The sequence below is a fragment of the Struthio camelus genome, chromosome 13 (genome assembly GCF_040807025.1).
Source record: "Struthio camelus isolate bStrCam1 chromosome 13, bStrCam1.hap1, whole genome shotgun sequence".
Taxonomy (NCBI): domain Eukaryota; kingdom Metazoa; phylum Chordata; class Aves; order Struthioniformes; family Struthionidae; genus Struthio; species Struthio camelus.
The window spans coordinates 22,512,918-22,575,938 of record NC_090954.1 but is presented as its reverse complement, the minus strand read 5'-3'; the positions used below and the strand labels follow the sequence as shown (position 1 = coordinate 22,575,938).

At 53.0% G+C, this 63,021-nt stretch overlaps 5 protein-coding genes across 5 annotated transcripts; all 5 read left to right on the top strand.

Moving 5' to 3' along the window:
* The first annotated feature begins 4,550 nt into the window (after positions 1–4,550).
* On the top strand, positions 4,551–8,200 carry LOC138069114 (protocadherin alpha-8-like). Its single transcript, XM_068959686.1, has one exon. The coding sequence runs from the start codon at positions 4,597–4,599 to the stop codon at positions 7,231–7,233; it is 2,637 nt and encodes an 878-aa protein (XP_068815787.1). The 5' UTR covers positions 4,551–4,596; the 3' UTR covers positions 7,234–8,200.
* A 5,414-nt stretch (positions 8,201–13,614) lies between these two features.
* LOC138069112 (protocadherin alpha-2-like) lies at positions 13,615–17,259 on the top strand. Its single transcript, XM_068959684.1, has one exon. It carries the CDS (start codon positions 13,661–13,663, stop codon positions 16,598–16,600), a length of 2,940 nt encoding a protein of 979 aa, XP_068815785.1. The 5' UTR covers positions 13,615–13,660; the 3' UTR covers positions 16,601–17,259.
* A 5,873-nt stretch (positions 17,260–23,132) lies between these two features.
* Positions 23,133–26,778, top strand: LOC138069150 (protocadherin alpha-3-like). The gene has a single exon (XM_068959887.1). The coding sequence runs from the start codon at positions 23,179–23,181 to the stop codon at positions 25,813–25,815; it is 2,637 nt and encodes an 878-aa protein (XP_068815988.1). The 5' UTR covers positions 23,133–23,178; the 3' UTR covers positions 25,816–26,778.
* Positions 26,779–30,252: 3,474 nt separating this feature from the next.
* Positions 30,253–32,068, top strand: LOC138069197 (protocadherin alpha-2-like; the record flags this gene model as incomplete). Its single annotated transcript, XM_068960143.1, has 1 exon — positions 30,253–32,068. A coding segment is annotated over exon 1 (1,770 nt), but the record flags the coding sequence as incomplete, so codon positions are not given.
* A 10,774-nt stretch (positions 32,069–42,842) lies between these two features.
* On the top strand, positions 42,843–62,569 carry LOC138069196 (protocadherin alpha-C1-like). The gene is made up of 2 exons (XM_068960141.1): positions 42,843–45,272; positions 62,381–62,569. The coding sequence occupies exons 1-2, from the start codon at positions 42,843–42,845 to the stop codon at positions 62,567–62,569; spliced, it is 2,619 nt and encodes an 872-aa protein (XP_068816242.1).
* Positions 62,570–63,021: the final 452 nt, after the last annotated feature.

The following is a 63,021-nucleotide window of genomic DNA, read 5'->3' as shown; positions in this document are numbered from 1 at the left end:
TGTGTCGGCGTGTGCTGTTTTCGAATGCCTCTGTCTGGGCACAAGGCAGAGAAAAAGCAGTTTCGTGCTGCTACATGCTGCCTTACTTCGACTGTGCGGGCGCGAGAAGCCACTCCTGGGCCTACGGAAGGAGCGAGAGCGTGACCTGCGTCTTGGGAGGTGAAGCTTGTCGTGAGGAAAGCCTCGATCCACGTACGTTGTTAGCATTCTCAGCAGCTTAAAGGGCACAGGCAGAAGAGGAAATCGCGCGGTCGCTGTAAGACACGGGGAAGCATGTCGCTGCCTTAGCCAGGGTGTGCTGGTGGAGGAGGTGCACTCAGGCCCCGGGAACGGTGGTGGAAGCTCGTCACTCACGGTTCCTGACTGTGCCCCTTGCACGTGTCCCGCGGTGGTAGGCCTTGCTTGTTTTCTGCGAGTGTGGATAAACGTGTTGTGGTAATGTCGTGGGGCGTGATGGTGAGCATGTGGGTACGAGCCGGGGCACCATTCTGCGCCACCAGCAACAGCAGCCTGTCTCCCTGTCGCCAGCCTGACTCAGGAGACACGTCAGGAATCGAGGGCAAGGTGGAGTTTGCTGTGTGAGAGGTTTCCCGAGCTGGGGCCGCTTGCCATGAGTGTGGGCAGTTGTTTCCTGCTGTGCTGAGGGGCATTGGACGTTGGGAGAATGTCATCAGCTTTCAGCTTGCCCTTCTGCTTCCCGTTTCACAGCAGCGCCTGTAGGAGCACTGTCAGGAATGGAGCGATTTCAGAGGTCTGACAAGGCTTGCGTAGCTGTTTCAAACCCCTCTTCCATGGGAATCCTTCGCGTTGCTCACTGGCGACTTCCCTTGGAGGCCCTTCTAGAAGGAACGATCTACATTGTTTTTCTGCAGAAGCAGCCACTGGCCGAACTTCCCGGTGCCTCAGACTCCACCAGAAGAGGGTGCGTGTGACAGGCAGATGTCTCTGTGTTGCCGTGTAGTCACGAGACAGTAATTTGGGTGGATCTAACGTTGCGTGCAGGCTTGGCCCAGGCGGCAGGACTTCCGAGGGATCGCTCGCTGGCTTTGCACGTTGCTTCCTGGCACAGCGTGAGAGCAAGCACGTGTGTGTGAGTGTGGGAAGGTCTCTCCTGTGTTTGCCTCTGTGGCTGTGTTGGGAGTGATTGGGGATGTCCTCAGTGAAAACGCGGTCGGGCCACCTTCATGGCTTCTGTTTGTTCTTGTGACAGGTGGATGATGTTGATGAGCGTGAGGCAGTGTGTGGGGAGTAAATCCGGCGGGTAGCGAAGTGGTGGCTGTGTTGTTCTGTGAGCGCATGCCTGGCGGGAAAGATGAGGAGGAGCTAGGTCCATGCTGCCTTCCTGAAGTGAGGAGTGTCTGGCGTTGTTAGGTCTCTTTGGAGGCTGAGCACACTGGCCGTGTCTCAGGCTGGCCTTGTACTGGAAAGGGTGGAACGTTCTGCTGTTGCGGCCGAGTAGGGGCCGTACTCGGGAGTGCGGTGTTGTGGGAGGTAGCCTATCAACTCTTCTTGCCTTTTGTGGTGCGGGGAGCTTTGTTTCAGCTTGAGCTGCCTTTGGTGGTCTTGGTGCCTTTCTCCTCATCAGGTATGATTTCCAGGAAGGCATGGGGAGGCGGGTGCCATTAGGGTGTTGGGTGTTCTTGCCTTCCCTTAGTTGTGGACGTGTTTGTGTCTAGGCGTTGCTAGAGGACTCGGCTTTGGTGCCTGACTGCGCTAGCAGGAGCACATCGGTAGTGGTTCCTGACTGTAGCGGTGCCATATGCCCTGCAATCGTAGGCCTTGGTTGTTTCATTTTCTGAGAGAATTTTAAAATAAGTTGGCGATGGATCATTTCCTTGTGCGTTACAGTGAGCATCTGGCTAGCAACAGACCCAACACCTGCAAGTCTCCCTTCCCCTGTAATCAGCATGGTTTAGCTTGCCTTTGCCAGGAAATGGGTCCGTAATTGTGAGCAAGAGGCAGACTGCCGAGTATTATTGGGTGGATGATTTCAGAGTTTGAGCCTTTTGCTGTCGTTGTGGGTCACTGTGGTTCCTCCAGTCTCTGGAGGTGAGGTTCACCTTTGCACAATGCCATGCAGTTCATGTGTTTCCCGTTTACAGGCCTCCTGCTTCCCTCCTTGCAGAGGTGGATGTAAGAGCTGTAGCAATAAGGCAACGAAGTAAGAGCTTTGACAAAACCGGCTTCCTTTTTCCAGCCCAGTTCCCGGCGTCTAATGAAGACCTATCATGGAAGATGGCCCTTAAAACCCCTTCAGATGTGAAGAAATGTGAAGAACGCTTTTTTTTTTTTCTGTCTGCCCCCTGCCCCCTCCTAAAGAAGCAAACCAAGACCACTTGTAAGATTGCAAAGTGGGTAGCGCTGTAGGTAAAGTCGACATCTCTGACAGAGAGACAGACATATTTGTGGTACCTACATGATTTCCATTTATTCTCGATAGGATAGTTTTAGACTGACCGCATGTTATACGGCTGCTGGTTCCGTGCTTGGAGCAGGATGGCGCTATTCTGTGCAACTGCCCCCTTCGTGTTGCTCCCTGGTATCAGTGAAGTGGCATTAGGTGGCCTTCTGCACTGAGTAGTGGAGGGGCCTTAATGCGTTTGTGACTGTACAGGTGGTGGGACTCTGAGCGGTGTTCTCAGACAAACTGTTCCTTGCCCGTGCAGTAGCGTAAGCTGCATGGCTTTTGTGTGGTTATGTGACACGTGGGTCATTGTAACGTATCCGAGGCATTCTGTGGTGACCAGCTTCGGCTGGAGATAGGGCTCTTGCTCTGTTGTACAATGTGACCATGCATGTTCGATTAGATAATGAGGAACTTGACACTAATTGTGCATCTCCAAATGGAAACTGGGGAGGAAGAGAAAGCTCTTGCGTAAGGTATATGACGATTACTAGAGAGCTGTGGTTCGGCTCTGTTACTTCACCATTCTTGGAGCGTTTGCATACTTGTCCGTGTTCAGTTTGACATCCCAAAGTAAAGACTCGCTGGAGGAGTTTGGACTCTCTGGAGTCTCTGTGCCCTAATGGTATGTAGGGTTAGGCCCGCAATTCAAAGGCTGGGCCATTCTGTTTCGGTCAGACAGAGATGTTTTTGCAAAGTGAGTTCCTTGCAGCAAAGTGAGTTCCTTGCAGCAAAGTGAGTTCCTGCAGCAGTTCCTTGCAGGGCAGGGCTCAGGTGCATGAGCGCTGTAAACCCAGTCACGCAGAAACGGACACATTCTGCCTGTTGCCAACAGTGAGGGACACGCCAGGAATCATTTCCATGTGCATATACTTCTTCTGGAAGCCTCGGTCTTGCCATGGATGGAGGCCCAAGGGTAAGTTCTTCTGCCATAAAGGAAGCGGCGGTGCAGCGATAGCCGGTCCAGGAGCTATTGCAGGAGGAATGAAAGAAATACAAGGCCTTCTCACCCCTCCTGAGCAACGTGTAGTGAAGACAAAGTCAAGGGGAGGAGAGGTAGAGCAGTTTTTTTCTGCTGAAGGCCTCCTCAGGTGTGATCCCTGGTGCGGTAGCTCTGAGTCCCCAGGCACATGGAGAAGAGCGGGGCGGGGGTGGGGGGAGAGGAGAGGGGAATAGAGAAGGGGAGGGGAGGGGAGGAAAGGGGAGGGAAGAGGAGGGAAAAGAAGCGAAGCGAAGCGAAGCGACGGGAAGCGACGGGAAGCGACGGGAAGCGAAGCGAAGCGAAGCGAAGCGAAGCGAAGCGAAGCGAAGAGAAGAGAAGAGAAGAGAAGAGAAGAGAAGAGAAGAGAAGAGAAGAGAAGAGAAGGGAAGAGAAGAGAAGAGAAGGGAAGAGAAGGGAAGGGAAGGGAAGAGAGGAGGAGCCGAGTTAGAAAAAGACCTGGAGCGTGCCGAGTCGTGTTCGGCAGAGAGAAATGTTCCGCAGGGCGGCGGCGGCGGAGCTTCGTCGCCCGCGCGGGCCCGGCCCCGCGCCATCCTTCCTTCCCGCGGCGGGGCTCGGCAGCGGGGGCGCGGGAGGCCGGCGGGAGGAGAGGAGCGCGCTTGCAGGAGAAGGAGCCGCTGTGGGACACACGGTGCCGCTGTCGCCCGCGAAGGCGGCGTGATCGGGGAGGAAGGAGGCAGCTCCTCCCCGAGCGGCTGCCACGGCTGCCCGTCAGCGGCCGGGAGACGGCGGAGCCCGGGTGCGGCGGGCAGGGCTGGCGCAGGCGGCGGCGCGGGGAGCGGCGGGGAGAAAGAGCGCTGCAGAGCTGTGCCTCCCCTATTTTACGTCACCCTTCTCTGAGCTGTCGCTTGCTGGGCTGTGTTCCGTGGGGCTTCCGAAACAGCGAGTCCCTGGAGCTGTGTGCTCTCTTGGGAGTCTGTGCACACTGGCCGTGCCTTAGGCTGGTCTTGTGCAGCGACAGGTCTAGACTTGGCTACGGCGTAAGCGAGGCGTTGTTTGTAGTAGGCGGCGGGCACACGGTGTCGCTGCAGGCTCAGGAACGGCGGCGGCGGCGGCGGCGGCGGCTCCGCCCCGGTGCGGCGGAAAGCCCGGCTGTGAGCGCGGGGGGAGCGGCGGGGCGCGGGCGGCGGCGGCGGCGGCGGCGGCGGTGTCGGGGAGGCGTGCGGGGCGCGTGCGGGTGCCGGCGCTGGCCATGGGCGTGTGGGTGCGGGCGGTGCTGCGGCTGCTGGTGCTGCAGGCGGCCTGGGCGCTGGGCGGCGGTCCGGTGCGCTACTCGGTGCCGGAGGAGGCGAAGGGCGGCACGGTGGTGGGTCGGCTGGCGCAGGACCTGGGCCTGGAGGCGGGCGAGCTGGAGGCGCGCCGGCTGCGGCTGGTGGCGAAGGGCCGGCGGGCGAGCGTGGAGGTGAGCGGGGCGAGCGGGGCGCTGGTGGTGAGCTCGCGGCTGGACCGGGAGGAGCTGTGCGGGAAGAGCGCGCCGTGCGCCCTGCGCCTGGAGGTGCTGGTGGAGCGGCCGCTGCGCGTCTTTCACGTGGAGCTGGAGGTCACCGACATCAACGACAACGCCCCGCTCTTCCCCGCCGACCGCAAAAACCTCAGCGTCGCGGAATCAGCGCTGCCGGGCTCCCGCTTTCCGCTGGAGGGCGCGTCGGATGCCGATGTCGGCGCCAACGCGCAGCTCTCCTACACCCTCAGCCCCAGCGAGCATTTCAGGTTGGATTTACAAAAAGTGAATGACCAGAATACGTTACCGGAACTCGTGTTGACGAAAGCGCTGGACCGGGAGTCGATGGCTGTGCACCGCTTGCTGGTGACGGCGAGTGACGGGGGCAGACCGTCGCTGTCGGGGACGATGGAGCTGGTGATCTCGGTGCTGGATGCGAACGACAACGCGCCCGAGTTCAACCAGTCGGTGTATAAAGTGCAGCTGTCGGAGAGCGCTGCAGAGGGGACGCTGGTGGTGCGCGTGAGCGCCACGGATCGGGACGAGGGAATTAACGGGGAAGTGGTGTACACAGCCACGCACTTCCTTCCACTCCTCGGAAAAGACCTGATAAGCGTGAATCCGAGCACGGGGGAGATCAGGCTAACAGCCCCCCTGGACTTTGAAGAAGTCAGCGCATTTGACTTTCGCATTGAGGCGAAAGACAGGGGTACGCCTCCGTTATCGGGGCACTGCAGCGTGTTGTTGGAGGTGGTGGACGTGAACGACAACGCGCCGGAGGTGTGGGTGACGTCGCTGTCGGTGCCGGTGCCGGAGGACGCGGCGGTGGGGACGGTGGTGGCGCTGCTGAGCGTGTCGGACCGGGACTCGGGGGCGAACGGGCGGGTGCGGTGCGCGGTGTGGCCGGCGGCGCCGTTCGGGCTGGTGGCGACGTTCGAGGGCTCGTACTCGCTGGTGCTGCGGGAGGCGCTGGACCGGGAGCGGGTGGCGGAGTACGAGGTGGAGGTGCGGGCGGAGGACGGCGGGGCGCCGGCGCTGCGCGGCAGCCGCGGGCTGCGGGTGCCGGTGTCGGACGTGAACGACAACGCGCCGGCGTTCGCGCAGGCCGTGTACACGGTGCTGGCGCGGGAGAACAACGCGGCGGGCGCGGAGCTGGCGCGGCTGTGGGCGCGGGACCCGGACGAGGCGGGCAACGGGCGCGTGAGGTACTCGGTGGCGGAGGGCGCGGGGGGCGCGTCGTGGCGCTCGGCGTCGCGGTACGTGTCGGTGGAGGCGGAGAGCGGGCGGCTGTGGGCGCTGCAGCCCTTCGACTACGAGGAGGTGCAGGTGCTGCAGTTCGAGGTGCGGGCGGTGGACGCGGGGGAGCCGGCGCTGTGCGGCAACGCCACGGTGCAGCTCTTCGTGGTGGACGAGAACGACAACGCGCCGGCGCTGCTGCCGCCTGCGGGCGGCGGCGCGGGGCCGTGGGCTGGCGGCGCGGCGGGGTCGCGGCCGGGGCCGGCGTCGCCGGCGTCGCTGTGGGCGTGGGCGGCGTGGGGGGCGCCGGCGGGGCAGGTGGTGGCGAAGATCCGTGCGGTGGACGCGGACTCGGGCTACAACGCGTGGCTGCGCTACGAGCTGCGCGAGCCGCGGGGCAAGGGCCCGTTCCGCGTGGGTCTGTACAGCGGCGAGGTGAGCACGGCGCGGGCGCTGGAGGAGGCGGACGGCGCGCGGCAGACGCTGGTCATCGTGGTGCGCGACCACGGCGAGCCGGCGCGCTCGACCACGGCCACGCTGAGCGTGTCGCTGGGCGAGGGCGCGGCGGGGGCGGGGGCGGGGGCGGTGGGCGCGGGCTCGTCGGTGCCGGGGCCGCGGCGGGCGGCGGGCGGCGAGGGCGGCGCGGAAGCGGCGGTGGCGGTGGCGGCGACGACGAACGTGTGGCTGGTGGTGGCCATCTGCGCGGTGTCGAGCCTGTTCCTGCTGGCGGTGGTGCTGTACGGGGCGTCGCGGTGGGCGCCGCGGGCGGCCGTGCTGTCGGGGCCCGGGCCGGCGACGCTGGTGTGCGCCAGCGAAGTGGGCAGCTGGTCGTACTCGCAGCGCCAGAGCCGGAGCCTGTGCGTGGCGGACGGCGCGGGCAAGAGCGACCTCATGGTTTTCAGCCCCAACTTGCCGCCGCCCGCCGGCCCCGCGCCGAAGGAGACGCCGCCGGATCCGCCCGCCCTCCTGGACACGGTCAGTGGCACTTCCTTTTCTACCCCTTCTCCCCTCCGGGTCTCCCGACACCTCTTTCTCCCTTCTTGCCTGTGCCTTTCGGCAGCGCCTCTCGGAGCCGGCCTCGGGCCTCGGGCCTCGGGCCTCGGCGCCTGCGGGTGGCCGGTACTCGTCAGGTCTTTGCTCTCTGGCTGTTGACAGCGCTCTCCTTGGTGCCCGCCTTCGCTGGCCGCTGCTCTCAGACGTCCGAGGTGCTGCGTGCGCTTCGAGACGTAGTCTGACTTCTGGAGCCTGGGGGTTGGGCAGGATCCCTTGTGTGAAGGTCTTCCCTAGCGATCTCCCCGGAACGCTTTCTCGGGAGCGTGTCGCCTTCCGTTTCTGGGAGCGGAGTTGCGGGAGGGTCTTCTCGTCACGTGTGGCAGTGGGAGCTTGCAGGCGGTTCTGCAGCTGTTGGGGTTGTGCTGCTGGAGCCTTACCCTTCTCAGACATGATTTCCAGAGAGCCCTGAGGAGGAGGGAGCAAAGCACCAGGCCAAACGTGCTGCCTGGGAGCTGTGGTTTGCTCTTCCCGAGTCGGGCTGTCGTCTCACGGACTGAAAAAGAGCGGCGCGGGTGGTGAGCGGCGCTTGTGGTTGACCCTTCTCTGAGCATTCGCTTGCTGGGCTACGTTCAGTGGGGCTTCCAAAACAGAGAGTCCCTGGAGTTGTCCGGTCTCTTGGGAGTCTGTCCACACTGACGGCATACTTAGGCTGGTCTTGTACATCGGCAGGCTTCGACTGTGTTATGGCGTAGCCGAGGTGTTGTTTGTAATACGGTTTCCTTGCTCTATCATACGTTCTCTGGTAGCCAGGGAGAGTGCCTGAAACCGCTGAGCTACATCAGCGTGCGTAACGGAGCGCTGCAAAAGGGAACAGTCTGCGCCTGTTGCTGTCGGTGAAGCATGAGCTTCCCATGCCGACCTATGGGTAGTGGAAGCCTCGGTCTTTCCTAAGGCTCGATGGCACTCGAGGAGGAAGAGGCGTGAGAGCTCTTGCCTAAAGTGCTGCCCGTAGGTCCTGCGAGAGTGGAGTGGACATGTGGAAAGCACTTTGGAAAAGGAGGGAACAAAAGAGGAGGAAAAGAGAAGAGGACTGGTGAAGGGCACGGAATGGGACGGGAAGTTTTGTCTAAAGCGAGGAAGGGAAGGGAAGGGAAGGGAAGGGAAGGGAAGGGAAGGGAAGGGAAGGGAAGGGAAGGGAAGGGAAGGGAAGGGAAGGGAAGGGAAGGGAAGGGAAGGGAAGGGAAGGGAAGGGAAGGGAAGGGAAGGGAAGGGAAGGGAAGGGAAGGGAAGGGAAGGGAAGGGAAGGGAAGGGAAGGGAAGGGAAGGGAAGGGAAGGGAAGGGAAGGGGAGGGGAGGGGAGGGGAGGGGAGGGGAGGGGAGGGAACGCAAAGCAAGGCAAGGCAAGGCACGGTGGAAAAGAAAAGAAAGAAATTGCCCTCATTAACCGACATCACCTCTATACGCTGAATGCAGTTAGTGCCTAAGGAGCTTACCCTTCATGAGGTGTGAATGGACAATGGCAGGGAGCGGGTGCCCTGTCATTAGCGCTGATGGCTCCGCCTTTGATGGTCGCAGCGGCCGATCCGAGAGTTCCCGGCAGAGGGAAGGAGGCGGGCGACTGCTCTCGCCCGGGTTTGCTTTCCTCTTTGCCTTTGCTCGCTATTGCTTCTGCATTTGTGTTCCTCACTTCCTCGTCCGCGCCCGCGAGAAGCGGAGAGGAGCTCCGTCGTTGCCTGCGTAGTCTCTTTGTCCACCAGACATCGTTGCCGTTCACTCTGCATCCTTGGTTGCTCTCCGGAAGATCTGAGTCCTTGCGTGCGTTTCCCTGCGCGCCGTTTGTGCGACTGCACAAAACAAGTGTCCGTTTCGCCCTCGGCGGTTCCGTGTTGCTGTGTAACAATACTGGTGCTGAGCTGCGTTCGGAAGTGTAGGTCTCCTGGAGGTGGCGGTCGTATTCAGCTGTGGTTCAGTGTTGCAGGAGGCTTGCACAGTGTGTCGGCGTGTGCTGTTTTCGAATGCCTCTGTCTGGGCACAAGGCAGAGAAAAAGCAGTTTCGTGCTGCTACATGCTGCCTTACTTCGACTGTGCGGGCGCGAGAAGCCACTCCTGGGCCTACGGAAGGAGCGAGAGCGTGACCTGCGTCTTGGGAGGTGAAGCTTGTCGTGAGGAAAGCCTCGATCCACGTACGTTGTTAGCATTCTCAGCAGCTTAAAGGGCACAGGCAGAAGAGGAAATCGCGCGGTCGCTGTAAGACACGGGGAAGCATGTCGCTGCCTTAGCCAGGGTGTGCTGGTGGAGGAGGTGCACTCAGGCCCCGGGAACGGTGGTGGAAGCTCGTCACTCACGGTTCCTGACTGTGCCCCTTGCACGTGTCCCGCGGTGGTAGGCCTTGCTTGTTTTCTGCGAGTGTGGATAAACGTGTTGTGGTAATGTCGTGGGGCGTGATGGTGAGCATGTGGGTACGAGCCGGGGCACCATTCTGCGCCACCAGCAACAGCAGCCTGTCTCCCTGTCGCCAGCCTGACTCAGGAGACACGTCAGGAATCGAGGGCAAGGTGGAGTTTGCTGTGTGAGAGGTTTCCCGAGCTGGGGCCGCTTGCCATGAGTGTGGGCAGTTGTTTCCTGCTGTGCTGAGGGGCATTGGACGTTGGGAGAATGTCATCAGCTTTCAGCTTGCCCTTCTGCTTCCCGTTTCACAGCAGCGCCTGTAGGAGCACTGTCAGGAATGGAGCGATTTCAGAGGTCTGACAAGGCTTGCGTAGCTGTTTCAAACCCCTCTTCCATGGGAATCCTTCGCGTTGCTCACTGGCGACTTCCCTTGGAGGCCCTTCTAGAAGGAACGATCTACATTGTTTTTCTGCAGAAGCAGCCACTGGCCGAACTTCCCGGTGCCTCAGACTCCACCAGAAGAGGGTGCGTGTGACAGGCAGATGTCTCTGTGTTGCCGTGTAGTCACGAGACAGTAATTTGGGTGGATCTAACGTTGCGTGCAGGCTTGGCCCAGGCGGCAGGACTTCCGAGGGATCGCTCGCTGGCTTTGCACGTTGCTTCCTGGCACAGCGTGAGAGCAAGCACGTGTGTGTGAGTGTGGGAAGGTCTCTCCTGTGTTTGCCTCTGTGGCTGTGTTGGGAGTGATTGGGGATGTCCTCAGTGAAAACGCGGTCGGGCCACCTTCATGGCTTCTGTTTGTTCTTGTGACAGGTGGATGATGTTGATGAGCGTGAGGCAGTGTGTGGGGAGTAAATCCGGCGGGTAGCGAAGTGGTGGCTGTGTTGTTCTGTGAGCGCATGCCTGGCGGGAAAGATGAGGAGGAGCTAGGTCCATGCTGCCTTCCTGAAGTGAGGAGTGTCTGGCGTTGTTAGGTCTCTTTGGAGGCTGAGCACACTGGCCGTGTCTCAGGCTGGCCTTGTACTGGAAAGGGTGGAACGTTCTGCTGTTGCGGCCGAGTAGGGGCCGTACTCGGGAGTGCGGTGTTGTGGGAGGTAGCCTATCAACTCTTCTTGCCTTTTGTGGTGCGGGGAGCTTTGTTTCAGCTTGAGCTGCCTTTGGTGGTCTTGGTGCCTTTCTCCTCATCAGGTATGATTTCCAGGAAGGCATGGGGAGGCGGGTGCCATTAGGGTGTTGGGTGTTCTTGCCTTCCCTTAGTTGTGGACGTGTTTGTGTCTAGGCGTTGCTAGAGGACTCGGCTTTGGTGCCTGACTGCGCTAGCAGGAGCACATCGGTAGTGGTTCCTGACTGTAGCGGTGCCATATGCCCTGCAATCGTAGGCCTTGGTTGTTTCATTTTCTGAGAGAATTTTAAAATAAGTTGGCGATGGATCATTTCCTTGTGCGTTACAGTGAGCATCTGGCTAGCAACAGACCCAACACCTGCAAGTCTCCCTTCCCCTGTAATCAGCATGGTTTAGCTTGCCTTTGCCAGGAAATGGGTCCGTAATTGTGAGCAAGAGGCAGACTGCCGAGTATTATTGGGTGGATGATTTCAGAGTTTGAGCCTTTTGCTGTCGTTGTGGGTCACTGTGGTTCCTCCAGTCTCTGGAGGTGAGGTTCACCTTTGCACAATGCCGTGCAGTTCATGTGTTTCCCGTTTACAGGCCTCCTGCTTCCCTCCTTGCAGAGGTGGATGTAAGAGCTGTAGCAATAAGGCAACGAAGTAAGAGCTTTGACAAAACCGGCTTCCTTTTTCCAGCCCAGTTCCCGGCGTCTAATGAAGACCTATCATGGAAGATGGCCCTTAAAACCCCTTCAGATGTGAAGAAATGTGAAGAACGCTTTTTTTTTTTTTTTCTGTCTGCCCCCTGCCCCCTCCTAAAGAAGCAAACCAAGACCACTTGTAAGATTGCAAAGTGGGTAGCGCTGTAGGTAAAGTTGACATCTCTGACAGAGAGACAGACATATTTCTGGTACCTACATGATTTCCATTTATTCTCGATAGGATAGTTTTAGACTGACCGCATGTTATACGGCTGCTGGTTCCGTGCTTGGAGCAGGATGGCGCTATTCTGTGCAACTGCCCCCTTCGTGTTGCTCCCTGGTATCAGTGAAGTGGCATTAGGTGGCCTTCTGCACTGAGTAGTGGAGGGGCCTTAATGCGTTTGTGACTGTACAGGTGGTGGGACTCTGAGCGGTGTTCTCAGACAAACTGTTCCTTGCCCGTGCAGTAGCGTAAGCTGCATGGCTTTTGTGTGGTTATGTGACACGTGGGTCATTGTAACGTATCCGAGGCATTCTGTGGTGACCAGCTTCGGCTGGAGATAGGGCTCTTGCTCTGTTGTACAATGTGACCATGCATGTTCGATTAGATAATGAGGAACTTGACACTAATTGTGCATCTCCAAATGGAAACTGGGGAGGAAGAGAAAGCTCTTGCGTAAGGTATATGAGGATTACTAGAGAGCTGTGGTTCGGCTCTGTTACTTCACCATTCTTGGAGCGTTTGCATACTTGTCCGTGTTCAGTTTGACATCCCAAAGTAAAGACTCGCTGGAGGAGTTTGGACTCCCTGGAGTCTCTGTGCCCTAATGGTATGTAGGGTTAGGCCCGCAATTCAAAGGCTGGGCCATTCTGTTTCGGTCAGACAGAGATGTTTTTGCAAAGTGAGTTCCTTGCAGCAAAGTGAGTTCCTGCAGCAGTTCCTTGCAGGGCAGGGCTCAGGTGCATGAGCGCTGTAAACCCAGTCACGCAGAAACGGACACATTCTGCCTGTTGCCAACAGTGAGGGACACGCCAGGAATCATTTCCATGTGCATATACTTCTTCTGGAAGCCTCGGTCTTGCCATGGATGGAGGCCCAAGGGTAAGTTCTTCTGCCATAAAGGAAGCGGCGGTGCAGCGATAGCCGGTCCAGGAGCTATTGCAGGAGGAATGAAAGAAATACAAGGCCTTCTCACCCCTCCTGAGCAACGTGTAGTGAAGACAAAGTCAAGGGGAGGAGAGGTAGAGCAGTTTTTTTCTGCTGAAGGCCTCCTCAGGTGTGATCCCTGGTGCGGTAGCTCTGAGTCCCCAGGCACATGGAGAAGAGCGGGGCGGGGGTGGGGGGAGAGGAGAGGGGAATAGAGAAGGGGAGGGGAGGGGAGGAAAGGGGAGGGAAGAGGAGGGAAAAGAAGCGAAGCGAAGCGAAGCGACGGGAAGCGACGGGAAGCGACGGGAAGCGACGGGAAGCGACGGGAAGCGACGGGAAGCGAAGCGAAGCGAAGCGAAGCGAAGCGAAGCGAAGAGAAGAGAAGAGAAGAGAAGAGAAGAGAAGAGAAGAGAAGAGAAGGGAAGAGAAGAGAAGAGAAGGGAAGAGAAGGGAAGGGAAGGGAAGAGAGGAGGAGCCGAGTTAGAAAAAGACCTGGAGCGTGCCGAGTCGTGTTCGGCAGAGAGAAATGTTCCGCAGGGCGGCGGCGGCGGAGCTTCGTCGCCCGCGCGGGCCCGGCCCCGCGCCATCCTTCCTTCCCGCGGCGGGGCTCGGCAGCGGGGGCGCGGGAGGCCGGCGGGAGGAGAGGAGCGCGCTTGCAGGAGAAGGAGCCGCTGTGGGACACACGGTGCCGCTGTCGCCCGCGAAGGCGGCGTGATCGGGGAGGAAGGAGGCAGCTCCTCCCCGAGCGGCTGCCACGGCTGCCCGTCAGCGGCCGGGAGACGGCGGAGCCCGGGTGCGGCGGGCAGGGCTGGCGCAGGCGGCGGCGCGGGGAGCGGCGGGGAGAAAGAGCGCTGCAGAGCTGTGCCTCCCCTATTTTACGTCACCCTTCTCTGAGCTGTCGCTTGCTGGGCTGTGTTCCGTGGGGCTTCCGAAACAGCGAGTCCCTGGAGCTGTGTGCTCTCTTGGGAGTCTGTGCACACTGGCCGTGCCTTAGGCTGGTCTTGTGCAGCGACAGGTCTAGACTTGGCTACGGCGTAAGCGAGGCGTTGTTTGTAGTAGGCGGCGGGCACACGGTGTCGCTGCAGGCTCAGGAACGGCGGCGGCGGCGGCGGCGGCGGCTCCGCCCCGGTGCGGCGGAAAGCCCGGCTGTGAGCGCGGGGGGAGCGGCGGGGCGCGGGCGGCGGCGGCGGCGGCGGCGGCGGTGTCGGGGAGGCGTGCGGGGCGCGTGCGGGTGCCGGCGCTGGCCATGGGCGTGTGGGTGCGGGCGGTGCTGCGGCTGCTGGTGCTGCAGGCGGCCTGGGCGCTGGGCGGCGGTCCGGTGCGCTACTCGGTGCCGGAGGAGGCGAAGGGCGGCACGGTGGTGGGTCGGCTGGCGCAGGACCTGGGCCTGGAGGCGGGCGAGCTGGAGGCGCGCCGGCTGCGGCTGGTGGCGAAGGGCCGGCGGGCGAGCGTGGAGGTGAGCGGGGCGAGCGGGGCGCTGGTGGTGAGCTCGCGGCTGGACCGGGAGGAGCTGTGCGGGAAGAGCGCGCCGTGCGCCCTGCGCCTGGAGGTGCTGGTGGAGCGGCCGCTGCGCGTCTTTCACGTGGAGCTGGAGGTCACCGACATCAACGACAACGCCCCGCTCTTCCCCGCCGCCCGCAAAAACCTCAGCATATGGGAGAGTTCCCCTCTCGGGTCCCGCTTTCCGCTGGAGGGCGCGTCGGATGCCGATGTCGGCGCCAACGCGCAGCTCTCCTACACCCTCAGCCCCAGCGAGCATTTCACTTTAGAAGTGAAATCCAAAGACGAAAAGAAAACATCCGTAGCGCTCGTTTTAAAGAAAGCGCTGGACCGGGAGTCGATGGCTGTGCACCGCTTGCTGGTGACGGCGAGTGACGGGGGCAGACCGTCGCTGTCGGGGACGATGGAGCTGGTGATCTCGGTGCTGGATGTGAACGACAACGCGCCCGAGTTCAACCAGTCGGTGTATAAAGTGCAGTTGCCCGAGAATTCGCCCCCGGCAACGGTGATTCTGCAGCTAACGGCGACAGACAAGGACGAAGGAACTAATCAGGAAATATCTTACGCCTTTAGCGACACCACTTCTGCCAAAGTGAAGGATTTGTTTCGGATAGACGCGAAATCAGGGGAACTGACTACCGTAGGGAAGGTAGACTTTGAGGACGTTGACTCGTATGACCTGGAGATCGAAGCGAAAGACAGGGGTACGCCTCCGTTATCGGGGCACTGCAGCGTGTTGTTGGAGGTGGTGGACGTGAACGACAACGCGCCGGAGGTGTGGGTGACGTCGCTGTCGGTGCCGGTGCCGGAGGACGCGGCGGTGGGGACGGTGGTGGCGCTGCTGAGCGTGTCGGACCGGGACTCGGGGGCGAACGGGCGGGTGCGGTGCGCGGTGTGGCCGGCGGCGCCGTTCGGGCTGGTGGCGACGTTCGAGGGCTCGTACTCGCTGGTGCTGCGGGAGGCGCTGGACCGGGAGCGGGTGGCGGAGTACGAGGTGGAGGTGCGGGCGGAGGACGGCGGGGCGCCGGCGCTGCGCGGCAGCCGCGGGCTGCGGGTGCCGGTGTCGGACGTGAACGACAACGCGCCGGCGTTCGCGCAGGCCGTGTACACGGTGCTGGCGCGGGAGAACAACGCGGCGGGCGCGGAGCTGGCGCGGCTGTGGGCGCGGGACCCGGACGAGGCGGGCAACGGGCGCGTGAGGTACTCGGTGGCGGAGGGCGCGGGGGGCGCGTCGTGGCGCTCGGCGTCGCGGTACGTGTCGGTGGAGGCGGAGAGCGGGCGGCTGTGGGCGCTGCAGCCCTTCGACTACGAGGAGGTGCAGGTGCTGCAGTTCGAGGTGCGGGCGGTGGACGCGGGGGAGCCGGCGCTGTGCGGCAACGCCACGGTGCAGCTCTTCGTGGTGGACGAGAACGACAACGCGCCGGCGCTGCTGCCGCCTGCGGGCGGCGGCGCGGGGCCGTGGGCTGGCGGCGCGGCGGGGTCGCGGCCGGGGCCGGCGTCGCCGGCGTCGCTGTGGGCGTGGGCGGCGTGGGGGGCGCCGGCGGGGCAGGTGGTGGCGAAGATCCGTGCGGTGGACGCGGACTCGGGCTACAACGCGTGGCTGCGCTACGAGCTGCGCGAGCCGCGGGGCAAGGGCCCGTTCCGCGTGGGGCTGTACAGCGGCGAGGTGAGCACGGCGCGGGCGCTGGAGGAGGCGGACGGCGCGCGGCAGACGCTGGTCATCGTGGTGCGCGACCACGGCGAGCCGGCGCGCTCGACCACGGCCACGCTGAGCGTGTCGCTGGGCGAGGGTGCGGCAGGGGCGGGGGCGGGGGCGGTGGGCGCGGGCTCGTCGGTGCCGGGGCCGCGGCGGGCGGCGGGCGGCGAGGGCGGCGCGGAAGCGGCGGTGGCGGTGGCGGCGACGACGAACGTGTGGCTGGTGGTGGCCATCTGCGCGGTGTCGAGCCTGTTCCTGCTGGCGGTGGTGCTGTACGGGGCGTCGCGGTGGGCGCCGCGGGCGGCCGTGCTGTCGGGGCCCGGGCCGGCGACGCTGGTGTGCGCCAGCGAAGTGGGCAGCTGGTCGTACTCGCAGCGCCAGAGCCGGAGCCTGTGCGTGGCGGACGGCGCGGGCAAGAGCGACCTCATGGTTTTCAGCCCCAACTTGCCGCCGCCCGCCGGCCCCGCGCCGAAGGAGACGCCGCCGGATCCGCCCGCCCTCCTGGACACGGTCAGTGGCACTTCCTTTTCTACCCCTTCTCCCCTCCGGGTCTCCCGACACCTCTTTCTCCCTTCTTGCCTGTGCCTTTCGGCAGCGCCTCTCGCAGCCGGCCTCGGGCCTCGGGCCTCGGCGCCTGCGGGTGGCCGGTACTCGTCAGGTCTTTGCTCTCTGGCTGTTGACAGCGCTCTCCTTGGTGCCTGCCTTCGCTGGCCGCTGCTCTCAGACGTCCGAGGTGCTGCGTGCGCTTCGAGACGTAGTCTGACTTCTGGAGCCTGGGGGTTGGGCAGGATCCCTTGTGTGAAGGTCTTCCCTAGCGATCTCCCCGGAACGCTTTCTCGGGAGCGTGTCGCCTTCCGTTTCTGGGAGCGGAGTTGCGGGAGGGTCTTCTCGTCACGTGTGGCAGTGGGAGCTTGCAGGCGGTTCTGCAGCTGTTGGGGTTGTGCTGCTGGAGCCTTACCCTTCTCAGACATGATTTCCAGAGAGCCCTGAGGAGGAGGGTGCGCCTAAGCACCAGGCCAAACGTGCTGCCTGGGAGCTGTGGTTTGCTCTTCCCGAGTCGGGCTGTCGTCTCACGGACTGAAAAAGAGCGGCGCGGGTGGTGAGCGGCGCTTGTGGTTGACCCTTCTCTGAGCATTCGCTTGCTGGGCTACGTTCAGTGGGGCTTCCAAAACAGAGAGTCCCTGGAGTTGTCCGGTCTCTTGGGAGTCTGTCCACACTGACGGCATACTTAGGCTGGTCTTGTACATCGGCAGGCTTCGACTGTGTTATGGCGAGGCGAGGTGTTGTTTGTAATACGGTTTCCTTGCTCTATCATACGTTCTCTGGTAGCCAGGGAGAGTGCCTGAAACCGCTGAGCTACATCAGCGTGCGTAACGGAGCGCTGCAAAAGGGAACAGTCTGCGCCTGTTGCTGTCGGTGAAGCATGAGCTTCCCATGCCGACCTATGGGTAGTGGAAGCCTCGGTCTTTCCTAAGGCTCGATGGCACTCGAGGAGGAAGAGGCGTGAGAGCTCTTGCCTAAAGTGCTGCCCGTAGGTCCTGCGAGAGTGGAGTGGACATGTGGAAAGCACTTTGGAAAAGGAGGGAACAAAAGAGGAGGAAAAGAGAAGAGGACTGGTGAAGGGCTCGGAATGGGACGGGAAGTTTTGTCTAAAGCGAGGAAGGGAAGGGAAGGGAAGGGAAGGGAAGGGAAGGGAAGGGAAGGGAAGGGAAGGGAAGGGAAGGGAAGGGAAGGGAAGGGAAGGGAAGGGAAGGGAAGGGAAGGGAAGGGAAGGGAAGGGAAGGGAAGGGAAGGGAAAGGAAGGGAAGGGAAGGGGAGGGGAGGGGAGCGAAGGGAAGGGGAGGGGAGGGAAAGGAAGGGAAGGGAAGGGAAGGGAAGGGGAGGGGAGGGGAGGGAGGGGAGGGGAGGGGAGGGAACGCAAAGCAAGGCAAGGCAAGGCACGGTGGAAAAGAAAAGAAAGAAATTGCCCTCATTAACCGACATCACCTCTATACGCTGAATGCAGTTAGTGCCTAAGGAGCTTACCCTTCATGAGGTGTGAATGGACAATGGCAGGGAGCGGGTGCCCTGTCATTAGCGCTGATGGCTCCGCCTTTGATGGTCGCAGCGGCCGATCCGAGAGTTCCCGGCAGAGGGAAGGAGGCGGGCGACTGCTCTCGCCCGGGTTTGCTTTCCTCTTTGCCTTTGCTCGCTATTGCTTCTGCATTTGTGTTCCCCACTTCCTCGTCCGCGCCCGCGAGAAGCGGAGAGGAGCTCCGTCGTTGCCTGCGTAGTCTCTTTGTCCACCAGACATCGTTGCCGTTCACTCTGCATCCTTGGTTGCTCTCCGGAAGATCTGAGTCCTTGCGTGCGTTTCCCTGCGCGCCGTTTGTGCGACTGCACAAAACAAGTGTCCGTTTCGCCCTCGGCGGTTCCGTGTTGCTGTGTAACAATACTGGTGCTGAGCTGCGTTCGGAAGTGTAGGTCTCCTGGAGGTGGCGGTCGTATTCAGCTGTGGTTCAGTGTTGCAGGAGGCTTGCACAGTGTGTCGGCGTGTGCTGTTTTCGAATGCCTCTGTCTGGGCACAAGGCAGAGAAAAAGCAGTTTCGTGCTGCTACATGCTGCCTTACTTCGACTGTGCGGGCGCGAGAAGCCACTCCTGGGCCTACGGAAGGAGCGAGAGCGTGACCTGCGTCTTGGGAGGTGAAGCTTGTCGTGAGGAAAGCCTCGATCCACGTACGTTGTTAGCATTCTCAGCAGCTTAAAGGGCACAGGCAGAAGAGGAAATCGCGCGGTCGCTGTAAGACACGGGGAAGCATGTCGCTGCCTTAGCCAGGGTGTGCTGGTGGAGGAGGTGCACTCAGGCCCCGGGAACGGTGGTGGAAGCTCGTCACTCACGGTTCCTGACTGTGCCCCTTGCACGTGTCCCGCGGTGGTAGGCCTTGCTTGTTTTCTGCGAGTGCGGATAAACGTGTTGTGGTAATGTCGTGGGGCGTGATGGTGAGCATGTGGGTACGAGCCGGGGCACCATTCTGCGCCACCAGCAACAGCAGCCTGTCTCCCTGTCGCCAGCCTGACTCAGGAGACACGTCAGGAATCGAGGGCAAGGTGGAGTTTGCTGTGTGAGAGGTTTCCCGAGCTGGGGCCGCTTGCCATGAGTGTGGGCAGTTGTTTCCTGCTGTGCTGAGGGGCATTGGACGTTGGGAGAATGTCATCAGCTTTCAGCTTGCCCTTCTGCTTCCCGTTTCACAGCAGCGCCTGTAGGAGCACTGTCAGGAATGGAGCGATTTCAGAGGTCTGACAAGGCTTGCGTAGCTGTTTCAAACCCCTCTTCCATGGGAATCCTTCGCGTTGCTCACTGGCGACTTCCCTTGGAGGCCCTTCTAGAAGGAACGATCTACATTGTTTTTCTGCAGAAGCAGCCACTGGCCGAACTTCCCGGTGCCTCAGACTCCACCAGAAGAGGGTGCGTGTGACAGGCAGATGTCTCTGTGTTGCCGTGTAGTCACGAGACAGTAATTTGGGTGGATCTAACGTTGCGTGCAGGCTTGGCCCAGGCGGCAGGACTTCCGAGGGATCGCTCGCTGGCTTTGCACGTTGCTTCCTGGCACAGCGTGAGAGCAAGCACGTGTGTGTGAGTGTGGGAAGGTCTCTCCTGTGTTTGCCTCTGTGGCTGTGTTGGGAGTGATTGGGGATGTCCTCAGTGAAAACGCGGTCGGGCCACCTTCATGGCTTCTGTTTGTTCTTGTGACAGGTGGATGATGTTGATGAGCGTGAGGCAGTGTGTGGGGAGTAAATCCGGCGGGTAGCGAAGTGGTGGCTGTGTTGTTCTGTGAGCGCATGCCTGGCGGGAAAGATGAGGAGGAGCTAGGTCCATGCTGCCTTCCTGAAGTGAGGAGTGTCTGGCGTTGTTAGGTCTCTTTGGAGGCTGAGCACACTGGCCGTGTCTCAGGCTGGCCTTGTACTGGAAAGGGTGGAACGTTCTGCTGTTGCGGCCGAGTAGGGGCCGTACTCGGGAGTGCGGTGTTGTGGGAGGTAGCCTATCAACTCTTCTTGCCTTTTGTGGTGCGGGGAGCTTTGTTTCAGCTTGAGCTGCCTTTGGTGGTCTTGGTGCCTTTCTCCTCATCAGGTATGATTTCCAGGAAGGCATGGGGAGGCGGGTGCCATTAGGGTGTTGGGTGTTCTTGCCTTCCCTTAGTTGTGGACGTGCTTTTCCGAGGGCTGTAGTGGTGCGTCCCGTTGTGATGTATGGCGTTTTCAGAGGAGCACCGTGGCTCTTTTTTTTTAGCGAGGAGTGGGCTAATGCTGTTCAGGAGAGATCGTCTGTGAGAACGGTTGCTCTTGGTTGTGGGATATATTTCTATGCTTTGGTAAGGTGAATGGTGGAGGGCGTTGTGATTAGAGCTGTCACGGCACCACCTTTGTGAACCCTACTGTGCAGCTCTGTAGCATGTTGATGCGGTCTTTCTCAAGCATTGCAAAATATGAGTGGTGTGGTGCAGAGAGCCTGCCAGATGCTTGGTGCATACGCTGTCATTCAGATCTGCCAAGACCTGTGTGAGCGTGAACATGGCGTTGAATGCCGTAGCGTGTTGTTGGGGTAAAGGGGCTTCCTACTACTGTGGCGATGACCGTGCCATAGGAGGGCCACAGAGGGCCCTCTCCCGTTGCGTGGATGAGCTTTGTGGCGTGAACAGACTTGTCTGAGATTGCGATGGTGGTGAGAAGAACACAGAGTGTTTCACATCACAAGAAGAGGAAACTGTCCACTTTGCTGGGCATCCCGTATCTGAATGTGTTTGACCCCATGTACAAAACTTCTGGCATCCACAGTGTGTGGCGCAGGAAGACTGGAATGGATTGATGTATTTGCCAGGAAATGGGTCCGTAATTGTGAGCAAGAGGCAGACTGCCGAGTATTATTGGGTGGATGATTTCAGAGTTTGAGCCTTTTGCTGTCGTTGTGGGTCACTGTGGTTCCTCTAGTTTCTGGAGGTGAGGTTCACCTTTGCACAATGCCGTGCAGTTCATGTGTTTCCCGTTTACAGGCCTCCTGCTTCCCTCCTTGCAGAGGTGGATGTAAGAGCTGTAGCAATAAGGCAACGAAGTAAGAGCTTTGACAAAACCGGCTTCCTTTTTCCAGCCCAGTTCCCGGCGTCTAATGAAGACCTATCATGGAAGATGGCCCTTAAAACCCCTTCAGATGTGAAGAAATGTGAAGAACGCTTTTTTTTTTTCTGTCTGCCCCCTGCCCCCTCCTAAAGAAGCAAACCAAGACCACTTGTAAGATTGCAAAGTGGGTAGCGCTGTAGGTAAAGTTGACATCTCTGACAGAGAGACAGACATATTTGTGGTACCTACATGATTTCCATTTATTCTCGATAGGATAGTTTTAGACTGACCGCATGTTATACGGCTGCTGGTTCCGTGCTTGGAGCAGGATGGCGCTATTCTGTGCAACTGCCCCCTTCGTGTTGCTCCCTGGTATCAGTGAAGTGGCATTAGGTGGCCTTCTGCACTGAGTAGTGGAGGGGCCTTAATGCGTTTGTGACTGTACAGGTGGTGGGACTCTGAGCGGTGTTCTCAGACAAACTGTTCCTTGCCCGTGCAGTAGCGTAAGCTGCATGGCTTTTGTGTGGTTATGTGACACGTGGGTCATTGTAACGTATCCGAGGCATTCTGTGGTGACCAGCTTCGGCTGGAGATAGGGCTCTTGCTCTGTTGTACAATGTGACCATGCATGTTCGATTAGATAATGAGGAACTTGACACTAATTGTGCATCTCCAAATGGAAACTGGGGAGGAAGAGAAAGCTCTTGCGTAAGGTATATGAGGATTACTAGAGAGCTGTGGTTCGGCTCTGTTACTTCACCATTCTTGGAGCGTTTGCATACTTGTCTGTGTTCAGTTTGACATCCCAAAGTAAAGACTCGCTGGAGGAGTTTGGACTCTCTGGAGTCTCTGTGCCCTAATGGTATGTAGGGTTAGGCCCGCAATTCAAAGGCTGGGCCATTCTGTTTTGGTATGTAAGGTTAGGCCCGCATTTCAAAGGCTGGGCCATTCTGTTTCGGTCAGAGAGAGATGTTTTTGCAAAGTGAGTTCCTTGCAGCAAAGTGAGTTCCTGCAGCAGTTCCTTGCAGGGCAGGGCTCAGGTGCATGAGCGCTGTAAACCCAGTCACGCAGAAACGGACACATTCTGCCTGTTGCCAACAGTGAGGGACACGCCAGGAATCATTTCCATGTGCATATACTTCTTCTGGAAGCCTCGGTCTTGCCATGGATGGAGGCCCAAGGGTAAGTTCTTCTGCCATAAAGGAAGCGGCGGTGCAGCGATAGCCGGTCCAGGAGCTGTTGCAGGAGGAATGAAAGAAATACAAGGCCTTCTCACCCCTCCTGAGCAACGTGTAGTGAAGACAAAGTCAAGGGGAGGCGAAGTAGAGCAGTTTTTTTCTGCTGAAGGCCTCCTCAGGTGTGATCCCTGGTGCGGTAGCTCTGAGTCCCCAGGCACATGGAGAAGAGCGGGGCGGGGGTGGGGGGAGAGGAGAGGGGAATAGAGAAGGGGAGGGGAGGGGAGGAAAGGGGAGGGAAGAGGAGGGAAAAGAAGCGAAGCGAAGCGAAGCGACGGGAAGCGACGGGAAGCGACGGGAAGCGAAGCGAAGCGAAGCGAAGCGAAGCGAAGCGAAGCGAAGCGAAGCGAAGAGAAGAGAAGAGAAGAGAAGAGAAGAGAAGAGAAGAGAAGGGAAGAGAAGAGAAGAGAAGGGAAGAGAAGGGAAGGGAAGGGAAGAGAGGAGGAGCCGAGTTAGAAAAAGACCTGGAGCGTGCCGAGTCGTGTTCGGCAGAGAGAAATGTTCCGCAGGGCGGCGGCGGCGGAGCTTCGTCGCCCGCGCGGGCCCGGCCCCGCGCCATCCTTCCTTCCCGCGGCGGGGCTCGGCAGCGGGGGCGCGGGAGGCCGGCGGGAGGAGAGGAGCGCGCTTGCAGGAGAAGGAGCCGCTGTGGGACACACGGTGCCGCTGTCGCCCGCGAAGGCGGCGTGATCGGGGAGGAAGGAGGCAGCTCCTCCCCGAGCGGCTGCCACGGCTGCCCGTCAGCGGCCGGGAGACGGCGGAGCCCGGGTGCGGCGGGCAGGGCTGGCGCAGGCGGCGGCGCGGGGAGCGGCGGGGAGAAAGAGCGCTGCAGAGCTGTGCCTCCCCTATTTTACGTCACCCTTCTCTGAGCTGTCGCTTGCTGGGCTGTGTTCCGTGGGGCTTCCGAAACAGCGAGTCCCTGGAGCTGTGTGCTCTCTTGGGAGTCTGTGCACACTGGCCGTGCCTTAGGCTGGTCTTGTGCAGCGACAGGTCTAGACTTGGCTACGGCGTAAGCGAGGCGTTGTTTGTAGTAGGCGGCGGGCACACGGTGTCGCTGCAGGCTCAGGAACGGCGGCGGCGGCGGCGGCGGCGGCGGCGGCGGCGGCTCCGCCCCGGTGCGGCGGAAAGCCCGGCTGTGAGCGCGGGGGGAGCGGCGGGGCGCGGGCGGCGGCGGCGGCGGCGGCGGCGGCGGCGGCGGCGGTGTCGGGGAGGCGTGCGGGGCGCGTGCGGGTGCCGGCGCTGGCCATGGGCGTGTGGGTGCGGGCGGTGCTGCGGCTGCTGGTGCTGCAGGCGGCCTGGGCGCTGGGCGGCGGTCCGGTGCGCTACTCGGTGCCGGAGGAGGCGAAGGGCGGCACGGTGGTGGGTCGGCTGGCGCAGGACCTGGGCCTGGAGGCGGGCGAGCTGGAGGCGCGCCGGCTGCGGCTGGTGGCGAAGGGCCGGCGGGCGAGCGTGGAGGTGAGCGGGGCGAGCGGGGCGCTGGTGGTGAGCTCGCGGCTGGACCGGGAGGAGCTGTGCGGGAAGAGCGCGCCGTGCGCCCTGCGCCTGGAGGTGCTGGTGGAGCGGCCGCTGCGCGTCTTTCACGTGGAGCTGGAGGTCACCGACATCAACGACAACGCCCCGCTCTTCCCCGCCGCCCGCAAAAACCTCAGCGTCGCGGAATCAGCGCTGCCGGGCTCCCGCTTTCCGCTGGAGGGCGCGTCGGATGCCGATGTCGGCGCCAACGCGCAGCTCTCCTACACCCTCAGCCCGAGCGAGCATTTCACCTTAGAAGTGAAAACCAAAGACGAAAAGAAAACATCCGTAGCGCTCGTTTTAAAGAAAGCGCTGGACCGGGAGTCGATGGCTGTGCACCGCTTGCTGGTGACGGCGAGTGACGGGGGCAGACCGTCGCTGTCGGGGACGATGGAGCTGGTGATCTCGGTGCTGGATGCGAACGACAACGCGCCCGAGTTCAACCAGTCGGTGTATAAAGTGCAGTTGCCCGAGAATTCGCCCCCGGCAACGGTGATTCTGCAGCTAACGGCGACAGACAAGGACGAAGGAACTAATCAGGAAATATCTTACGCCTTTAGCGACACCACTTCTGCCAAAGTGAAGGATTTGTTTCGGATAGACGCGAAATCAGGGGAACTGACTACCGTAGGGAAGGTAGACTTTGAGGACGTTGACTCGTATGACCTGGAGATCGAAGCGAAAGACAGGGGTACGCCTCCGTTATCGGGGCACTGCAGCGTGTTGTTGGAGGTGGTGGACGTGAACGACAACGCGCCGGAGGTGTGGGTGACGTCGCTGTCGGTGCCGGTGCCGGAGGACGCGGCGGTGGGGACGGTGGTGGCGCTGCTGAGCGTGTCGGACCGGGACTCGGGGGCGAACGGGCGGGTGCGGTGCGCGGTGTGGCCGGCGGCGCCGTTCGGGCTGGTGGCGACGTTCGAGGGCTCGTACTCGCTGGTGCTGCGGGAGGCGCTGGACCGGGAGCGGGTGGCGGAGTACGAGGTGGAGGTGCGGGCGGAGGACGGCGGGGCGCCGGCGCTGCGCGGCAGCCGCGGGCTGCGGGTGCCGGTGTCGGACGTGAACGACAACGCGCCGGCGTTCGCGCAGGCCGTGTACACGGTGCTGGCGCGGGAGAACAACGCGGCGGGCGCGGAGCTGGCGCGGCTGTGGGCGCGGGACCCGGACGAGGCGGGCAACGGGCGCGTGAGGTACTCGGTGGCGGAGGGCGCGGGGGGCGCGTCGTGGCGCTCGGCGTCGCGGTACGTGTCGGTGGAGGCGGAGAGCGGGCGGCTGTGGGCGCTGCAGCCCTTCGACTACGAGGAGGTGCAGGTGCTGCAGTTCGAGGTGCGGGCGGTGGACGCGGGGGAGCCGGCGCTGTGCGGCAACGCCACGGTGCAGCTCTTCGTGGTGGACGAGAACGACAACGCGCCGGCGCTGCTGCCGCCTGCGGGCGGCGGCGCGGGGCCGTGGGCTGGCGGCGCGGCGGGGTCGCGGCCGGGGCCGGCGTCGCCGGCGTCGCTGTGGGCGTGGGCGGCGTGGGGGGCGCCGGCGGGGCAGGTGGTGGCGAAGATCCGTGCGGTGGACGCGGACTCGGGCTACAACGCGTGGCTGCGCTACGAGCTGCGCGAGCCGCGGGGCAAGGGCCCGTTCCGCGTGGGGCTGTACAGCGGCGAGGTGAGCACGGCGCGGGCGCTGGAGGAGGCGGACGGCGCGCGGCAGACGCTGGTCATCGTGGTGCGCGACCACGGCGAGCCGGCGCGCTCGACCACGGCCACGCTGAGCGTGTCGCTGGGCGAGGGCGCGGCGGGGGCGGGGGCGGGGGCGGTGGGCGCGGGCTCGTCGGTGCCGGGGCCGCGGCGGGCGGCGGGCGGCGAGGGCGGCGCGGAAGCGGCGGTGGCGGTGGCGGCGACGACGAACGTGTGGCTGGTGGTGGCCATCTGCGCGGTGTCGAGCCTGTTCCTGCTGGCGGTGGTGCTGTACGGGGCGTCGCGGTGGGCGCCGCGGGCGGCCGTGCTGTCGGGGCCCGGGCCGGCGACGCTGGTGTGCGCCAGCGAAGTGGGCAGCTGGTCGTACTCGCAGCGCCAGAGCCGGAGCCTGTGCGTGGCGGACGGCGCGGGCAAGAGCGACCTCATGGTTTTCAGCCCCAACTTGCCGCCGCCCGCCGGCCCCGCGCCGAAGGAGACGCCGCCGGATCCGCCCGCCCTCCTGGACACGGTCAGTGGCACTTCCTTTTCTACCCCTTCTCCCCTCCGGGTCTCCCGACACCTCTTTCTCCCTTCTTGCCTGTGCCTTTCGGCAGCGCCTCTCGCAGCCGGCCTCGGGCCTCGGGCCTCGGGCCTCGGCACCTGCGGGTGGCCGGTACTCGTCAGGTCTTTGCTCTCTGGCTGTTGACAGCGCTCTCCTTGGTGCCCGCCTTCGCTGGCCGCTGCTCTCAGACGTCCGAGGTGCTGCGTGCGCTTCGAGACGTAGTCTGACTTCTGGAGCCTGGGGGTTGGGCAGGATCCCTTGTGTGAAGGTCTTCCCTAGCGATCTCCCCGGAACGCTTTCTCGGGAGCGTGTCGCCTTCCGTTTCTGGGAGCGGAGTTGCGGGAGGGTCTTCTCGTCACGTGTGGCAGTGGGAGCTTGCAGGCGGTTCTGCAGCTGTTGGGGTTGTGCTGCTGGAGCCTTACCCTTCTCAGACATGATTTCCAGAGAGCCCTGAGGAGGAGGGTGCGCCTAAGCACCAGGCCAAACGTGCTGCCTGGGAGCTGTGGTTTGCTCTTCCCGAGTCGGGCTGTCGTCTCACGGACTGAAAAAGAGCGGCGCGGGTGGTGAGCGGCGCTTGTGGTTGACCCTTCTCTGAGCATTCGCTTGCTGGGCTACGTTGAGTGGGGCTTCCAAAACAGAGAGTCCCTGGAGTTGTCCCGTCTCTTGGGAGTCTGTCCACACTGACGGCATACTTAGGCTGGTCTTGTACATCGGCAGGCTTCGACTGTGTTATGGCGTAGCCGAGGTGTTGTTTGTAATACGGTTTCCTTGCTCTATCATACGTTCTCTGGTAGCCAGGGAGAGTGCCTGAAACCGCTGAGCTACATCAGCGTGCGTAACGGAGCGCTGCAAAAGGGAACAGTCTGCGCCTGTTGCTGTCGGTGAAGCATGAGCTTCCCATGCCGACCTATGGGTAGTGGAAGCCTCGGTCTTTCCTAAGGCTCGATGGCACTCGAGGAGGAAGAGGCGTGAGAGCTCTTGCCTAAAGTGCTGCCCGTAGGTCCTGCGAGAGTGGAGTGGACATGTGGAAAGCACTTTGGAAAAGGAGGGAACAAAAGAGGAGGAAAAGAGAAGAGGACTGGTGAAGGGCTCGGAATGGGACGGGAAGTTTTGTCTAAAGAGGGGAAGGGAAGGGAAGGGAAGGGAAGGGAAGGGAAGGGAAGGGAAGGGAAGGGAAGGGAAGGGAAGGGAAGGGAAGGGAAGGGAAGGGAAGGGAAGGGAAGGGAAGGGAAGGGAAGGGGAGGGGAGGGGAGGGGAGGGGAGGGAAAGGAAGGGGAAGGAAGGGGAGGGGAGGGGAGGGGAGGGGAGGGAACGTAAAGCAAGGCAAGGCAAGGCACGGTGGAAAAGAAAAGAAAGAAATTGCCCTCATTAACCGACATCACCTCTATACGCTGAATGCAGTTAGTGCCTAAGGAGCTTACCCTTCATGAGGTGTGAATGGACAATGGCAGGGAGCGGGTGCCCTGTCATTAGCGCTGATGGCTCCGCCTTTGATGGTCGCAGCGGCCGATCCGAGAGTTCCCGGCAGAGGGAAGGAGGCGGGCGACTGCTCTCGCCCGGGTTTGCTTTCCTCTTTGCCTTTGCTCGCTATTGCTTCTGCATTTGTGTTCCCCACTTCCTCGTCCGCGCCCGCGAGAAGCGGAGAGGAGCTCCGTCGTTGCCTGCGTAGTCTCTTTGTCCACCAGACATCGTTGCCGTTCACTCTGCATCCTTGGTTGCTCTCCGGAAGATCTGAGTCCTTGCGTGCGTTTCCCTGCGCGCCGTTTGTGCGACTGCACAAAACAAGTGTCCGTTTCGCCCTCGGCGGTTCCGTGTTGCTGTGTAACAATACTGGTGCTGAGCTGCGTTCGGAAGTGTAGGTCTCCTGGAGGTGGCGGTCGTGTTCAGCTGTGGTTCAGTGTTGCAGGAGGCTTGCACAGTGTGTCGGCGTGTGCTGTTTTCGAATGCCTCTGTCTGGGCACAAGGCAGAGAAAAAGCAGTTTCGTGCTGCTACATGCTGCCTTACTTCGACTGTGCGGGCGCGAGAAGCCACTCCTGGGCCTACGGAAGGAGCGAGAGCGTGACCTGCGTCTTGGGAGGTGAAGCTTGTCGTGAGGAAAGCCTCGATCCACGTACGTTGTTAGCATTCTCAGCAGCTTAAAGGGCACAGGCAGAAGAGGAAATCGCGCGGTCGCTGTAAGACACGGGGAAGCATGTCGCTGCCTTAGCCAGGGTGTGCTGGTGGAGGAGGTGCACTCAGGCCCCGGGAACGGTGGTGGAAGCTCGTCACTCACGGTTCCTGACTGTGCCCCTTGCACGTGTCCCGCGGTGGTAGGCCTTGCTTGTTTTCTGCGAGTGCGGATAAACGTGTTGTGGTAATGTCGTGGGGCGTGATGGTGAGCATGTGGGTACGAGCCGGGGCACCATTCTGCGCCACCAGCAACAGCAGCCTGTCTCCCTGTCGCCAGCCTGACTCAGGAGACACGTCAGGAATTGTGGGCAAGGTGGAGTTTGCTGTGTGAGAGGTTTCCCGAGCTGGGGCCGCTTGCCATGAGTGTGGGCGATTGTTTCCTGCTGTGCTGAGGGGCATTGGACGTTGGGAGAATGTCATCAGCTTTCAGCTTGCCCTTCTGCTTCCCGTTTCACAGCAGCGCCTGTAGGAGCACTGTCAGGAATGGAGCGATTTCAGAGGTCTGACAAGGCTTGCGTAGCTGTTTCAAACCCCTCTTCCATGGGAATCCTTCGCGTTGCTCACTGGCGACTTCCCTTGGAGGCCCTTCTAGAAGGAGCGATCTACATTGTTTTTCTGCAGAAGCAGCCACTGGCCGAACTTCCCGGTGCCTCAGACTCCACCAGAAGAGGGTGCGTGTGACAGGCAGATGTCTCTGTGTTGCCGTGTAGTCACGAGACAGTAATTTGGGTGGATCTAACGTTGCGTGCAGGCTTGGCCCAGGCGGCAGGACTTCCGAGGGATCGCTCGCTGGCTTTGCACGTTGCTTCCTGGCACAGCGTGAGAGCAAGCACGTGTGTGTGAGTGTGGGAAGGTCTCTCCTGTGTTTGCCTCTGTGGCTGTGTTGGGAGTGATTGGGGATGTCCTCAGTGAAAACGCGGTCGGGCCACCTTCATGGCTTCTGTTTGTTCTTGTGACAGGTGGATGATGTTGATGAGCGTGAGGCAGTGTGTGGGGAGTAAATCCGGCGGGTAGCGAAGTGGTGGCTGTGTTGTTCTGTGAGTGCATGCCTGGCGGGAAAGATGAGGAGGAGCTAGGTCCATGCTGCCTTCCTGAAGTGAGGAGTGTCTGGCGTTGTTAGGTCTCTTTGGAGGCTGAGCACACTGGCCGTGTCTCAGGCTGGCCTTGTACTGGAAAGGGTGGAACGTTCTGCTGTTGCGGCCGAGTAGGGGCCGTACTCGGGAGTGCTCTGGGACTTTGTGAAAAGCATGGTGGAAAAGAGGAAGGAAGAGACAGGGGAGGTTTTGCCTAAAATCGTGCCCGTCCTCAATGTCCAGAGTGGCGTGAACATTTAGAGAATGCTTTGGGGAAAGGAAGAAAGAAATGAGAAGCGAAATAGAAGCAGAGAAGGGACGGGGTGGGAAGCGATTGGAAGATGTTCGAGGGGGTGGAGTAGGAAAGAGAGGGAGAGGCAGGACAAGGGAAGGAAAAATGAAAAGAAGTCACCACCACCAACAAACATGTTCTTTCTCTCTGCTGAATGCGAGCTTAGCCTTCCTTAGGTGTGGGGGTACGGCCCCAGAGAGCTGATGGCGCTGTCCCTGCTGGTCCCAGCCGCCGAGGTGGAGGCGACCCGAGAGATCCCCGAGGCGGGAAGGCGAGACCGAAGGGTGCGATTTCTCGCGTGCTCTCTTTTCCTCCTTTAGCCCTTCTGGTTTTCGGCTTATGCCCCCTCCTCACCAAAGGAAGCGGGGGCAGCTCATCCGTTCCCTGCACAGTGTGTCGTATTGTTCAAGAGCAGAACGTTCTTCCGGTTCCAGCAGATCCATATACGAATGCTTAGCTATGGTGCCAAAAGTGGGGAGCTTGTGGTTGCCCATGTCATAAGCTTCTGCCTGGGCTCCAGGCGATACAACATTAATTATATGCTGCTAGCCATGGATCGACGGTGTGGGTGTAACAAGGCGCGGCTCTGTCTACGGAAGTAGCAGCCGGCTGGACTGCGTCACGGGAGGTGAAGCTGGGGGTGAAAAAAGCCTTGTTCCGCGGGAGGGTGGCTTAGCCCGCGAAGAGGTCATGGCGGGGTGGTGGTATTTTGGTGCCTGGGAAGCCGTGTGAAGCGTCGGGCAGGGAAAGCCGCCGCATCTGAGCTGAGGCCATGCGGGCGACGCTGCGACAGGGAGCTGGCAGCGGGGCAGCAGGCGAGGCCGTGGGCGTCGGGGTGAGGCGCGGCGGGTGCTGGCCCTACCGCGGGCGAAAGGCGGCTTGGCCGGAGCGGAGTGGGCGGCGTGTGCGAGGCGGCGGGCACACGGTGTCGCTGCAGGCTCAGGAACGGCGGCGGCGGCGGCGGCGGCTCCGCCCCGGTGCGGCGGAAAGCCCGGCTGTGAGCGCGGGGGGAGCGGCGGGGCGCGGGCGGCGGCGGCGGCGGCGGCGGTGTCGGGGAGGCGTGCGGGGCGCGTGCGGGTGCCGGCGCTGGCCATGGGCGTGTGGGTGCGGGCGGTGCTGCGGCTGCTGGTGCTGCAGGCGGCCTGGGCGCTGGGCGGCGGTCCGGTGCGCTACTCGGTGCCGGAGGAGGCGAAGGGCGGCACGGTGGTGGGTCGGCTGGCGCAGGACCTGGGCCTGGAGGCGGGCGAGCTGGAGGCGCGCCGGCTGCGGCTGGTGGCGAAGGGCCGGCGGGCGAGCGTGGAGGTGAGCGGGGCGAGCGGGGCGCTGGTGGTGAGCTCGCGGCTGGACCGGGAGGAGCTGTGCGGGAAGAGCGCGCCGTGCGCCCTGCGCCTGGAGGTGCTGGTGGAGCGGCCGCTGCGCGTCTTTCACGTGGAGCTGGAGGTCACCGACATCAACGACAACGCCCCGCTCTTCCCCGCCGCCCGCAGAAAACTCAGCGTCGCGGAATTAACAACGCTGCCGGGCTCCCGCTTTCCGCTGGAGGGCGCGTCGGATGCCGATGTCGGCGCCAACGCGCAGCTCTCCTACACCCTCAGCCCCAGCGAGCATTTCGCTCTCGACGTTAAATCCGCGAATGAAAACAGGAAATCGTTATTCCTGGTGCTGTCGAAAGCGCTGGACCGGGAGTCGATGGCTGTGCACCACTTGCTGGTGACGGCAAGAGACGGGGGCAGACCGTCACTGTCGGGGACGATGGAGCTGGTGATCTCGGTGCTGGATGTGAACGACAACGCGCCCGAGTTCAACCAGTCGGTGTATAAAGTGCAGCTGTCGGAGAGCGCTGCAGAGGGGACGCTGGTGGTGCGCGTGAGCGCCACGGATCGGGACGAGGGACCCAATGAGGAGGTTTGCTACGACATCATCAGTTTGGTTCCTTCTACTGTCAAAGACGTATTTACCGTGAATCCGAGCACGGGGGAGATCAGGCTAACAGCCCCCCTGGACTATGAAGACGTTCGCCTATACGAGATACAAGTGGAAGCGAAAGACAGGGGTACGCCTCCGTTATCGGGGCACTGCAGCGTGTTGTTGGAGGTGGTGGACGTGAACGACAACGCGCCGGAGGTGTGGGTGACGTCGCTGTCGGTGCCGGTGCCGGAGGACGCGGCGGTGGGGACGGTGGTGGCGCTGCTGAGCGTGTCGGACCGGGACTCGGGGGCGAACGGGCGGGTGCGGTGCGCGGTGTGGCCGGCGGCGCCGTTCGGGCTGGTGGCGACGTTCGAGGGCTCGTACTCGCTGGTGCTGCGGGAGGCGCTGGACCGGGAGCGGGTGGCGGAGTACGAGGTGGAGGTGCGGGCGGAGGACGGCGGGGCGCCGGCGCTGCGCGGCAGCCGCGGGCTGCGGGTGCCGGTGTCGGACGTGAACGACAACGCGCCGGCGTTCGCGCAGGCCGTGTACACGGTGCTGGCGCGGGAGAACAACGCGGCGGGCGCGGAGCTGGCGCGGCTGTGGGCGCGGGACCCGGACGAGGCGGGCAACGGGCGCGTGAGGTACTCGGTGGCGGAGGGCGCGGGGGGCGCGTCGTGGCGCTCGGCGTCGCGGTACGTGTCGGTGGAGGCGGAGAGCGGGCGGCTGTGGGCGCTGCAGCCCTTCGACTACGAGGAGGTGCAGGTGCTGCAGTTCGAGGTGCGGGCGGTGGACGCGGGGGAGCCGGCGCTGTGCGGCAACGCCACGGTGCAGCTCTTCGTGGTGGACGAGAACGACAACGCGCCGGCGCTGCTGCCGCCTGCGGGCGGCGGCGCGGGGCCGTGGGCTGGCGGCGCGGCGGGGTCGCGGCCGGGGCCGGCGTCGCCGGCGTCGCTGTGGGCGTGGGCGGCGTGGGGGGCGCCGGCGGGGCAGGTGGTGGCGAAGATCCGTGCGGTGGACGCGGACTCGGGCTACAACGCGTGGCTGCGCTACGAGCTGCGCGAGCCGCGGGGCAAGGGCCCGTTCCGCGTGGGGCTGTACAGCGGCGAGGTGAGCACGGCGCGGGCGCTGGAGGAGGCGGACGGCGCGCGGCAGACGCTGGTCATCGTGGTGCGCGACCACGGCGAGCCGGCGCGCTCGACCACGGCCACGCTGAGCGTGTCGCTGGGCGAGGGCGCGGCGGGGGCGGGGGCGGGGGCGGTGGGCGCGGGCTCGTCGGTGCCGGGGCCGCGGCGGGCGGCGGGCGGCGAGGGCGGCGCGGAAGCGGCGGTGGCGGTGGCGGCGACGACGAACGTGTGGCTGGTGGTGGCCATCTGCGCGGTGTCGAGCCTGTTCCTGCTGGCGGTGGTGCTGTACGGGGCGTCGCGGTGGGCGCCGCGGGCGGCCGTGCTGTCGGGGCCCGGGCCGGCGACGCTGGTGTGCGCCAGCGAAGTGGGCAGCTGGTCGTACTCGCAGCGCCAGAGCCGGAGCCTGTGCGTGGCGGACGGCGCGGGCAAGAGCGACCTCATGGTTTTCAGCCCCAACTTGCCGCCGCCCGCCGGCCCCGCGCCGAAGGAGACGCCGCCGGATCCGCCCGCCCTCCTGGACACGGTCAGTGGCACTTCCTTTTCTACCCCTTCTCCCCTCCGGGTCTCCCGACACCTCTTTCTCCCTTCTTGCCTGTGCCTTTCGGCAGCGCCTCTCGGAGCCGGCCTCGGGCCTCGGGCCTCGGGCCTCGGCGCCTGCGGGTGGCCGGTACTCGTCAGGTCTTTGCTCTCTGGCTGTTGACAGCGCTCTCCTTGGTGCCCGCCTTCGCTGGCCGCTGCTCTCAGACGTCCGAGGTGCTGCGTGCGCTTCGAGACGTAGTCTGACTTCTGGAGCCTGGGGGTTGGGCAGGATCCCTTGTGTGAAGGTCTTCCCTAGCGATCTCCCCGGAACGCTTTCTCGGGAGCGTGTCGCCTTCCGTTTCTGGGAGCGGAGTTGCGGGAGGGTCTTCTCGTCACGTGTGGCAGTGGGAGCTTGCAGGCGGTTCTGCAGCTGTTGGGGTTGTGCTGCTGGAGCCTTACCCTTCTCAGACATGATTTCCAGAGAGCCCTGAGGAGGAGGGTGCGCCTAAGCACCAGGCCAAACGTGCTGCCTGGGAGCTGTGGTTTGCTCTTCCCGAGTCGGGCTGTCGTCTCACGGACTGAAAAAGAGCGGCGCGGGTGGTGAGCGGCGCTTGTGGTTGACCCTTCTCTGAGCATTCGCTTGCTGGGCTACGTTGAGTGGGGCTTCCAAAACAGAGAGTCCCTGGAGTTGTCCGGTCTCTTGGGAGTCTGTCCACACTGACGGCATACTTAGGCTGGTCTTGTACATCGGCAGGCTTCGACTGTGTTATGGCGTAGCCGAGGTGTTGTTTGTAATACGGTTTCCTTGCTCTATCATACGTTCTCTGGTAGCCAGGGAGAGTGCCTGAAACCGCTGAGCTACATCAGCGTGCGTAACGGAGCGCTGCAAAAGGGAACAGTCTGCGCCTGTTGCTGTCGGTGAAGCATGAGCTTCCCATGCCGACCTATGGGTAGTGGAAGCCTCGGTCTTTCCTAAGGCTCGATGGCACTCGAGGAGGAAGAGGCGTGAGAGCTCTTGCCTAAAGTGCTGCCCGTAGGTCCTGCGAGAGTGGAGTGGACATGCGGAAAGCACTTTGGAAAAGGAGGGAACAAAAGAGGAGGAAAAGAGAAGAGGACTGGTGAAGGGCTCGGAATGGGACGGGAAGTTTTGTCTAAAGCGAGGAAGAGAAGGGAAGGGAAGGGAAGGGAAGGGAAGGGAAGAGGAAGGGAGGGGAGGGAAGGGGAGGGGAGGGGAGGGGAGGGAACGCAGAGCAAGGCAAGGCAAGGCACGGTGGAAAAGAAAAGAAAGAAATTGCCCTCATTAACCGACATCACCTCTATACGCTGAATGCAGTTAGTGCCTAAGGAGCTTACCCTTCATGAGGTGTGAATGGACAATGGCAGGGAGCGGGTGCCCTGTCATTAGCGCTGATGGCTCCGCCTTTGATGGTCGCAGCGGCCGATCCGAGAGTTCCCGGCAGAGGGAAGGAGGCGGGCGACTGCTCTCGCCCGGGTTTGCTTTCCTCTTTGCCTTTGCTCGCTATTGCTTCTGCATTTATGTTCCCCACTTCCTCGTCCGCGCCCGCGAGAAGCGGAGAGGAGCTCCGTCGTTGCCTGCGTAGTCTCTTTGTCCACCAGACATCGTTGCCGTTCACTCTGCATCCTTGGTTGCTCTCCGGAAGATCTGAGTCCTTGCGTGCGTTTCCCTGCGCGCCGTTTGTGCGACTGCACAAAACAAGTGTCCGTTTCGCCCTCGGCGGTTCCGTGTTGCTGTGTAACAATACTGGTGCTGAGCTGCGTTCGGAAGTGTAGGTCTCCTGGAGGTGGCGGTCGTATTCAGCTGTGGTTCAGTGTTGCAGGAGGCTTGCACAGTGTGTCGGCGTGTGCTGTTTTCGAATGCCTCTGTCTGGGCACAAGGCAGAGAAAAAGCAGTTTCGTGCTGCTACATGCTGCCTTACTTCGACTGTGCGGGCGCGAGAAGCCACTCCTGGGCCTACGGAAGGAGCGAGAGCGTGACCTGCGTCTTGGGAGGTGAAGCTTGTCGTGAGGAAAGCCTCGATCCACGTACGTTGTTAGCATTCTCAGCAGCTTAAAGGGCACAGGCAGAAGAGGAAATCGCGCGGTCGCTGTAAGACACGGGGAAGCATGTCGCTGCCTTAGCCAGGGTGTGCTGGTGGAGGAGATGCACTCAGGCCCCGGGAACGGTGGTGGAAGCTCGTCACTCACGGTTCCTGACTGTGCCCCTTGCACGTGTCCCGCGGTGGTAGGCCTTGCTTGTTTTCTGCGAGTGCGGATAAACGTGTTGTGGTAATGTCGTGGGGCGTGATGGTGAGCATGTGGGTACGAGCCGGGGCACCATTCTGCGCCACCAGCAACAGCAGCCTGTCTCCCTGTCGCCAGCCTGACTCAGGAGACACGTCAGGAATCGAGGGCAAGGTGGAGTTTGCTGTGTGAGAGGTTTCCCGAGCTGGGGCCGCTTGCCATGAGTGTGGGCAGTTGTTTCCTGCTGTGCTGAGGGGCATTGGACGTTGGGAGAATGTCATCAGCTTTCAGCTTGCCCTTCTGCTTCCCGTTTCACAGCAGCGCCTGTAGGAGCACTGTCAGGAATGGAGCGATTTCAGAGGTCTGACAAGGCTTGCGTAGCTGTTTCAAACCCCTCTTCCATGGGAATCCTTCGCGTTGCTCACTGGCGACTTCCCTTGGAGGCCCTTCTAGAAGGAACGATCTACATCGTTCTAAAACCTCATGGTTTTCAGCCCCAACTTCCCGCCTGCGGCAGAGAATGGGTTTTCTGGGTAGGAGTAGTCGCTGCCCCGTTTTCTTCTGCCGTGGTAAGTGTGTTCTTTGGGATCTTTTTCTGGTTTGGGTAATTTATTTCCTGCCAGTTTTCATTTTTGCTTGATGGTTGGATAGATACCTTTTATATAAGGTAATATTTGTAAAAAGAGAGTCAGACCCTGATTTTCCTTTTGCTTTTAGCCGGAGTAGTCCGAAGTTCGACGTCTGTGTTTGGTCTTTGAATTGTCCATATTTGCCAGTTTCTCGTGTTTTAACATTTTTACCTTATTATTGAATCATTCACAAAATATGATCTTTTTGTGCAATGCGTTTCGGGAAGCATCTCTGTTTCTAGGTCTTGTTTGCGATCGTATATTTGATGAAATGTATATTTAGCATTGTAAGGTTTTTATCGAGGACATGGTATTGACTGCCGATCGTGTGAGGTTAGCCAGTTTTTTATTTTGCTGTGTTAGCGTCTTTTCAAATGTACTTGGTTGGGCGGTGCTCGCAAGCTCGTTACCTTCTGAGACTGATTGCAGATAAGGTATTTATTATCTTCGAATCCAACTGCTATTGTGATGCTTTTAATGAAGAAAGTGTCCATATGCGTCGTTGTTTACTCTTGTCTTACTCGTTCAAGAACTCACTGGGTGCTTTGCCTCTCTAATCCCATGAAGCTCGAATACATTAAAAAACTATCTTGGGTTGGAATGAGGGGAAGAAGTGTTGGTGGAGGTCGTTAATGGTGGAATGCCCCTGGAAAAATCTTGTATAGCTGATGTAATTCTCGTTGCACCATTAAAAACGCGGTTCGTATGGCTACCGGGAAAGTTAGAACAGTCAGTATTTTTATACGACCAATTTGCGAGTCACGCGTTCAAGTCGCAAAAGACATGCGTTTGGATAACTACCATAGTTTTCCGGAAAGGTCAACATAGTCAACATAGTCCTGTCAACATAGTATTTTTCTCTTCAGAACATTTGTTTTGTTGGTTCTTACAACAATACACCTAATTTAAGCAAAGAACATAGCTTAAAAATCGAAATTACAGATCGATTCTTCCAAGTTGACAGGAATGTTGCTTTTGGGTAAACCAAAATCCGGGTAAAAAAAAGTGGATATGTTCATGTCTGTTTTGCATAAATTCTTGGGGGACCGACCTCTCCCTCGGATCCATAGGAAATGTGAGCACGCCCCATGAATTTATTTTTCCTTCCTGCATTTCTTTTCCATCACTTAGAAAAGACTTCAAGTTCGAGTTCTTTGTATATTTGTTGACCACATCTGACCAGGAAAGGTAGCTATGGAGCGTATGTGGAGAGAGGATGATCATTTCTTGAGTAGGTGTGAATTGCCTTCATTTGTCTGTGAGCAGCAAAGGTTATCACAGTGCTGTAGAAGTGTTAAGTTGGTTTTCCTTAATTCACAAGGATCTGACAGAAGACAGGAAAAACAAATTGAGATTTCCTGAAGGAAAATTTAGTAGAGTTTTTTTTTCCCTCCCTGATTTAAGTTTATAAGGTTTAACTAATCTGGAAAAGGCGATCTCGAAAAGGATGCAAAACCAACATGTCTCTCCAGTCCGAGAGATCCTCCTAGCGAGTGCGGAAGTGAAGATAAAGCAATTCGCCACCACGGAGGTGGTGGGAAATCGGCTTGTTTCCCTAGGCTAAGACTAAAAGTGATGATATGGAGTCTCTTAATGCTGATCATCTGGGAGTAAGAGAGGATTTGTGTTGTCGGAAGACTCCGTAATTCCAGATATTTCCTTAGTTTCACTCTGACTGCTCTCATGAATTGAGGATCTGAAGGAATTTACAATAGCCCTACAGTGATAGGAAATACATGGTTCTAGAAGAAATACTGAAGCATTAACTTCAGAAAGAAATCTCGAGAATACTTTTACTTCGTAGCATACTCTGGGAAGAGGTCGTTTATAGGAGGTACCGGAAGATACAGTCAGTGTCTTGGATAATAGATAGAGATTGGCACAAGGTTGTCAGTCTCGGCCAGACCAGGCTTTCTTCATCTCAAAGGCTACGACCGTCGCCGCGTGTGGTTTTGGAAAATAATTTCTCACTAATGACGGTGTTACGAGGCACGGTGCAATCACAGTGGTTGGGAGCGTGTATGACAGGGGTAGCTAATGTAGAGGCTTAGAGCTAGAGCTGCGGGTGGAGCTGTTCGTGCTGTAGCCGTTCATCAGTAGGCGGCTCCGCGAGCTGGAAGGTGGGAGCGGAAGGGGCGGCAGCGAGCGGCAGAGCGGCGGCTGCAGCGCTCCGCACTGACTCGCGGGCGGGAGGCTGTTTCGCAGCCTCAGGACAGGGAGTATTGCAGAGGAATGCTGAGTGCCACTGCGGGAGACATCAGCACCGGCTGCTCGGCACGGAGCCGCGGTTTTGCGCACGCGGTAGCTGTCACTGGTACCCGCTGTCGCCGGTGTCCCCCGGCGTCTCCCGCAAAGCTCAGTGGTCTCTGACAGGGGTAAACAGACTAGTCGCAGACCTTGGATAGAATAGACGCCTGTTTTTGCCTGCGGTGTAGCGAATGGCACAGTACGGATGTTTCTATTGCTTGATGTGGGTCATGAGGGTTTTAGTGGGGGGTCGCTGAAATCTAGAAATCCTCTGCATACGATACTTATTCTCCTGGACTCCTTTTAGTAATCGCAGTTCTCCCTGTCCCCACGTCGCAGCTGCGAGCTTCCGTGATTTGCTGAAGGGCATCCTGATACCGATATGCACTCCTCCAGCAGCCACAGCCTGCCGCCGCGGAAGGGGAAGGCGGGCTCGGAGCTGCGATAACAGCAGCGGATAAGCCCCGACCCTGCAGCCAACACCGAGGGAAGCGCGGGGCGGCAAGGCTGGGCATTACATGGGGGAGCGTAGACGCAGTCCCGGGGACAGCGGCGGGTGCTATGGCCACGCCGAGTCCCGAGCGAAGGAACCCGGCGGTCCGGGGCGCTCGGGCTGTCACCTTCTTTGCGTTCATCTCTGCCCGGGGGAACCCACAAGGGGAAGGCGATAGCGGGGTCCTTGTACCTCCGTCGACATCCCAGCTCCGCGCCGGCATTTCGGTTTCGGTCCCAGGAGGAGCCCCTGCACTGGCTCCGGTCTTCTTCAGACCGGAGGCAGATCCGGTCCGAACTTTTTTCATGAACCTTTCCGGATGGAGATCAACCCTGGGGCTGCCTGCCTGCCCGGGGACAGCTGCCCATGCCGCCACGGAGTGCTTATCCGTTCACCTCGGAGGAGAAATTGGAGGGCTGTCGCTCCATCTGCTCTCCCGGACGGATTCTGCCCCTTCTGAGGTCTCATTTCTCCCGGCAGAGACTCCGCTGCCGCGGAAGCACCGTATTCTGGTCCAGCATCAGCGGGAGCCCTCGGTTCTGGTGGGGAGCCCTCGGAGACACGGGGCAAGTTCTGCTCTTCGCATTTTCCCTAACCTCAGTAGCAATCTAGAGGTGTCTGTGATCTGCAGACTTCCAGAGATGCCGGTCCGCGTCTCCACGGCATTTGATGCAGTGTCTGAGGATAATGGGGCGTTAAAATAATCGCCGACGTAAAGGATGGTGTTCAGACACGCGTGGCGTTTGTTGTGGTGCAGCCATTTGCTCCCGAAGAACCCCAAGACAGTCCGATTTTACTATTCTTCTTTGTTTTTTTGCTTTTGATCGCTTACCAGCTTCTTCTGGCCGCTACCATTGTTTCAAGCACAGTATGCACGGCTGGAGGAATGACGTCTTACTACTGAAAACAGAGATGATTGGCTGAGAATATGAAACAGGGCGGGAGAAAGAGGCCATAAGCGATGCTCAGGGTTCTGAGGCGGTGTAAATGCACCAATGCAACAGCCTGTTGGGCGAGAGGGCATGGAAGAAGCGCTCTGTGAGCACGTCGGGGAGGGGAAGATGATGAAGGGCTTGCATAGTGGTGGGCGAGACCGCGGAGGTCCCGGGACGTGTCCTCAAGGTCACAAAAAGTTTGATTCCTTGGCGATTCGGGCCAAAATAGCTTGGTGGGTGGATAAACTGGAGGGAAGGGAGTAGGAAACGCTTCAGAGACGGCAAATTGTTTCGTGCAAATAACATAATTAGGGAAAGGGAGTGGAGGTGGTGAGACCCTTAAGGTTACAGATCCTGAAATGATAAGTGGTGACACTTGCGAATGGCTGAACAACAGTGAGAGTCGAGAGGCTAAATTTTATGACATCTTTGAGACATTGGGCATCTGGGAGCGAGAAGCGAAGACACCAGGCAGCTGGATGCGGGAGGCTGAGTGCAAAATTTGTGTGTGTGTGTGTGTGTGTGCCTGTGCGTATGTTTAGCGGTGGTTGCTCTGTGGTGCACGAACAGGCCTGGAAGTCTCTCGAGGAGAACACTCACTTCACGCACTGGGCAAGGCTGAGGTCTCCGCTCGTCTGCCTCCATGGCATAGCTATGTTACTCTGCATGGCCGGAGCAGCTACGTCGTAATTGACCATGGATATTAATATTGCTAAGCGTTTTATTTTTGGCTATGACCCAGAGCTTTTCACCCGAGCAGTGCATTAATCGTGCAATCAACCCGTGTCAGACACTCGTTTGGTCTGGACCGGAAAGGAAGTGTGACAGGAATGAGAGGAGTGGCTGGATATTAATACATTGCCGACAATACTTATGTTCCGGTGATCAATACTGCATGACTTCCAGGGACGTCTCTTTCCACAGCAGAGGGTGGAAGGAGTCAGCAGGGCAAGAGATGCCAAAACATTAAAGCAGGGCTGTATGATTATGAAAAAGAGAATTGTAGGCAGGACCCCTTAGAGCCTTATAGACAAGCGTTAGGCAACGCTACAGAACAAAGGAAGAGATGTAGCAGAAAGCTGAAGAAATGATCTCAAATGGTAAATGAGTAGCAAATGAGCGAATTAGGAAATAATTTATCGGTGAAGGTTGCCGGATACTTCTAAAGAGCAGTAAATCTTGCAAATGTACAGTCACTTTAACCGTGGCCATTGTTCACTAATCAGTTTCTTCCAGCACTGCCAGTGTTTCAGGCACCAGTGTGCATAACCACAACTTTTTAATTCAAATATTAGGACTAAAAAAAATCTACCTTTGAAGTGGGTCTGTCTGTTCAACGGGAGGAACTTGGGTCCAAGATTCCTGGGTGAGTAGAGCCCGTGTGTTGTAGCCGTATATGCATCTGGGTATAACAAAATTGCTCCAGCTTTCCCAGAACGATATATTTATTTTTACCATTGGTCAAGGCTAAGGAAAAACTTCTGGTGTCTTTTCTTTGACTTCAGTAGATGGTATTACATTGGTCCAGGGTGTTTATAGTAACTGCACATTATTATAGAGCAGGAAGAAAAGTGTATTTTTCCATATTATAGAGGACATCACACTGTAGTAGATGGGAAGCCTAGTGGAATTTGGGGTGGGGGCTAGATAGTAATTTTATGGTGACTAAGTGGGAATTAAGGATTTCCACAGTTAATGGGGAGGGATCGGGTACATAGCATGCTGTAAATATTATATTGATGTTATATGCTGTATACCATGGCCCGTTGGCCAAATTTACAAGGTCTATGAGTTAAAATAAATCCAAACCACCCCCGCCGCTCTTACAGGTCCTGTAGCATCAATGCAATAAATGGAAAATGCAATATTCAGACACTGCCAGGACAATTGAGAATCTTAATGATCACAGATACGAGTGCTGAGGCAGACCAAGACTTGCTCTAGTGCCAATAGGATAGGAACCTCACTTGGAGGTTTTGCTGAGTTGAGGGTATGGAAAGATGTATCGAATTTTTATTTAATGAATCATTTCTGGCTGTGCTCCCGGTTTTCTCCTATTTTTAGAGGCGATGATAGTTTGTATAATTGAAATGCGTTTTCACTGGCCTGGAAATTCTCAGCTGCATAAAATAAATAGAAATAGAGCCAGCGCAAGAATGGTTAAAATCTGCCCTTGCAGCATATTTATAGCTTCTTGCTTTTGATTGTTCAGTATCTCATGATGATAAGCTCTCATAGAAGAAAGCAGGAAACGGAGGGGATGGGGGAGTTTTAATGGGCTGAAAGCAGACTACAAAAATTGCTGCGGAAAGGCAGTGACCCGTGGTTTTAGGGAAGATATTTTGAAACGCACTCCGCCTTCTCCCACCCCCTTAGCGAGCAGTGGCTACCTATACCCTCGGAGCAGGAAGTCGGGGAAGCAGAGAGCTTTGATCTCCATGCGTGGTCTGTTATTTCTCTGTGGTCGGCTTGTCTTTCACCAGCGTTCCTGAGCGTGTCCTAAATTCCAGACCTCCCTAGCATCGGTACTCTGTGCAAGTAACTCGACTGCTGCAGCTTCCCAGTTTCTCCCTGCCTATGCGAGCTGTCCCGACACTGCTCTGGCAGGTTGGATGGGAGCTCTTCTGTGCCTGCAGGTGATCACACTGGGGGAGTCAGACGAGCGACTTTTTTCTCCAATAATCGGAGTTAATTTATCTTGCCCAGAAAGAGAATTAGGCAAGAGTTTTATTATATTTTTATTATTTTTGCTATTTTTATTATTGTTATTATTTTAAGCAAGCTTAGAAAGGCAGAGACGACTGCCTGCTTTAATCGCGCTCTTAAAACCCCTCTGGGAGATGTTGTGCTCAGCCAGAGCGTGCCGGGACTGTGCTGACCCGTGTTTAGCCGATGCCTGTCACTTCTCATACGCGTTTCCCTTCCACCCCGGTACTCCGACAGCGTGAGACGGGCGCATCCTCTCGCTGGCTCTTCTGCGAATATGCAAGGACTAGCGAGAGGGAGGGAGCGCGTCTTCTCTGCACCTCTCTCTCACGGGAATGCATTTCATGCTGCAGACTCGGGGGCCCAAAGGCCCCTCGCAGCTCCCTAGGGGCCTGAAAGAGAAAGGAGGAGAGAAAGAAAGAAAGAAAGAAAGAAAGAAGAAGCCGGCCGGCGGGTTTTTCAGGCACATGGGGGTCGGCGGCCCCTTCCCCTCGGCCGTGCGGCGGCAGTGCAGGTCGCAGCGCGGCCTCTGGGTGGCGCCGCCGCCGCCGGCCGCCGCGGAGTGTAGCCGGCGCCTCTGCCGCCGGGCCGGCACAGCGAGCGGCGGCGGCGGGCGCAGCGGAGCTGCCGGCTCTCGGCGCTCGGCTGCCGGCGGCGCGGGGGAGCCGCAGCGGGCGCAGGGGCGCTCCCTTCGCCTGCAGCAAACTTTTCACCTTTCCGTCGGTGCGCCCTCGCGCCAGTTCGCTTCTCATTGGGAACTTCAGGTCTTTGCTGAAATATTGGATTATGTTACTGCTGAGAGGGTCTGCAGGGAGCTGAGCCAGAGGAGGAAGAATGCGGGTCTATTTAATGGTCTTCTGCCTTATTTCCTGCACCGTGAACGGGCAAATAGCATATTCCATCACTGAGGAAACGGAGCGTGGAGTGTCTGTTGGAAACATAGCAAAAGACTTAGGAATAGATGTGGCTACACTTTCATCCCGGAAATTTCGCATGATCACCGGCTCAAGTAAGCAATATTTTAATATAGATGTAAGCACGGGGGCTTTATCTGTTAATGAGCCCATAGACAGAGAGCAGGTTTGCAAATTAAAATCTGCCTGTTTTCTGAATTACGAACTTGTGCTAGAAAACCCTCTAGAGCTTTACAGAATGGAATTTAAAGTCCTGGACATAAATGACAACTCTCCCAGCTTTCCCTTAAGTGAATATCACATAAATGTGGCTGAGTTCCTGTCACCTGGGGCACGGTTTTCACTCCCCACTGCCCAGGATTCTGATGAAGGTTCCAACAGTGTCCAGAATTATACTCTGAACTCTGATGAACATTTCCGATTGGAAATGCAGACACGCGGGGATGGGAGTAAGTATCCTGAGTTGGTGCTGGAGAAAGCCTTAGACAGGGAGCAGCAAGCTACTCACAGACTTGTCCTTTCAGCCAAAGATGGTGGTAATCCCCCAAAGTCTGGTGACACTGAGGTCATTGTGACTGTGCTGGATACCAATGACAACGCACCGGAATTTGAGCAGTCAGTCTACAGGGCAAGTATCTTGGAAAACTCCCCCAGTGGCACTTTGGTAGTCCAAGTGCATGCCACAGACTTGGATGAAGGTCCAAATGGAGAAGTCAGGTATTCATTTAGCAATAGCACTGCTGCTGGTCTACAGCAAATGTTCTTAATTCACCCTCACACTGGAGAGGTGACAGTCAATGGCATATTAGCTGTTAAGAGACCTCTTCTTGAGATGCTTATTGAGGCAAGGGATAAAGGGGCATTTGGCATGTCCAGCACAGCTAAGCTGCTGGTGGAAATCACTGATGTGAACAATCATGCCCCAGAGATAACAATTACATCCCTTTCCAGTCCCATCCCTGAAGATGCTGTGCCTGGCACTGTGATAGCTCTGCTGAGTATTATGGATAAAGATCCTGGGGAGAATGGGAAGATAACCTGCCAGATCCTTGATAACCTTCCCTTCCAGCTAAAACCCTCCCTTGAAAACTACTACAGTCTGGTCACTAGTGGGCATCTGGACAGAGAGCTGATTAGTGAGTACAACATCACCATTACTGCCACAGACCTGGGCTCCCCTCCTATTACCACTCAGAAGACCCTTTGGGTGCAGATTTCTGATGTGAACGACAACCCCCCTGTCTTCACCGCTGACACATGTGACGTTTCTGTGGAGGAGAACAATCCACTTGGTGCTTTTCTCTACCAGGTTTCAGCATCTGACCCTGATGTGGGGGAAAATGGACAGGTCTCTTACGCACTCAGGAACTCCACGGTTGCAGGCAGTGCCCTGGCCAGTTTTTTATCTGTGAGCTTGGCCAATGGGAGCATCTATGCAAAGCGAGCCTTTGACTTTGAGCAGCTTAGGAGCTTCCACTTCCAAGTGGAAGCCAAGGACAATGGGTCACCAGCCTTGAGCACTGCCATAACTGTGAATGTTTACATCTCAGACCAGAATGACAATGCCCCAGCCATCCTGTATCCCACAAGCCAGAATGGCTCTGTGGCCGTGGAAATTGTGCCCCGCCTGGCCGATGAGGGTTACCTGGTGACCAAAGTGGTGGCAGATGATGATGACAATGCACAGAATGCCTGGCTCTCTTATCACCTTGCCCACTCCTCTGACTCCACACTGTTTCACTTGGTACCGCATTCCGGTGAGCTGCGCACCACACGCTCCATGCGCTCCACTGACTTTCTCAAGCACAAGGTGGTCGTGGTGGTGCGAGACCATGGGGACCCACCACTCTCCTCTACTGTGACTGTGGGCATCCTGCTGGCTGACTCCCTGCCCCAGGCACTGCCCGACTTTGATGACAGTGGGGAGCCACCACCACTGCTCAACACCACAAACCTCTACCTGATTGTTTCCCTTGCCTGTCTCTCCTGTGTCTTTGCAGCGTTCCTTCTCTTCCTTACCCTTGCACGGCTGTGCCGCTGCCAGGCTTCCCACCACCATGGCTGCTGCAACTGCTGCCGCTGCTGTCCAGTGGATGAGTATGAGAAGTATTGCTACAATGTGCACATGCTTCCCAGCTCCCACTTCACACCAGATATGCTGGAAGTTGCTGGTGTGGGCAAACTGACTCATACCTACTTGTACAGGGCGTCTGTAGGCCTTGGGCCTGGTAATGGCAGCATCCCAAATGGTGATGCTGGGAACCTTCCCAGTAACTCAGGGTTACAAATGTCAGGACCTTGCATCCAAGTGCAGCAGGTCCAAAGTGATCACTTGAGTGCTGTTCTTGTGGTAAGTACTTATTGCCTTTTTGCTCCCTGGCACATGACCCCATGTCTACACTGGGCTGGCATCAGTGTGGAAGAAGATACTGACACTATTTGTCTGCAGGAGAGTAGGCGTCATTTCATGGCACCTGAAAGAAACTTCAGGACCTTTTAATAACTTTTCTAGGGCCAAGAACTGACTCTATGTGGGTGGAGTGTGATCATGGGTTGGCAAAAGAAAATTTCTTTCTCCAGCAAGTAGGATATGGGAGACATAGTGGGAGGTAAACAAGGTGCAAGTGAACGTTAAATACCCTGCAAGTTCATCCATCCTATTCAGATAGCTAAGGAGAGGTGGCATATGAGTCCAGTCTAGTTTCTACTAGTTTTTCTACGTGATTTTCTACTTCCTGAGATTTTTGCAATGAGGGGTGAGTAGTGTGCTAAGCCAAGATGTTTGTCCACAGTGCCCAGGCTAGGCCTTGTGGTAGAATAACAGGAATTCAATATCCAGCACCTGTATGGAAAATGTTACTTGAAATTCTCATCTCTCTCTTTCAAAGCAACCTGCAGGCTTTGTGAAACTAAAAGAAACATCTGCTCTGCTCTTCTGACCAAGCTGGTTTAGTCCCAATAGTGTGATGGGTGACTCTGGAGGAAGAAATGTCGCAGGGTGATCATAATGTAGGGCTACAAGATGGGATATGTAGGTAGCTCTGATCTACTGGGTGTCACTGGGTCATTTGTCCAAAATTCAGTTTTCCTATATGCAAAATAACATTGATGATACTTTTTAATAACTGCTATGAGTCTTATTTATATTTTTGTAACATTTTAGATGCTTTGCCTGAGGATTATCCAAATTCTCAAGTGCACGAAAGTGATTAGCTTGTGTAGTCAGCAGTTATGGGCTGGAAAAACACCACTGTGAATGTGAGACAGATATATTACTCAGGTAGTGCCATGCCTTTGATTTGGCGTATATCAGAAGATTTTGTGCCATTTCTAAAGAGGATGGTTTTCTCAGTTACATTAGCTTTGGATGCCCCAGTTCAAGCAATTTGGAGGATCCTGATAATTAGGGAACAACTTCTGAAAGTAGATGCTTCGGCATGTATCAAGTTCCAATATCCCACATTAGGGATAATTGGATGCTGACACTTTTAGGACTACAGAATTGTGACCAGCACAGGCTTTGTCGAGGCCAGTACTCTGTAGTAATGGCTATACCGGATGTTTCCAAGGCAAGTGTAAGAACCCATAGTAGACAAACGTAGTATAATCTGTTCCCCACTGTTGTTCTTATTCTAATTTCTAATCATTAAAGGTTGTCCTGAGCCTGTAATCTTGAGATTTATTTTTATTTTTGAGATCATTATTATTATTTTTTGTAGCTGAGGTCTTTTAATACATGGAAATGCCTAGTTCCTTTTTGAGCTTTGATATAGGGGTAACTTCAGTGACTTATTTGGGTAATCAAATACGTATTCAACTATGCAATATCTGAAAAAGTATCTCCTTTTAATTTATGAATTTCCAGGTAGTAATTTCACTAAATTTTGCCCTTCTTCTTGAAAAGATTCTTGATTCACTCTCAACTACACAATTATTTTGTCATGATTTCTCTTACTTATCTCATGGCCAGGTGAAGTTGGCTTTTTGATCTCTCTTTTTACTCTCTTCTGAACCCCTTCCAATTCTGCAGATAAATCGTAGCGACAGGAAAAGTTCCTTGCTCAGATATTTGCAATTTGATTTGCTCATTATAGTCTATCTAGCATTTAATCAAAGTCGTAATCAGTCTTAAGTTCTGCAGTGGCAGAGGGTTGCATGTCATGGGTCTCTCACTATGCAAATGGGGTATGCAATAGCTCAGTCTTGAAAAAGCAGAATTTTCACTGCCTCTTAGTCAGAAATTGTAGACTCCAAGAAAATGACATTTGGCAGTATCAGAAGAAGAATTTGGATCTAATGCATTGGTGCTCTCTGGCAATGTCATTGTTTATTTACTTTAAGGACCTGAAAAAAATGTCCAACTCTGAACCTTCATTGTGGGGAGTTAAAAGCCTTTTTAGCGCTCTTAACTTGGAGGCTGATTGCGCAAACAACGTTAGTAATGTCTTAGAGACGTTTCCTTGGCTGGAGAGCACTACATAGTTGGAAAAGTTGTATGATAACCCAGGTAATATAAAAAACTGGCACAACTAATTTTTATATTCCTGTAATAAAGACCTTGAAACTCAGGTGCAGTATATTATTGGATTAAACAATAACAAAAATGGAAGATTATCCCTGATCCCTATAACTGGAACAACCAAAATGTGTCCCAAAGAATATAGTTTTATTTCTGTCATTCAGATGATTTTTTAAGCTGCAAACATGAAATGTGGTACACATTTGCAGGAGCTTTTGATAGTGGGGGAAACAAATCCCAGGTACCACCTTTGGCAATTCTCTCTACTCAGACCCTATAAACAGAGGTAGGTAACTGTAGGTGTAACCTTCATAGAACGTCCAGAGGCCATGCATTAGCTAAGCAGAGGAGTGCAAGGGTAGGGGAGCAGAGACTGTGAAGCTGTATCTACCCTCAGAAACAAAGTGATGTCAGTTATCATTAATTTGATGCTGATTATCCCAAGGGTTAGTTCACTGAAGAATCAACTAGCTGTGTTATAATTTACATGTTTCTAAAATTTGTAAATTATTAAAAAGATGCTCATAGTAGAATAATCAGAAGAGGACAGAAGCAGTAGTTTGTGTACTTTCATTTCTATACATGCTTTAGATTTGCTAATATTTATCATAAAATAAGGTAGAATCGTGTTAAAGACACGTTGGAGAGTTGTTTCCTGTGATCTGAGGTGGGAAAGAAAACTGTCACTCATTCCTGAAAAATATTCCTCAGTTCAAATTCCTGTGGACTTAAATGTGATTTGTATGCAGAAAGATCAATGATTTCGTTAGTGAGGAGATTTTTACTCATTTTATATTAAAATGGGAGGATTATCATTTTTCAGTATTTACCAATAGACATTTCAGTAAAAAATAAAATACTTATATTTGATTATAAACTAAATTTATACCTTAAGTGCTTTCACATTGACTCATTTGGTATTACAAATATAAATGTATATAACCCTCTGAACTTCTGATGGGGCTCATTATATTGCTCCCTAAGAATATACTTACAACAAAAAAAAGTATCAAGTATTTAAAAGGCACTGGGAGTAACTCTGTAGTTACAATTTCAGCAGAACTTAAATCCCTGACTTTTTTGATATATTTAGTATTACAGTTTTTAGTACCCAGTAAATATAAAAATATGTACTTATATAGGAGTTAATTGAAGTTCCAGAAATGAAAATTAAATGTATTTTTAAGATTCAAAATGATATCTTTATTGTTAGTTCTCTTTTGCTGCTGAATTAAATGATAAGCTTGAATGCTTTTTGCTCATACAAAAAATAAGACCCTTCTGTGCTTCTATGTCTTCTATTTAGGTTAGAGCTAAAAATAGAACTATGTATGGCCATATTAGCAGTATAGTGAATTGTAACTGTAAATCTTTCAGTGTCTTGCTGTATTTTTGTGTGATGTAGCATATGTGACAGCTAAGTGAAAAGCATGTTACACTGTAGTGCTACTATGCTGTGTTACAGACAAAGCCATTAGTGGGATTACACAGTAAAGTACGGATAAGTTCACTGAGTAAATGTTTCCAGGTTCGTGAGGTGACCATGGCTTTTTACAGCCTTTTTTTTTTTTTGCTCATTTTTGTCCATTCTGCTACATAAAAGGCTTATAAGATATTTGCACATTCAGAGTGTAGTGACCTCTCTGTGCTTTTACATGCAATATTTAGGTTACATCCAAAAATAGACACAAACCTAGCAACAGAGAATATTTCTTGCTAAACTGTAATAGGAATGGAGTTGTTTTATTCAATGTGGCATTGCATGTCAAGACAAAAATGGATGCACTTTCATTTTGACAGTGGCAAGCAATCTAGGCTGAACTACTGTAGGCCAAGCATCAGTGGCTTACTCACACAAGTAAAGGCCAGATATGTGGGTACAGTCTCCATGCATCTGGTTCTGATGAGACTGTGTTTCATAACATAGCTAAATGTAATGGTAGAGCACCTTCCCACCTGTTTTTGTCTGCACTAATAAGGACCTTTCCTAAGGCTATAGTTTCATAAGAATTCAGTTGTGTAAGCAGATTTCCTGGCTACTGAAGTTACTCTCGGACTGCTGCCAAGAAAATCCTAGAAAGAGCGATGGTCAAAGAAAATTCAACAAGGGAAAATGTTGTAGATTTCCTTCTTCCTGACCATTCCAATTACCTTTTGCAAATAAAGGTCCTGCTTCAGTGTTCACTGAGTGAACAGTGTGTCCAGGAAAGGTTTCAAAGGCCTAAGTTAAAACCTCGCATGTCTGACGTTTGCCTCAGAGTACTGTTTTTAGAGGTAGTGGAAAGGAAAGTGACAGGAGTAGCAGCTTGAGACAAAGGGCTTGAGGGAATGTGGAGAGTAACATGACTGTATTTGGAGATGCATAAAGGCAAAGGTAAATCATGGGCAGGAAAGGCTGAGGTTTGGATGAGGAGCTGGGCTAAGGCAAGGGATGAGACTAGGCAATCAGACTGGGGTTTTGTTAAAAGCCATGTAGGAGGAGCCCACACTAAGTGGATGTGTGAGTAGTAATTCTTTTTACATTAAAGCATAGGACAGGAAAATGCTGTTTGGATCATCAAGTCCAGGCTTTTCCTATAGTGGGCACCATTTGATCTTAGATCTTTAAATTTAAATTCTTAAATTTTTAATCTTAAACTCCTTTTAACTGTAAAATTCACTAACAGTTTTGTGCCCACTGTTCCTATTGGAAAGCTGTTCCTGTAAGGCTTTGAAGAGCTCTTCTAATATCCTTTCTTCTTCTGGCGTCTTTATTTGCTGTTTATATTTGATGACCCTCTTTGGTGCTTGCTTTCTTCATGTAGTTTAGAAAGCAACCACATTCTTTTTTTCAGGCTTTGTTTGACTAAGCTAAACAAATCGATTTCTTTTAGTCTTTTTTTCTAAGATCATCTCTGCACTTGTCTAATTATGCAAATAGCCCTTCTTTGCATCTGTTCTTCCTTTGCAGATACATATTTCTTGCAAATATAGGACCAGAATTGTACATAATATTTCAAACCGAGTGCCTTTTACAAAGTCATAGGAGTACTTGTCTATCTCTGCTAGAAATACATCAACTGATTCTCCTCGGGAAGGCAGTTATCTTCTCCATAGCTGTAACACATTGATTGCTCAGTCATATGAGGATTATTGCAAAACTTTTTTTTTTGGGGGGAGGGGGGGGAGAGAAGGCAGGGCAGTGGTTCCTAAGATAGTGGTTCTTCTACCTACCTTCAGTCATCTAAATATTTGTTGATTGAACCTTAGATACTAGAAAATCATTGCCACCTTGCTGAGAGCAACTCATCTATTGATCTTAGACATAAAATAAATGGTCTCTTTTTATAGAGTTTCAAGATAGTTCACAGAAAGCACTCAGATTAGATGCCTAACTTCTAAAAAGTTAGGTGATATGAGTAGCACTCTGCAGGACTTTGAACTTTGGATTGTTAGGTGTCATCCATTTCTGTGACAGGCCTCAAGTTGTTCCTACACTGAATGTTGCCATCCAACTCGTGTCTTCAGCAAATGTTATTAGAACAACTTATTGTGCCATCATTAGGGTTTTCGATGTAGCATTGTATTAAATGATTTACTGATATCAGAATAGATGAGATTTATTTTTTTGTTTTCACTGAAGAGAATCTAAGACTAGTCTAGCAAATATTTGTCTTTGATAAATCTATGAGATTTTAGTTCCTTTTCAGTGTACTTTCTTATCTTATTTATTCTTTCTTTCAAAACTTGTTTCAAATCTATGTGAATTTTAGTTCCTTTTCATGCTACTTACATCTCTCATTTGATCCTTTCTCCAAAATTTGTTCTGAACAGGCAGGCTAGTGGACTTGTAGTCACATTCTTAATTTCTTAATTATAGGCACTGTAGTTGTTTCTTTCCAATCTGATTATTCTGCTCCAGACTCAACAGTTTTATTTTTTAAAAAAACCCAACCCCTCAATCCCATGGTTTCATTTGGCAGTTCTTTTTGAAATCTCAGATGAAGATCAGGTAGTGGGGATTTCAGGATGCTGAAGTCTCAGCATTTTACTTCTGCCTTGATGATAGCAATTTCTGTTCCCTGAGAGTCATCATTTATAGCTACTTTGCCATATAGTCTCTATCACACTCAACATATTGAAAATGGAGGAAAATGCAGATACATTATCATAAGTCAGGATGGTGTCTCAAGGCAAAGATTGGTCTATATGTGCCATTTTTTTGTACTATTCTCATATGCATCCTTTGTCTCCTATTGGAGAAAGTCTGCTGCACTTTTACTGTGGTCCAGTATAACAGTTCTTATACTATGTATCTTGGGGATTGCACTTAGCTTGTTGTTCTCTAACACAGAAGAATTGCAGAGTTGTGTCATTTCTTTTCTTTTTCTCTTCTTTTTTATGTAGTGGAGAAAGCTTTGCTACAAATTTTCTTTGTAAATTTTGACTTGAATTAATTTTTCAGTTCTTTTTTTCTTCCCTCCCCCCAACCCACAATGCTTCCTGGACTTTCAACTATAGTTTTCTTTACTGGTGATTTTTTTTTCCCTAGTTCTTGTGGCCTCTTTGCTTATTTCTGCTGCAACTATTGCAGAAGCAGTACATCCTATTTTCAGCAATATTCTTTACAAAGATTTTTGCTTTGCAATAAAAACTCTAGAATTTTTGCACCGTTGACCGTTTTGCATTGTTATTGAGATAACAAACTTTCTCCATGTTTATGTCCTTAAACCTTTCCCTTCCTTTTTTCACTAATAAGTGGCTTTCCTTTTATTTATTCTTTTGCTTAATTTAAATTGAATTAACCCCTTCTTCATTTGACCTAAGATTTGTTTTCTGTGACCATATTTGTTCCTTCCCTCCTCCTTTCATGTATGTTGTATGATCTTTAAATACTTTTTTTCTTTTTTATTTTTCCCTAATGTGGTATCACTACCCTGTTCAGTACTAAGATACTTTGTGATCCAATGAGAAAGTGGGCTTATATGGTGAAGGAACCTTTCATTCAAAGTACAACTTGTTCCATTATTGCAGAAGTTGAACTTGTGCAGTAAATGAACTGGAAGACTGCAGGAGGGAAGGGAAGGTCTTACTTGGGGTGAAAACAGCTGAAGTCTGCTCTAGAGAGCTAGATTACTGATCTCATGCTGACATTCAGTTCCAGTACATTGATGAGTAAGTTAAGGTAGCTCCAAATTGTGACTGTATTCTAGATTCCAAGTCTGAGGCCTTGAAATCTGCCCTGCAGACATATTGAACACTGACAATGACATCTAACTTCAACTGGCATTACATTTTGAATGCATAAAATACATTATAAAATTAATTCATTTGAAGAAGATAGACATTACAAATGTAGATAAAGTTTTGTAAAGATTATTGACCTTAATAGCTCTATGCCTCAGTTTCTCCTCTGTAAAATGGAGGTAATAATATTCCAGAAAATTACCGTGAGAATAAATTCACTGATGTGGTTGAGTAAGTCTTATAGCAGATCCTTTCATTTCTGCAGTGAAGGTTTCTAGGTGATAGTTAACACAATTCCAGTCCATCAGGCAGAACAAAACTCGAATCTCTGAAAACTTCAGAAGTGAGAGATTCCTGTACAACTTTCACTTGGAGCTTGCTGTAACTAATAGTCTGCGTTTGATCCAGCTCCATCTGCTGTGTCAGTATAACTGTAGTGAAGTGTGGCGTGATAAATTGCAGCAGACAGCCAGAGTTCTGATTTAGATACAGCCTGGGAGGGACATGCCCTTGGAGAAGGGAGGATTCTTCTGACTGAATCTGAGAGGTGGAAATTCACAGGACTCTATATTGTGTGAGGAGTGGAGGGGGTCGTCTGGCCAATGGGACTGCCATTGGTTAGGTTATCTAACCTAACAGTGGGTAAATGGTGCTAAAATAGTAATCAGTGCAGGAATTTTAAAAGGAAAATAAAGTCAACAGATGAGATTTTTTTCCCCTCCATGGAGTAGACTCCATATTCAGCAATATTCAGTTCCTACCAGCGTGGTGCAAGTCAAAAAGTACCTGTGTTGGAGATATTGTTAGCTCACTTGGAGACGGGAGGAGTTAACAGCAATGTGAACATGTATCTTATTTTCCAATAGAGGTCTATGTGAATGTGTCAGTAGGGCAAGTTGATGTGGCAGAATACAAAAAGTTCTTGGAAGAATATTTTTTTTAACATGTAATAAAAAATTTGGGGATCTTGGGAATAGAGGATCAGATTCACAGTGAAAAGCAGCTTGAGCTGGTTGCCTCCAAAGAAGGACCCCCACTGATTTTGTATTTCCTTCTTTTATATGTTTGCTAACATTACAGTGCTGTTAATTAAACAAACCTGTTGGTTAATACATTGATTAAGTGAATCTAGTGGTTAACACATGATGCTAATTTTGCAGTTGCTGACTACAGTAGACTACTTAGTAACAGATGTTTCTTTTCCTTAGTAACAGTCAGTTCTGTTTGTTCTGAGCTGCGTAGTTTGTTTTTTTCTTAATTTATCACATCTCCTCTTTTTAGAATATTCGATTTACTCTAAGCTGACCAATATTATCTTCCTTTAGAACATTTCGAACTTCCTCTTTCTACATCAGCAGTTCTATAAACTCTTAATTTGCTTCCAAAGTTTGCCTTAAAACTAAAGGTTAATTTCACTTATCTTATATAACACATCTCCAAAAATTCATGTCAAAATTATTTTAGAGGACACTGAGAAATAGTAATTATGAAATATTTATTGCCATACTTGAGAGGGAGCAGCTATATGAAGATCATTTGACTTTCATAGCCAATTACACAGCTTTAATGTGGTATTTCAAGGAGGCAGTTACAGAAGAGATTTGTGAGCAACCCCAAGGCTGAAATTTACTCACACAAATTTGAAACCTGCATTTCTAAGTAGCTAGCAAATTAATACATAAGCATGTTCACAGAGAAGTCACAAAAGAGAAGTGTTAAGTTTACTGTATATATTTCACTGGGAATGAAAATTGAAAAGAAATCTTGTAGAGAAGGATCAAGTCAATTCATATCCCAGAGCTTCAAAAATCCCTTGGTTTTTTTCCTCGGGACTGACTGAGTTGATAATCTGAGTAGCGTTCACTGCCCGGCAAGAATGTTTCATACTGTGTTGGAAAAGACACTTTGTAGCTAATAGTAGAAATATTGCATTATATGCAAATAGCCTTAGCAAGATCTTTGGAGCCCCTGGGTGCCCTTCTCCTGCATCCTCTTCACAGACAGCTTCTGGGCCTGCTAGTCTGTAGAGCTTCGTTTTCCCCTATGGCTACTGGGCTCAAACCCTTCTATGAATTGAAGTCCCTCTTCATGACTCTAATTCTGCCCTTGGTACAGTTCTGCTGAACCTGGTAAAAGTTTAATCTAGATCATGTGTGAGGTTAAACTTGCCTTGTTACTACAGAGGGCTTAGCTGCTTTTTGTAGGCAATACACTTTCCAGTCTTTTATAGCTTAAATTCAGCTTTGCTGCAAGATTTCTATCCCAAAAGCAGAATAAGAATCCAGTTGTCTCATCTTTCTACCAAATGATAATAACTTATTAACCTCTGTGGCAGTTAATTATGCTTTGAGTTAAATAAATAAATAAATAAATAAAGCATTTAAAGCATTTAAAGTCTGTCAGTTTTATTTGAGCACCTCTGGTTTGTACAGTCAGCTCTCCAGTGTTGAGGAGGTGGGACTTCCCATATACCTAGGTAATATAAGTATCATAGCACATCTTGGGCTGTGCAGTATAAAGGAATAAAGGCACTTATATCCTCAGCCAGCACAGCAGATTGACAGGGTTTTTGTAGAGCGTGAGCTGAGGCAGGTCTGAAATCTCTGCTCTGAGCTTGCTAGTACTCTAGTCTTCAGAAGCCATCCTAGTCCAGAGCTACCTGTATGTAATTTTATCTGAGCCAGTGAATCCTGCTGGACCAAACCTTCTCTGTGCAAGCTCGAGCCTGGTTTCCACACGAGTGACGCAGTTCACTTCCAGATCAATAAAGCGCGTGTTCATAAAGAAGACTGCTTTGTGAAGGCTATATTGAAGAACTTGCTCTGCTTCCTTGATGCTCCTCATTAACATGCATGCTTCTAAAACATCTTCTTTTATCACAGGGAAAATCCTTTGCAGAAGGTAGTTAGTTATGTCAACTGATTTCAGTGAATGATATCAATTTATGTAAACTAAGATACTTGCCTCCTAATATGTGAATAGAATGCTATGTACATATTAATATCTTCTCATAATTGAAGCGCCTCTGTGTTTATAATTGTTTCCATCTGCTACTTTTCAGAAATAGTTACACTTCTGCTAGAGCTGTCTTTGAAGCAGGCAATCTAAAACAAGTACAGTTGTATGGATGTATAGTATATTCCATGTATACACTGGAAGTATTCTAGTACATGAGGATGTCTACTGGTAAAGACTGGGCATTTAGTTTTGACACAATGGATTAATCTTTAAGAGAATTATCACAAAGATACTAGACTTATAATTCCTTGAGATCTAAGAAAATCTGAGGAGGAGGAAAAAGTCCACTGTGATTCAGATAGCTGAGAGAATTCTAGAAGATACCCCTATTCAGTGCATTATCTTTATAGCAGATTCATGCTTTTCACTTTGGATAAATTATTCCTGATTCATAAACCTATGCAGGCCCAATGTAATGAAAGAAATACTACTAAGACTGTGATTGGTTGAGGACTCTCTGAAATCTGAGGTTAATCAAAAGAATAGCAATGAAATCCAACACCAGAACTGAAAAGGGAGGGAGGAAGACCCATAGGAATTAAGAGATTCAGTTGAGACTGGTAAGACAAAGAAAAGGGCAGCAGAACAGCAGAAAGGTTTTATACCGTCAGAGGTATTTGGAAAATAAAAGTAGATCTGAAAAATGTAGCCAATGGAAAATAAATATCTGAGAAAGAAGGTGCATTAAGAAATAAGAAGTTTTTACTCTCCAGTCTTTGAGCAGTCTCTCTAAGGCACTCTCATGCATTCTTTTCCTTACAGTTCTTTTCCAAAGGACTGATTTTCTATTTTGATGTGTCACCTCTTCCATCCTTCCCTGGGCTTGGCTCAGCCTGATGGTTATTTTCTCCGTGGCACCCTGTTTAGTGGCTTTTCATCTTCTTTCTTATTCTACCAAATCTGTCTTCTAGAAATCAAACACCTTTGCATGATTGTTCTGCAAAATCAAGGTTTATAATGGTCATTTAAGAACCTTGAGGCTGTTGCTTCCAAGAGGTTCTTTGCTGTTGCTCCTCCTTTGCCAGTTCCTTGGTAGCGGACAGAACCTGAGCAAGGTAGCTTCACAGCTGAGTAGGCTCTTCATCTTTTGGACTGTACAGCTGTTTCCTATATGCCTTAGGAAGGTATTTGAGATAGTTATTATACTCTGCTTTCTACCAAACAGCTATATGGCAATTGGTGCAATATCCTTAAGGATATAGCTGTTTTCACTACACACTTAAATTCACAGGAATGTGATCAAACCTATATAATTAAGGCATGGTAGCATTTCAATATAAGCCACATTTCAGATTTTTCACTTTATGTGACCCCACACATTCATTCCCTTAATAGAGGAGTGTACTGGGTGCACCCCACTCTGCAGAGCTGTGTGATGAAGGAGAAATTGTTCCATCTAGGATTCCTGCTGGGTAAAATAATCTTGGGCAGTCCCTCAGTACTTAAGGTCTATCTGTGCTTGCTGATCCCACTGTCTTGAGGCCTGCTGACTGACTGACAGCATTGTACAAGTGGGAGAGAGTGCAGTGCTGGGCTGCAGAAGTGAGAGATGCGGTGCTGAAACGTGGGCAAACGCTTGAGGATTGCAGAAAGGGAGTTAAAATTTTATAAACTTTTATTTTGTTGAGACTTGACAAGTTTAAGCCTGTCATTTACCTTAATCAAGAGAACAATAACTGTAAAACAGATAAATATTTTAAAGTTATGGATTTTAGCAAAACCAATGACTTTCATATTTGTGCCTAAACCATGGGCCAGGTGTGCTGGTCTATACAAAACAATATTCCTGGTAATTGTTGTTCAAACAAAGTTAGTGTCCTAGAGGTTTAAAAATAAATGAGGTTGGAAAAATGGGTTAACGTAAGAGAAGTTTTTAGCCACTGGATACTGTGAGAGTGTGATTTATCTGTAGGGCCTGTTGGGTCAAGGAATTTCTATTTGAAATTCTACACACCATAGATTTCTACCAGAGTCAATTTATGTTTATATGTACTCTGGGGAGTCTTTTTGGAGGAGAAAAGAAAACAGGTGTAAAGTTTGATTAACTGTTTTCTAAGGTAAACTTTTCTGTATGTTCTGTTGTTGCATGACTTAAGATTGATAGTAAGAACGCATAGTATCTGGCATACGGTTAAACCTAGGACTACAGAATTTAATGAACTTTGTTTAGTAGAACATCAGAAACCTATGCCTACTAATAAGTACCAGTAAAGGTGCTGCTCAAAGTAATTGATGAGTTAACTGTTTGGTGACCAAATCTTGTGAAAGGGCATGGATCTTGGAAAGAGCACTAGGATGCTATATGGTGAAACAGTGCTTTTTACCATTTTATACTGTAAGCCTGCATGATTCCTTGAACAATGCAGACTGAGTTTTTTTTGTTGGAAGTTTTCAGATTTAGTAGCCAGAATCCCATTGGCTGTCATTACCCACCCTCCCACCAAAAATGGGGGAAAAAAAGGCTTGCTAAATTTGTTCAAATAATCTTATTTCTGCTCTATAGGTCAGCCTGCTGTCTATCTCCAAAGAGGTTTACATAATGAGAAAACTGATCATATTTCAGGAATCATTTATTAAAATGCAATGTTGTAAACATTTCCGTCTGTTGACTCAGTTTTTTCCTTTGTAAAATCCTAGTCTCATGGAGCATGACCTATACCAATTCTTTCATCTCTACATTCCTTCAAGTAAATCCTTTAAAGGCGTTTTTGAGAACAGCATGGAAGGGCATTGAACAACTATGCATACCCTAAAGATAATACAACTCTAAAGATATTGTTTGCAATGTAATGCTGTTGGGAAGGAGATTTGTAAAAAGAAACATTTTCCTCCCTCAAATCAGAGAAGATATGGCTGCCTTCCTGTCTTACCTTTTAGGGGCTGGTGAGGTAGAATTATCCTAGTAAAAGATTCATCTAATTGGACTTGCCAATTGGAATTCCTTCAAAGGATCTGGGGTTATTGATTTAGGATTGCTATTTGTACTTTCATCTTTGTTTGTTTTAATTTCATTATGTATTTGTCTAGGGATTAGAATTAGTGAATTCCTGTCTCCTCTTTAACAACACCACACTTCTCTATAGAGCATTCAATCTCTTTAATGCATCCCACCTTATCTGAAAAACTACAAGAAAAATTAACTTAAGCTAATACAGAACGTGGAGCTTAATCAGAGTCAGAAAGGAGCTGAAGAATACAGGCCAGCACTGAAGAATATTATCATTTTGAAGTTCTTGGTGATGCCCTTTTCTATTGCAACCATATATTTCAGGGAAAATATGAGGTGCTGAGAGAGGAACCAGATGTTTTTGGATAAAATCTGAATTGAAGCATGTGGCACTGGAACTGCAAACCCCCACTATATGAATGAGTAGTTTATCACCAGGTAGTTCTTTTCTGTGTTTTATGTATTATCATCTAGGAAATGGGCCAATGTTCTTTAATCTAGGTAATTTATACTCTTGGGAAAACTCAGAAGATACCCAGTAGCAGAGTCAAACTTGATAAAAAACACATGGGGGAGATCTAACAGCAATCTTCCATCACCTAAAAGGTATTGCAGAGAAGACAGAGCCAGGGTCTTTGTAGAGGTGCACAGTAAAAGAATGAGAGGAAATGGTCACAAAGTGCAAAAAGGGAAATTCTTACTGGCCATAAGGAAGAAATTCTTCCCTATGAGAGTGGTGCAGCCCATAGAGAGGATCCAGAGAGGTGGTGGCCTCTCCATCCTTGAAGATACTCAAAACTTGACTGAACAAGGCCCTAAGCAGCTTGATCTACCCATCAAGTTAGCCCTGCCTTGAGTAAGAGGTTAAACCAGAGACCGCTTGAGGTCCTTTCCAACCTGAATATTTTTGTGATTCTGTGAATTGTGACAAAATATAAACATTTAGATGAAAATGGTGCATTAGTCCATTCTTAAAAATTCAATTGAGATGGTTACAGTGGCTCCCAAAATATAGTGTATTTCCTATAGTATGGGTATATTTCTGCAGTATATATACCTATAGATGCTTAAATCTCACTGCAAAAGATATGAAAATCATGCTAAACATATGGACTCCTCACCTGTCAGATGCATAACCAGTGGCTTCTGCTGTTATGAATCCTAACACTGGGTTGCACCCAGCTGTCTCCAAGTGTGGCTACAGTGATGACCTTACTCAAGTAATGCAAGTTTAGGAAGCCCTGCTTTGCCACACAAGCATATGATCCAAACCATACATATCCAGATTCAGCTGAAGTTTTGGTATATCAACCAGCTTTGTACTTTTGGCTGTAATCTTGAGTTCTTTATTGAAAAAAAATTCCTGCAATAACATAGACGTTTTCCTTTGCTAAAGGCTTTTATTCTGATAACTCAGCCCCCACAAGCCTGTATTTTTTTTAATCTTTATCTTCAGTTATATGTAACTGAGATATATTGAGAAGATCTTAATTTCCTTCCATCTTTCTTTGTAATGTGAGAGCTCCTTGGATGAAACAGCACTATATAAGTGTTGACCCTATTTGCATAGTTGAAAAAGCTGTTGGCCATGTCTGCTTGGGGCTCTGCGATAACTGAAAAGAGGAAAAGAGAGGTACTCCATGGTCTAGTGTCCTAATTTGATGAGAAGTTGTGGAAATGGCCTTACTCCAGCTACTGATTTGTGGTTCAAGATATAAGAATCTTTAGCTCATATGCTACCTTTTACAAGGAAATTTTAGTTCACCCTTCAGTTATGTTTTCTGCCTGCTAACTCATAGGTTCTATTACTCTAGCTTAAGCTAATTGTTAACACTGACACCCAAGCAAAGTCAATACAAAAGGGTTAGAAGCAACCATTGTAACATGGTAGCTCTTTACATGCACTGTCTGAAAAAGCAATGATGAATCTCATCAGGAAGTTGATTAAAGAAAATGTCTGTTTTCATGCATAATATATGCTGAATAATTTCATCTTCTAGATATGGCCTGATTTGAAGGAATACATTGTGTTAATGGTTTTTACTTCTACTGGATGACATTTTGTGTCTACCTCAGGAGGTAGACAAATTAATGGGACAGAGATTTCTGCCAGATTATAAATACTAGTAAGATAAAAGAACAAAGGAGAGTGTGTGTATGTGTGTATGTGTGTGTGGTTTTTTTTTTTATTTGTGCATTTAGATTATGTCATTCTGATGTAATGTAAAATTCAGTTTACTAGAAAGAATTACTAATACTCCAAAATGAACTTTTATCTACCTAGAGCTAAGCCTGCATTATATCATTGATACCCGCTGGGAAGTAGCTTTATTTGTGGTGGTGTTAATTACATCCGTCCTTCCAAACTGAACTTATTAAGGAGTTTTTTAAATCCTTTTCGCTTCTACCAGATAGCAAGGATGTTTTTGAAATAATTCATAAATATCTAATTTGAAATACATAAAGTATACATTTCCCTTGTAATGCCCTTATGACTGCTTACTTATCTACTTAAAATCAGCGTTCCAATAAAGCTGGGAGAATTTTATATATAAAAATGTTCTACCTGAAAGATGGTACTTACTATTATAAATAGTATCTGATCACTTAATACAGCACATTTTAATGTAATTTTAATTCTTTAGAAAGGCACATTTTCCAAAACACTTCCACAGAGAGAAACTGGACAGTAGTAATTACTGTATATAATAGCATCTTGTATTTGACCTGAATTTTCTTCTAATAGCAAACTTATATTGTTTATATGGATGATATTTTACTCTAAGCAGAGGATAAACCAATGTTCCATCCTGGAACTCTGTCTTCTCATATGGAATGGAGTAACAGATGGAAGGAGTTTCAGAAATGTGAGCAACTTCCCAATTACTCTTTTCTGTTTAATGAAAGAAATTACATGTTGTTAACTGGAAGCTGTGAACTCTTCTGTTTCCAGCTCTATCCATTACTGAATGAATGAAAACCCTTTCAGTGTTTCTATTGTATTCATACTACTGCTTGCTATTAAGGTTGTCTGATGCTGTTCAGTATAAGACCCTCTAGCCAATTGGGGTGATGTTGCATGTGATGGATGTGAGCCATAGATTGCCTGTGAGACGAGTTCAACTGCATAGTTTGGTGATTTCTCAGACTGAGAGTAGTGAAAAATTTGTTTTGCTACAATAAAAATGAGGCTGATCTCTTACCTTAAAAAGCCTTGCCAAGCCATATTTTGGAAAAGGGGCTTGGTATTTGTTATGAAGTGGCCTCTATGTCATGTTTGATCACCATTAAGATCTGCTCAAGTTGGCTGAGTTATAAACTTTTGAGAATTCTTATTCATTCTACTTGGTAGATATTTGCAAGAGCTGAAAAGCCTGCTTCCCTCTGAGCCCTGTCAGCAAAGAGGCTTGTTTCAGCCAAGAGCTGGCAGGACTTTCCTGCAATTGCAGTTGTATATGATTGTGATCCAGACCAGAACTAGGGGGGGAGCGGAGGGTGGAAACTGAGGGCAAACAGAATGGGAACAAAGAAAAGTCAATGCCCAGCCCAGGATCAGGCTGCAGGCAAGGGGAGCCTCCCTAATTGAAATGCAGAAGGTATAAACGTTGGATAGATGGAGCCCAAGTGACTTCACATGCAGGGCACTGAACAGGCTCCTGGGAGACAGGATCTCTTCTTGGTTCTTCTGCATGGTCTTGACATGTCATTGTAAACTGATATCAGTGATGTTGACCATTCCTTTCTGAAGTGCTTTGAGATGTCCCAAAGTGAAGCGCCGAATATGAGTGAGGTGTTAGTGAATATTGGGCTCCTCAGTGAAGAAAGTTGGATGAGGACTGGCAGGAAGAAGAGAGGAAGCTGGGAGGTGACTGAGGGGCTGGACTTGGAGAGTTTAACAAAGAAACTGATGAAAGAGGGATATAAAGATATGGAGTAGGAAACAGGTGGCAAAAAAAAAATTGGCACATGAAAATCCAAAACCAACAGCGAGTTATGCTAAGAGCGCCATCAATTCAAGAGCAGTATGTATATTTGGAAAGCTGTTACATATATCTCTTTTTGAAGTGGAAGAAGGGAGATTTTTACGAAGACTTAATTGTCTAACAACAATGGTGTGCAGAACTTTAGAAGAAAGACAATTTATGTGGGCATCAGCAAATAACTTTATAAAGTACCACATGGGAAACTATTAAAAAAACTATAGATTATGGTGATTAATAGAGAAATTGAAGTGCATAAAGAATTTACTTTAAATTGCTGTGGTTGGTGCCGGAGGGGAAACTTTTTATCCAGAGGGATGTTTCAAAACCAGACACTTATAAAAGGTTATGGCAGAAACAGTAAGTGTGTGTTTTGTTTAATACAGAGTTTAAAAGTGCAGGTGCTACA

Excerpts from the sequence above, each read along its gene's own strand:
- LOC138069114 (XM_068959686.1), top strand. The coding sequence starts at position 4,597 with ATGGGCGTGTGGGTGCGGGCGGTGCTGCGGCTGCTGGTGCTGCAGGCG.
- LOC138069112 (XM_068959684.1), top strand. The coding sequence starts at position 13,661 with ATGGGCGTGTGGGTGCGGGCGGTGCTGCGGCTGCTGGTGCTGCAGGCG.
- LOC138069150 (XM_068959887.1), top strand. The coding sequence starts at position 23,179 with ATGGGCGTGTGGGTGCGGGCGGTGCTGCGGCTGCTGGTGCTGCAGGCG.
- LOC138069196 (XM_068960141.1), top strand. The coding sequence starts at position 42,843 with ATGCGGGTCTATTTAATGGTCTTCTGCCTTATTTCCTGCACCGTGAAC. Across the intron at positions 45,273-62,380 it reads ACTTGAGTGCTGTTCTTGTG|TGCTTTGAGATGTCCCAAAG; the intron begins GTAAGTACTTAT and ends TCCTTTCTGAAG.